General features: G+C 42.7%; 1 protein-coding gene and 1 non-coding gene across 2 annotated transcripts; one reads left to right on the top strand and one right to left on the bottom strand.

Annotated features, from left to right (window-relative positions):
- The first annotated feature begins 16,743 nt into the window (after positions 1-16,743).
- PARP1 (poly(ADP-ribose) polymerase 1) lies at positions 16,744-67,495 on the top strand. The gene is given in 34 exon segments (XM_043963244.1): positions 16,744-17,022; positions 25,559-25,727; positions 28,095-28,213; positions 31,044-31,258; positions 33,324-33,420; positions 36,897-36,956; positions 36,959-37,015; positions 40,785-40,965; positions 45,031-45,078; positions 45,081-45,122; positions 45,125-45,173; positions 46,678-46,742; positions 46,745-46,816; positions 48,372-48,437; positions 48,440-48,495; positions 48,497-48,614; positions 49,259-49,327; positions 50,230-50,246; positions 50,248-50,312; positions 50,314-50,361; positions 51,894-52,008; positions 52,010-52,084; positions 52,187-52,192; positions 53,237-53,365; positions 53,748-53,831; positions 56,920-56,937; positions 56,939-57,043; positions 58,428-58,558; positions 59,989-60,085; positions 60,863-61,015; positions 62,517-62,644; positions 63,460-63,521; positions 64,480-64,594; positions 66,888-67,495. Coding segments are annotated over 34 exon segments (3,033 nt in total). The 5' UTR covers positions 16,744-16,902; the 3' UTR covers positions 66,970-67,495.
- LOC122726888 lies at positions 34,075-34,182 on the bottom strand. Its single transcript, XR_006352881.1, has one exon. It is a non-coding gene; the product is annotated as a U6 spliceosomal RNA (small nuclear RNA).
- Positions 67,496-72,089: the final 4,594 nt, after the last annotated feature.

The raw sequence follows: 72,089 nt of genomic DNA, 5'->3' as shown, positions 1-72,089 counted from the left end.
AAACGAATTTGTTGCTAGTTAAAAAATAAAAAGATTGATCAGTGGAATAGAATAGGTACACAACATAGAATCTATATATGATATATTAAAGTAGTTGGATGCAGTTATCTCTTCCATGGGGAGACTTAGAAATTGAAGGGTCTTCAGTGGTTATCTAATCAAATCCACTCATTTTACAACTAAGGAACTAAGTCTCAAAAAGTTTACATGGGGGTGGCTAGGTGGCGCAGTGGATAAAGCACCAGCCCTGGATTCAGGAGTACCTGAGTTCAAATCCGGCCTCAGACACTTGACACTTAACTAGCTGTGTGACCCTGGGCAAGTCACTTAACCCCCATTGCCCTGCAAAAAAAAAAACAAAAACAGTTTACATGACTTGCTGAAGGTCACATAGATAATATGTAGCAGATTCACACTGTTTCTCTGACTCCAAATCCTCACACTCTGTTCTATTAACTCCCAAGGATCAGCCATAGCACCACCCCCTTGAATGTGTTGAAGAAAACACTAACAAATTCTTATTCTTACAGCTTCTTCTTTTTCTTTTTTTTTTTTTTTGGTGAGGCAATTGGGGTTAAGTGACTTGCCCAGGGTCACACAGCTAGTAAGTGTGTGTTAAGTGTCTGAGGCCAGATTTGAACTCAGGTACTCCTGACTCCAGGGCTGGTGCTCTATCCACTGCGCCACCTAGCTGCCCCACAGCTTCTTTTTCTAGAATCCATGTAAATATTTGGTTATGGTATTGCTCCAATAATATTTCAATAGATTAGGCTACAGTTTATCTCATATTAGTTGTATTTTAGCTTATTATCTCCCTAGGGAGTACCATAGTCTTTTGATGATTTGGGAAACACCTTAGTCTCCTTAAATTTGGAAAACACTATCTCAACAACCCATTCACTAAGCTCCTCTTGGACTGGATTAATTTTGTACTTGGCTCATCATTTTCTGTTGATTCTCATTTATTTCACTTTAGAGGATGGTATCAAAATTCTGACATGATACACTATATGGGGTTAACCTTTAATAAGGACTGGACCAGTGATGTCTAGTTTGAGCATCCACAGGTTAGCCAGTTTAAAGAAATCCAGTTCTGAGCCAAGAAGAAGAAGAGATGCTTCTTGGCAGTTAGTGACAGTCTGTTGAGGGCAGAGGACCTGACAATGACCAATCAGGAACTATGCTGTCTTTCTAGGCTGTGTATGTGGGAGGTGGTATTAAAGCCTGCTGAGATGTCTTAAACCTGCCAACTGGTAGTCACTTCTGATGACTCACATAGAAACAAATGATGATACCCCAAGAAGGAATTTGGAAAGGATTTTGTGACTATAAAGTCTGGGCAAGAAAATTGATGAACTTTGCTGCGTAAAATTGATGTAGGAGGACAATTCATGGGGCGGAGCCAAGATGGCGGAGGAGAGGCTGTGACTCCCACAAGCTCCAGATAAACCCGTCCATTCACGCCCAAATAATGCGGTAAAAATCAAAACCCAGAACAGCCTAAGGCACATAAGAACAGAGTGAGCTGTTTCTCCGCAAAAGAGGGCAATTCTGATCACCTTCTGATCAGGCTGAACAGCTCAGCGCGCGGTCTGGACCCAGCCAGGTACAGTGCTTCCAGCACATGTCAGAGTCTTCAGCACCAGCAGCTTCTGAGGCTCCGATCACAGACTGGTGAGGGGGTTCGGAGGTAGGCCGGGGTAAAGTGGAGGCAGTATCTACTGGAGTTGGGGCAAAGCGCCCTGGGTCTGAACCAGTGGGCTGAATCGAGTGGTGGTGGCCCAGTGGGGGAGGGGTAAAAGCATGCCAAGCTTCCGACCATAGAGAATCAGAGCTCAATCAGACTTCTGTTTCCGGGTCAAAGAGAAAGCGGCTATGATTACTCACAAGCCAGGCAGGCTGAGAAGAAGCCCAATCACCCCCTGGGCCACACTGTAGCACGAATGGTGTGTCCGGGAAGCAGCGCTACACTTTAAGGAGTAAAAAGCCAAGAAACAGTAAGCCAGCATGAGTAGGCAGAGAAAGCAGAAGACCATCGAAAACTTCTTTGGTGGAAAGGTAGACCACAATACATCCTCAGAAGAAGAAGATAATAATAGGGTCAAAGCTCCAACATCCAAAGCTTCCAAGAAAAATATGAACTGGTCTCAGGCCATGGAAGCTCTCAAAAGGGACTTTGAAGAGAAAGTAGGAGAGATAGAACGAAGATGTAGAGAAAGAGAGGAAGGAATGGAAATGAGAGCAATGCAGAAGAGTCATGAGAAAAAAGTCAACAGTTTGAAAAGCCAAATGGAAAAGGAGATTAAAAAACTGTCTGCTGAAAATAATTGCCTAAGAATTAGGATTGAACAAATGGAAGCTAGTGACCTTTTGAGAAACCAAGACACAGTAAAGCAAATCCAATTGAATGAAAAAATAGAGGGCAATGTGAAATATCTCCTTGGAAAAACAGTTGACCTAGAAAATCAATCTAGGAGAGATAATTTGAAAATCATTGGATTACCTGAAAACCATGACCAAAACAAGAGCTTAGACACCATCCTCCAAGAGATTGTGAGGGAAAATTGCCCTGATATTCTAGAAGCAGAAGCTAAAATAGAAATTGAAAGAATCCACCAATCACCTCCTGAAAGAGTTCCCAAAAGGAAAACCTCCAGGAATATTATAGCCAAATTCCAGAACTCCCAGGTCAAGGAGAAAATATTGCAAGCAGCTAGAAAAAAGGAATTTAAATACTGTGGAGCTCCAATAAGGATAAAGCAAGATCTAGCAGCTTCTACATTAAAGGACCGGAGGGCATGGAATATGATATTACAGAGGGCAAAGGAACTGGGACTACAGCCAAAAATCACGTACCCAGCAAAACTAAGCATCCTCTTTCAGAGGCAAACATGGAACTTCAAGGAGAAAGAAGACTTTCAGGTATTTGTTATGAAAAGACCTGAACTGAATAGAAAATTTTACTTTCAAATACAAGACCCTGGAGAAGCATAAAAAGATAAACAGGAAAAAGACTTCATGAGGGATATTAAAAGATCAAACTGTTAACATTCCTATATGGGTAGATAATACAGAGGACACAGGTTTGAACTGAATACGAAGGGATGTTATGTTTTGTTCTTTGTGGGGTGTCTTATGTATGGGGCCGGATTTGGCCTTGGGGCCTCCTGGGTCCAGGGCTGGTGCATTGTCCACTGTGCCACCTAACCAACCCATAATGACATCCTTAAAATAGGGTTGAGGGGTAGGAGAAATAGACTGGGGGAGGGGGAAGGGGAGAGATGGTCTGGGGAGAGGTTGTTCACATGAAGGAAACAAGAAAAAAGCTTATGGAGGGGAGGGGAAGAGGGGGAAGGAATTGGGGAGTGATTGAACCTAAATATCATCAGAATTGACTCAAAGAAGAACTAACATACATACTCAAGTGGGTATAGTAATATATTTTGCTCTGAGGGAGGGGAGGGAGATAAGGGGGGGAAGAGGGGAAGGAGGGAAGGGCAGATTCTGGGAGAGAGTAGTAAAAAGCAAAATACTTTCAAGGAAGGTGAAGATGTTCTGCATAACGGCACAAGTATGAAATATTGAATTGCTTGATTTCATAGGGCGGGTTGAGGAGAGAGGGAGGAAGAAAATTTGGAACATAGAATTAGCTCAAAGACCTTAAACTCATCAGAGTTGGCTCATGGAGGGAATAACATTCACACCCAGTTGGGAGGAGTAATCTATTTAACCTAAAGGAAAGTATGAGGGGAAGAGGATAAGGAAGGAAGGGTGAAAAAAAAGGGAGTGCAGAGTAGGGGAGGGGACAGTCAGAAGTAAAATACTTTTGAGGAGGAATAGTTTAAAAGAAGATAGAAAATAGAGTAAATATCATGGGAAGGGAATAGGATGGAGGGAAATAGTTATGATGACTTTGCTGGGCTAATACGAAGAAAATTCTTTGTCAAGTTTAAGGTACATTATTTAGGTTATGATGAACAGGATACTATTAGAAAAACCTGGAAAGACCTACATGAACTGAAGCAGAGTGAAATGCACTGTATACAAAATAACAGCAATAGTGTAAAATGATCTGCTGGGAAGCATGTGGTTATTTTCAGCAAGGCAATGGTCCAATATAACCCTGAAGGACTTATGAAAATGGCAACCCATCTACAGAGAAAGAAATGATAGTATCTGAAAATAGATGGAAACACATTTTTTTTTCTTTTCTTTTTTTTTTCTTTTTTGGTGAGGCAATTGGGGTTGGGTGGCTTGCCTGGGGTCATGTGGCTGGTGGGTGTTGGGTGTCTGGGGCCGGATTTGGGCTCGGGTGCTCCTGGTTCCAGGGCCGGTGCTCTGTCCGCTGAGCCACCTAGCTGCCCCTGGAAACACATTTTTTAAAAAAATGTTTTTTCCCTTTGACAATTCCTCAGTCTGAAGTTTTGGGAGTTTTTTAACTGTTTTTTTCTCACAAACTAGCTAATGTGGGAATATTTTCCATGACTACTCATGTATAATTTATTTTGAAATGCTTGAGTTCTAGTGGGTGGGGGTGGGAAGAGAAGTTGGAACAATTTTTTTTTTAAATTGATGTTAAAATTTGTTTTTACATATATTTTGGAAAATAAAATTCTATTCAAAAAAAAATTGTAGCAGGCAAAAGGGGGTTAACAGAAAAACCTAAGACACGAGCTTTTAATTCAGATATGAGCTCTAAGAGGGATTTAGATCCCAGTTAATGGATAATTTACAAGTCAGGATGCTAGGTTCTCATACCCACAGTAATCAGTACCCACAGTGGGAACAGAGGGAACTAGGCTGTGAAGGTCTAAGACTATAACAATGATACATTGACAGGCTATAGAAACTTAGACTAGAAATAAACGATAAATGAAGATGTTTTGAAACTAAGAATGGGAACCAGAAAGAGACATGTGCAGAAATGGCCAAATTTGTTCCCAGATTCACCTTATGACATGTAAACCCTAAAAGCACACCTCCACAGAAAAAGGTACCCACCTCGGGGGTTGGCGTAGGACCCCAGGAACTCCAAATTAGGATAAGCCTTCCCCTGTACCTCCCAAAGGAGGAGATTATTATAATAAGTAGGACAGGCTCTCTCCCCTGTACCTCCCTAAGGTGGAGATTTTTATAATGAGACTGATAACCGATTTATCCATACTATAAATACAACTGTCTTTCCTTTCCTTATTAGAGAGAGCAATTTCCACTATTCTGGTTCTCTCCCTGTGGTCACTCACAGTATTGCAATAAAACTTGGGAAACTGTGTCACTGAGTGTTGTAATTCTTTTGGGATGACTCACAATCAATTTGACCCTAAATTCTATCCCACATCAAAATAACATAAGCAGCTTCATAATTTCCAAAGGCATATATAAAAACAAAAGCTAGCGATAAAACATAAAAAAACACTGATAAGAAATGAGGGAGGGGATAGTCCCACTGGATTCTGCTATTATCTTATCACATCTAGAGTATCATTTTCATTTCTGGGTACCACATTTTTAAAAAGACACTGATAAGCTAGAGTGAAGCCTAGAAAAGGGCAACTGGGATGCCCAAAAAACAAGTCATAATAATAGTAACAACTCATATTTATCTAATACTTCATGTTTTACAAAGCATTTTTTTCATAGCCATCCTACAAAGTAGGTTAATTCAAGGATTATATGCCCACCCTACAAATGAAGAAATAGAGGCTCAGTGAGCTTATGACAAGATCTCAACCCACAGAACTAACAAGTGTCAAAATTAGGACTACAATGTGTGAGAAAAAAAAATTATTAATAATGGATTTCTCAGGGAAGCTAGGTGGCGCAGTGGATAGAACGCCAGCCCTGGAGTCAAGAGGACCTGAGTTCAAATCTGGCCTCAGACACTTACTAGCTGTGTGACCCTGGGCAAGTCACTTAACCCTCATTGCCCCACCAAAAAAAAAAAGGGGGGGGGATGTTGGGAGGGACCCGGGGACCGGTCTGGGTCAGCTTTTTCTTTACTCCCAACTTTAAAAAGTTCAGTTCAGGAACTTCAGTGGCTAATCTCTTTCAGAGGAAAGCCAATCCAAAGGCACAATAGAGATAAGACTCTTTGTTGTATAGGCCAGTGAAGTGAGGGAATTAAAACCACACCTATCTGAATGATCCTTGCCCTTCAGGGTCTCTCCCATTAGACCTTGATGTCATCATAGTAGAGATCTTTTTAATATGGACTACCACCCTCAAGTTACATCAACCAATGGAATTGAATGATGCTGGCCAATTAGCTTTAATCAGTGTGTAAGAGCCACTTCTATCAGAAGAGATGAACACCATTCTTGGCTCACACTCCAGACTGCGGAAGCTGTCTGGTTGGTGAGCGCTCTCCTCTTAGTACAGACTGGGTAATGTAGAGACAAAATGATGCTGGGGGGTTTTCAGCTTGTGTTAACTGTCACTCAGTCAATACTCTACTAACATTAAATATACTTTAATAATAAATGCTTACTAAGTGGGTGCAATAGCATTAATTTATAAGCAGCAATATTTTAGAAAAACTCAGCCTGGCCCCCAGTAATTTAGCCATAAAACAGTTCTGCAATAATTTATATAACAATTGGAAATCTTTTGGTTCTAAACCTGGTACCTTCTGTTATACCATACTATTTTTCATATAAGAATTGAACCAAAATCAGAACATTTGATTAAATGAAAACTATTTTCACCCCCAATTTATGAAGGAAACAGAATATTTTTAAATTGGTGGTGGGCCAGTCATCATATATGAGAGGGTTATAAAATGCTAATATCTACAGGCCTACTTTCATGCATGACCCATCGATAGCTTTCCCCTTAAGAAAATTTCCTCCATAAAAGATAAATCACTAAGAGAGCCTATCGGCCAACCACCACACAAAATATTTTGTTACAATACATTCACTATCACAGCTCATTCCAGAAAAGTAACCAGGTTACAATATAAGTGAGAGGCACAGAACATTCCAGGATAAATAAGGCTCTTGCCCCAAAAGATGAACAGGCAGCTGTGACCATTTTTCCATATTCTGTCAACCTACACCATAACTAATTTTCCTACTTTTGCCTCATCTGCAACTTTAATAAGCTTTCTATGATAGAGGAGTGATCAAAGTCCATCAACAATTTTTTTTGGGGGGGGTGAGGCAATTGAGTTTAAATGACTTGCCCAGGATCACACAGCTAGTAAGTGTTAAGTATCTGAGGCTGGATTTGAACTCAGGTCCTCCTGACTCCAGGGCCGGTGCTCTATCCACTGTGCCATCTAGCTGCCCCCCCATCAACAATTTTTAAAAGAGGAATTATTAGCCATTAAGAACCAAAAAAAAAAATTTCTCCAAATCACTAATAATGAATAGAAATATAAGTTAAAGCAAAAACAAGATTTCGCCTCAGACCCAGAAACCTAGCTAAGATGATAGTTAGAAACTATCAACACTGATGATAGTGTTGGAAGGGCTGTAGAAAGAAAGACACATTAACGTACTGTTGATGGGCTGTGAATTGGTACAACCATTGTTGAAAATTTATTTGAGGGGGGCAGCTAGCTACCCCATGACTTCAATAATGTAAACAATTACATTAAATACCATCTTTCTGACATGAAGCTGAATGATGAGTAATTATAACATAATGTTGACACCAAAGAAGAGATGAGGAAAGACACCCTCCTTTTGTTGGAGAGGTTGGGGTGAGGGGGAGTATGGATATAGAATTTTGCATGTGCTGTTCAATAGGACACAATATCAAACGGTATCACCCATCTATTTTTCTTCACTACCAGGGAGATCTCATTGGGGAGGGAGGGGATGTCTCTCTGGAAAGACCTATGTAAAAACAAAAGCCATCAATAAAACATTTTTTTTTTAATTGATAAGCAAGCTCTCTATGCCTTACTCTAAATCACTGATAAAATTAAGGGAATGTTTACCCCAAGTATGTGAAGACTTCCAAGGAAAATTTGTTCCAACGGCTATGAAGGTGGCTAAAGCAGACACTATGGTCAGATATCAAAGATGCCAAGGTCATCCATTGCATCTTGGGTCTTTGCCAATCGTCTTGACTTTTGTCTTGCTATTGGACTCTGACGACTCTGGAAGAGTGAGGTCAGTGATTTCATGCAACTCTATGCATTGTTTAAATCCAATTTATGTTTGAATCAAAAGACATCACCCTTACCATTTTACCATTTTGGAACCATGAGATGTGCAAATTTAGAGACATCTCCATTCCAAATGTTCATATGGACTATTTGTGCCTGACTTGTGGTCCAGCCTTCTGAGCTTGGATTGGTCTGAACAGCCACAGCCAGACACACTGTACCTTGACCCCAACATTTTGGTCCTCTTGAAGTATGAAGGAAAACAACCAATTAGAATATATTAGCTGCTCTGCTTTTTTTTTTTTAGTGAGGCAATTGGGGTTAAGTGACTTATCCAGGGTCACACAGCTAGTAAGTGTTAAATGTCTGAGGCCAGATTTTAACTCAGGTACTCCTGACTCCAGGGCCGGTGCTCTATCCACTGTGCCACCTAGCTGCCCCAGCTGCTCTGCTTTTACCAAACTGAGAGCACAGGTCCAGATAGTTGAAATCCCATATCAAGGGGTACATTCATTGATAAGTGTTTAAAAATCAGTTCTTTTTAAAAAAAAATACCCATGACATACTTTTAAGTTTAATTCCCATTACTAACATTTTCTCTATCACTTTCTTAAGTCTAGGCAATTAACAAAACAATAAATTAGGCCTTGATCCATAGTGTTTGCTAATTTCTAACATGTTAAATGTTCAAAATGAAAATTTAACAACTAGCACTTTCTAGATTTTTGGAGCTGGCTCTAGCCTACCTGAGAAATAAGGATAGGGGCTATACACCTACTATATAATACCTTTATGCAAAGTTTATGATCTGTGTTGTAGACTATTCTATTTCCTCTATCTGTCCAATATCTGTTCTATAGTATGTTTCTTCAGTAATTTCATATTTGTCTCTATTGATTCCTAAACTGTCTGGTCCTAAAATAAGTATCCTCATGAGTATATTTTCCCAAGACTAAGAACTAGAAACAACGTGGGTACCCATAGACTGGAGTTTAGAGAGGGGAGAGACAAGATGTTAGATGCAGTTAATGTGTGGGTTGTAGTTTTGATTGTTTAATACAAGAAAAGTTTCACAGGGTAGAGGAAGATGGGAGGAACATATTTAGAAACGACGATGAAAATACAAAGGGCATCAATAAAACTTAAAATATATGTATGTGTGCATATATGTATGCGTTCCATCCTCCATTTTATTCATTCTGTTCCTTTTGAATAAGATACCCTTCTAGAACCATGTTCTAGTAATGGTTCTTATCCTACCAATCTCAAAGATACCAATAAAATCAAAATTTTTCCTTTCATTAAAGTTTCTACTACACTTCATTTTGTTATGGTGGGAAAATGGAGTACAGGGTTGGGGTAGGAGTTGGGGTTCTTAGGAATTCCTCTTTAAAGAATTACACCCTCTTGCACACAAAACGTAGTTAGAATAAGGTGATAGTTTATTTAGGAGCAAGGGAAGGGAAGGGTGGGGGGGGGGGGAGGGAAACCATGAAAGAAATCCTTGGACTTTTCATGGGGAGATTTGGCATAAAGCACATGGCTCAGAGGTACCAAATCTCCTCGAACAGGAGACTGGAAGGTACTTTTATAGAGGACTGATGGGGGTGGACCATCTTCCTGTGGAAAGTTCCTTTAGTGAGGGAGGACCATCCCCCACTGGTGGTAGCTGGGGGAATTGGGTGAGGAGTGGAGGACCATCCCCCACTGGTAGTGACTAAAGGAATTGGGTGAGGGGTGGCTACGGATCCCTCTTCAGGACATAAAGGCCGAAGTCACACCCAAATTTATCTCCCCAAGGTAAGGGAGACCAGAATGAAGGGTAGGAATCCCAAGCTAGCTCAGTCCGATTTGGTTCAGTTTATCTCTCTAGGCGTTATCTGTCCTCTGGTTTAGTTTCTCAAGGAGAAGCTTCCTTGATGTGCCCCAGAGAACTTCTGGGGTGCTCTGCACCCCATGACAATTTGCCACTTATACTCAGTGTAGTACCACAGGATGAGCATTGGCTCAGGTCTCAGAAGACCAGGATTTGAACCCCAACTTTGTCACTTACTTCCTACATGACCTTGTGCTACTTTTTATCTATGTGGCTTTAAGCAAGTCACTTAATAAATATCTCTGGGTCTCAGTTTCTTCATCTATAAAATAAGGGAGTTGATAAATTAGATTGAAGCTACTTGAGGACAGGACAGTCTTTTGCCTCATTTTGTATCCCCAGCACTTAGCACAATGCCTGACACATCATAGTTAATAAATATTGATTGATTGGCATAAAAAAAAAGAGGGGGTTGAACTAAATGACCTCTAGAATTCCCTCAAGCTCTAACTCTATGATTCCTCATTAAGAGGCTTCAAGTAAGGGCAGCTAGGTGGCGCAGTGGATAAAGCACCGGCCTTGGATTCAGGAGGACCTGAGTTCAAATCCGGCCTCAGACACTTGACACTTACTAGCTGTGTGACCCTGGGTAAGTCACTTAACCCCCATTGCCCTGCGCAAAAAAAAAAAAAAAAAGAGTCTTCAAGTAAAGGCTGGATAACTACCTGTTGAAGATGTTATAGAGGCAATTCTCAGGCAGGTATGGGTTGGACTATATGACCTTTGAGGTCCTTTCTGATTCTGTGTTGCTACCTTTGTGTGGGCAGCTAGCTAGGTGGCACAGTAAATTAAATGCCCAGCCTGGCATCAGGAATACTCATTTTCCTGAGTTCAAATCTGGTCTCAGAAACTTACTAGCTGTGTGACCCTGGCCAAGTCAGTTAACCCCATTTTCCTCAGTTTCCTCATCTGTAAAAATGAGCTAGAGAGGGGGCAGCTAGGTGGCGAAGTGAATAAAGCACCGGCCCTGGATTCAGGAGGTCCTGAGTTCAAATCTGGCCTCAGACACTTGACACTTACTAGCTGTGTGACCTTGGGCAAGTCACTTAACTCTCATTGCCCCCACCCAAAAAAATGAGCTAAAAGAAGGAAATGGAAAACCACTCCAGTATCTTTGCCAAGAAAACCCCAAATGGGGTCATAGAGAGTCAGACATGACTGAAAAAAAAAGACTGATAAACAACATTTATGGTTGTTGTTGGTTTTTTTTTTTTAGTGAGGCAATTGGGGTTAAGTGACTTGCCCAGGATCACACAGCTAGTACGTGTTAAGTGTCTGAGGCCGGATTTACTCAGGTACTCCTGACTCCAGGGCTGGTGCTCTATCCACTGCGCCACCTAGCTGCCCCAACATTTATGTATTGACTTTAGAGGCCATGAGTTTTTGTTGATTCCTTTATTGAATTCCTCTCTTCTTAGTATGTTTCATTCCTTCTAATCCTTTTTCTGTTTAAAGCCATTTACACATGTTGGTATTGAGGGAATTAAAGGGATTGGAGAAGCAAGTGGTGGGAGGAATTGAATGAACCACACTGACTCCACCTTGTGACTCAATTCTTGAGCTAGCTCAGTTCCTTTTCTGTTCAATTATGGGTCTAGGCCAACTTCTGTCTTGAGAGAAAACTCTATTCAATTGTGGGAATTGTGAGAAAGCTTTATTGCTTTCTTTGAATCTAGTCCTTCATTGGCTGGGAAGCTGGACCACCCCTACCTGCTGCTTAGTGACCCTTAACTAAGGACCTAGGTTATGCTGATCAGAAACCCAGCAGATCCAAAGATTGATGCAGGGAGCTTTCTCACATCTGTACATCTCAAGCAACCCATTGTCCTATCTGAAAACTGACTCCAAACTAATCAATCAGTTATTGTTTCCATGTTTCTTTGATTGAATACAGACACTGATTTGAACTCAGATCCTCCTGACTCCAAGGCCATTGCCCATCCCCACTCTTCTCTCTACTTGAGGAAATCCTTCTCTTCCTTCAAGGTTAATCTCAGGTGCCACCTCTTCCATGAAGCTTTCCTGATTCTTCCCAGTAGACAAGATCTCTCTCTTCAAATTTCTCAAAGCAGTTTGGATCTCTCCTTTGTACCACCCTTATAAAAGTCCTACCTTCCCAGGGGCAGCTAGGTGTCACAGTGGATAAAGCACCGGCCCTGGACTTAACCCCAATTGCCTCACTTAAAAAAAAAAAAAGTCCTACCTTCCCAAATAGATTGTAAATTTCTTGATAGTAAGATGTTGCCACTTCATCTTTGATCTCAGAGACAAAAAACTATCAAAATAACTTAAAATGAGTATAATTTTTCTATTTTTTCTACATTCAATATTATTGCATCCTACACAAGAGTAATGGAAGAGAATTGGTTAAAAACTGTCAACAGAAAAGCTAACAAGGTAATAATACATTCTGATTCTAGAAAAAAAATCAATTAAGGTTCTTACAGCCTGGTTTAGCGAATCAAATAATTGATCTGGAATCAACAAAACCTGTATTCCAATCTCACCCCTAACACAAGATATGCAATCCTCAATTTCTTCATCTATAAAATTCAGATAATCTCACTATCAGTCAACAAGCATTTATTTTTAAATTTTCATTTATTTTTAATTTATGAAATAAACCAAGTATTTCCAAAACATAAAATAAAAAAGATGATTGCACACGAAACTCCAAATTTACTGTGTACAACTTGCTATTCTTTTTAAATATGTAATAAAGCTATGCAAATTTTTTTAAATTCCCTTACCTCAGAGAACTACAAAATTTACTAAGAACCCAGTCCCCCTTTCCCAGACAAATTAATTGCCTGGGGCTGACTAATCTTTGTCATTTCCAGACTCTTGATTGCTTATGGATCTCCCCCAAACAAACTATCCCCTCCCCAAGATTCCCAAGCTTACTTCCTGGACTTTAGGTTATTATGTAAAAAGATTCATTTACATTAAATCGTTTCTGTCTGTGAGAAACTTACTTTTCCCAAGGGCAGTTTCATAGCTCCCCCTGTTCTGTTGCCTCATAAAAAACCCTGTCCTCAGTTCCCATCTTTGGGTATTCCTAGCTTCCAAGCTTTGAGATACCACGAGCTATAGCTCCTCTGCCTGGATTAAAGACTTTATTTCTCCTATATTGATTGTTTCCTTAATTTCCAGGTTAACACCCCCTAAAATGGCCAAATTGCCCACTGTGTGCCAGGCATAGTGCTATCCACTGGGGATCTTTCTTTTTTTGTTTGTTTTGTTTTGTTGATGTTGGGGGGGAGGGGCAGTGGGGGTTAAGTGACTTGCCCAGGGTCACACAGCTAGTATCAAGTGTCGGAGGCCAGATCTAAACTCAGGTCCTCCTGAATCCAGGGCAGGTGCTTCATCCACTGCTCCACCTAGCCACCCCCAGGGGATCTTTCTTGTTTGTCCTTCATTCTCAGAGGACCATGACATCAGGAGGTGATGTCATGACTTGCAAATGAATTGGATTTAAGCGAGGGAGGGCTGTGCAGTCACCAGCCTCACTCACTCCTCCGGAGCCATCTGGGTGCAGTGGCAAGATATAGATCAGGATGACTGGAGTTGGCCCTGATGCAGTGTGAGATCTTGGCCTTTTTCTGACGGGGATATAAAACAAAGGCAAAAGACAGTCCCTGCCCTCAAGGAGCTCACATTCTGATAGGGGAGACAATACACAAGCTATAGACAAGATATTTACAGGATAAATTGGAGATAATCAACCGAGGGAAGGCACTAGCATTAAAAGGGATCTGGAAAGGCTTCTTGTAGAAAGCAGAGAAGCTCAAAGGATGTGTCTATGTAAGTAACCCCCACCTTTACACGGGTAAAGTACAGTTAGGGTCTTATCTAAACTTTGTAAATGCTCCTCCTCCTTCCCCCAACCCGGCCCCACCCAGATAAGGACAGGACCTTGTCTTTTCATTCCCATAAATTAAGTGCAGGGTGAGGAAATCTCAATCAAATCAGTTGTCATTACCCTGATGGGTCAAAATTTTATCTCCCAGAGAGCCCTGTTCCCACACTCACTACCTTTATTTTTATTATTTTTTTTGGGGGGGGGGGCTGGGCAATGAGGGTTAAGTGACTTGCCCAGGGTCAGACAGCTAGTAAGTGTCAAGTCTGAGGCTGGATTTGAACTCAGGTCCTCCTGAATCCAAGGCCAGTGCTTTATCCACTGAGCCACCTAGCTGCCCCCAACTCACTACCTTTATAAAGATGCTCCTCCTCATGAGGAGACTGGGAATGAAGTATTTTCAGTCTTTATGCTCACATATAAAAAAGGTGGGGTAGTGGAGTTTTAGAGAAAGGACAAAAAGCTGTCTTCCTAAATCTTCTTAGGGATAAATCAATGAACTTTGATGACTTGAAGAGAGAGTGAGACTGATGACTTACTCACCAGTGAAGACATCACCCCATAATGCCACTGGTCCTCTTTCAAAAGGAAAGTCACCAACAACAATATTCATATCATTCAGCAAGTAAACTAGTTATTACAGTTATATGTTGAGGCCTTATGCTTTCTGGATTTAAAGTTTCTAGAGGGTCCTATTTGTTCAAAAATATTTCTAGCAGCTCTTTTTGCGGTGGCTAAGAATTGGAAACCAAAGGGATGCCCATCAAGTCGGGAATGGCTAAGCAATCTGCGACACAGGATTGTAATGGAATTTTATTCTGCTACAAGAAATGACAAGCATGGGGCAGCTAGGTGGTGCAGTGGATAGAGCACCGGCCCTGGAGTCAGGAGGACCTGAGTTCAAATCTGACCTCAGATACTTAACACTTAACTAGCTGTGTGACCCTGGGCAAGTCACTTAACCCCAATTGCCTTACTTAAAAAAAAAATTACAAACAGGAGATTTTTTAAAAACCTGGGAAGACTTACATGAATAGATGCAAAGTGAAATGAACAGAACCAAAATATTGTATACAGTAGCACCAATATTGTATGATGAAGAACTGTGAATGACTTGGCTATTCTCAGCAATACAACAATCCAAGACAATCCCAAGGGACTAAAGATGAAACATACTATACACCTCCAAAGAAAGAATTTATATTGATTGAACACAGACTGCAGCATGCTATTTTTCACTTTCTTTTTTTTAATTTTCAAGTCTTCTTATACAGAACTACTAGTATGGAAATGTTTTACATAATTGTACAGGTATAACCTATATCTAGATGCTATGGGCAAAAGGGGCAAGGGATAGAATTTGGAACTTAAAACTTTAAATAAAAATGTTTATTAAAGAGAAAAAAAGAGAGAGCAAGGTCCAAGTATTTATCTACACTTTGTATTTTCTCCTCCCAGACCCAGAGGGACTAGTCTGATCTTGTCAGTCAGTAAGTCAACTAGCATTTATTAATGAAAGTGAGGTAGTGCACTGGATTGAATGATGGGGATGAAGTCTCCAACATATGAGTTCAAATTTGACCTCAGACACTTATTTAACTGTGTGACTCTGGGCAAGTCACTTTACCTCATTGGTAAAATGAGGTGGAGAAGGAAATGACAAACAGCTCCAGTATCTTTGCCAATAAAACCCCAAAACTGGCTCACAGAGTCGAATAGGACTGAAAACGACTAAACAATGCCAGGCACCATACTAAGCATTGTTGATACAAAGAAAGGCAAAAAACAAGCAAATAAAACCTGAGTACCTGCTTTCAAGGAGTTCAGAAAACATGCAAACAGTTATGTACGAACAAGATAAAAAAAATAAATTGAGCGTAATCTCAAAGGGTAGGCACAGACTCCCCCCCTCCCCCCATCATCAATCGTGGCTCCAAGATCACAAATAAAATCGTGTTTGGCATTCAAAAAATCCTACCTTTCCAGTCTTACACCTTACTTCCCCTCCCATCACTACCACCACCACCACCACCACCAGGTACAATGCCATTCGCTGACACTAGCCTCATTTCTCCTCTCCTCCCTGTACAAGACGCTCTATCTCCCGACCCCTGGACATTTGCACCAGCTGTCCCCACTCCTGGAATGCCGTCCCTCCTTACTAATCTCCTCCTCCTGACTCCCGGGCTTCCTTCAAGTCCCAGCTAAAAGTCCCACTTTCTACAGGACCCCCTTTCCCCATCCCCCTTAATTCGAGCGCTTTTCCTCTGCTGATTATTTCCAATTTATCCTGCATCAATCTCGTCCGTTTGCATGCGGTCTCCCTCATTAAAGTGGGAGCTCCTGGAGAGTCCCGCCTGTCCTTTGTCTTTCTTTGCATCCTCTTCGCTTAGCACACAGCAGGCACTTAATAAATGCTCTTGGACCCGACTCATTATTACAAGATCAGGAATCTTCCTCTTCCGATACAGGTCGGCACCTCCTCTGCAACTTGCAGCCTCAGCTCCCTAGAACTCTGAAAATGCCAGTGACTCGCGCAGGGTCAAGCAGCCTCTGGGTTTTCAGCCCAGCTCTCTCCCCTAAACTAGCTTCAATCAGTGTTTAACAAAGGTCAATTGAGTTGAATTGCCCCTCCCCCCCCCCCTCCCCCGGGTAGCGATGCCCAGTATCTCAGCCAGGAGGCGCCCGGCGATCTCAGGCGAGCTCCCCGCCACACCCACCCGAAGGGCGCCTACCTCCTCGGGAGGGGTTTCCCCAGCACCTCCTCCCCCCTCCCCGCCCCCCGCAGGCGCAGGCATTAGCAATCTATCTGGGGAGAGCGGCGCGGCGTGCGCGAGGGGCTCGGCGCTCGCTTCGGAGCTTGCTCCCTGGGCCTCCCGCGGTGGGCGGGAGAGAAAGCAAGGCGCGCGAGAGTCGGAGGCGAGGCGGCACGCGGCGTGGGAGGGGACAAGCGGCTGCGTCCACCCACCCCCAACACGCTACCCGGCTCGGTGGCGCGCCGCGGTTCCACGCGTCCCGAGAGCAGAGTAGAAAGCAGGAGGAGGTGGGAGGATGGCGGAGGCAGCGGACAAGCCCTACCGGGCCGAGTATGCAAAGAGCGGGCGCGCCTCCTGCAAGAAATGCGGCGAGAGCATCGCCAAGGACTCGCTCCGCTTGGCCATCATGGTGCAGGTAGGAGGACCGAGCCTGGAAGCCCCCGGGACGGCCTCTCTGGCGGGGCCTGGGAGAATCGAGCGGGAGTTCTCCGGCCCTCCCCTTCCCCTTGTCCTCCTCCTCCCTTCCCAGGAGGCTTCGGATCTGCGGCGGGGGATGGGGAGAGGGCGCCCTTGCCCTCTGCCCCCCCGCTGGGCGGGGTTAGGGGGGCGGCTTAGTCAGGTTTTGTATGCACTTGCCTGAGTCTGAAATGGGGCCGATCTCCCCCCACCCCCGGGGGGCTCCCAAACTTTTACGGTGACCTGTGTAAAAACAACAATAACAGTACCCTTGGGGAGCAGCGCCCGAGCCCCCGGGAGCGTGTGCTGCCCTGCGGGCACCGATGCCTCTCGGAAGGCTTTGCCGACCCTGCAAACACAAGGCCGGGCTTCGGGGAGGGGCGGGCCGGGGTCCGTTAGGCGCCCTTTATGTTGGGTCGGCACACCTCGTGCACGGCGGGCTCGGGGTTCCCTTTTCTGCCCGGGGACTTGAGTGCCGAGCCTATCAAGAATCCCCCCGTCCCCGCCGAAGGGCTCCCCCATCACACCTCCCCCAGCCTCCCACCTTCGAGCTGCTGATCGCCACCACCCCCACCCCCGGCCTTGGAGGAGGAGTGGGTTCGGCTTTGAGCGCTATCCGAGGCGTTCTGGAAGGAGGGGGCCAAGCAAGAAAAAAAAAAAAGCTGAGTGGCCTAATTTTCTGCCCTTTAAAATTGTCGCCTGGAGAGCACTAGTTTTTCTACTGCTATGTTAGGCAAAGATATGAGCAGCTGCCTGCCAGGGACTTTTTAAAAAAATAATACATTTAATAAAGGCGCATATTTTAATGCCAGGAAATTGTGTTCTTGGCTTGTCGATATTTCGTGATAAACACCATAGGCTTGGACTTAAGAAATGCAGAATTGTCCGACTTTTACCAGGACACACAGAGATGCTTTGCCCCAGCTCTACCCTGGAAGTAGTTTGTGGAGGGGTAAGAGAGCCCTGTTGGACCATCATTGTCATCTAGGGATCTATTCCAAAACAGAAAGGCTTCTGGGATTGCAAGGTGTGGATATTTGAGACTGGCAACATGACTTGCAGAAGTTTTTCTAAGAGAAGATGGAACAGAGGGGATTGAATGGGTACCAGAAGCTCCAGTGTACACCCAGTTATGTCTGACTCATCTGAGAGGGTGAAGGATGCTTAACTCATTAAGTTTCACTAGTAAGTTATTATTTCACCACTCTATTCCTGAGGCTGCCACCAGCATTGAGTGTTGGTCAAACACCTCTCCCATCTCTAACCTCTGTTTAAAGATTCAGATCAAGTCCCGTGAACATTGTACTTATAAACAAAGAGCTCCCCATCCTCTGCTAACTTTTCTTGATCAATAAGTGCTCAGCTAGGTGTTGAAGTGGATAGTGTGGGGCCTGGAGTCAGAGAAGACTCATCTCCCTGAGTTCAACTCTGGCCTCAAGACACTTACTACTTGTGTGACCCTGGGCAAGTCACTTAATCCTGTTTGCCTCAGTTTCCTCATCCATAAAATGAACTGGAGAAGCAAATGGCAAACCACTTTTCCAAGAAAACCCCAAAATGGGGTCATGAAGAGGAGGACACAATGCGGAATGACTGAACAACAACAGCATAGGTGTGCTAAGAGACTGGGAGGCTAATTAAACATCTCATACTATTATATGGATCTCCTAACACTGGCCCTCATTCTTTTTCCTACCCTGATCTCTTCCCCAGTCTATCTAAACCCTGTCCATCCTCTAACACCAACCCTCATTCATTTACCCTAGAAATGGCACATCATCACTTAAAACCTAAAATACACAACTCTGTATGTTAACTGGTTCATGTGTCTCAGCTTTGTCTCTTTAATTAGGCTGCTAACATTTGTAGAATCTGATTGTGGTACTGCTGGAAAAGCTCTGACTGACAGTCGGGACACTGGGTTTCAAACCCCAAGGCAAGCTGTAAATAAGAAACTGTCAGTCTCTGAGCTTCTCTCATAGTCTATTTCCGTAATCATTAAAATCATTAATAAAACCTGGAGGGGACCTCAGAAAAAAATATTAGTGCTGGAGCGCACTAGGTTTGGAACAGTAAAAAGATCCAACTTGTAGGATGTGTTTTGTCAGTACTTTAGTGGCCTTAGCCAAGTCTGGATCTCAGTTTTGTTCTCTGAAAAAGAAAGACATTGAACTTCATAGATGATGATTTCTAAGAGCTTTTCTGAAGCTAAGGGTCCATAATTTTAAGTAATCCCAGCACTACCAATCATAAAAAAGAAAACATGTCCAGGAAATTTTTCAGAAGAGTATTGGACAAAAATAATCAGATAATTAGGAAACTCAGCCAGAAAATTAATTGTCTGCTGATTAATTGGATGAAGGGGAGTTTTAAAGATCTAGAGGTAGGAAAATCATAGGATCATAAATTTAAAGCTGATAGAAGTTATGGAATCTAACTCCCTACTTTTACAAATGACAAAACTGAGGTCCACAGAAGTTGTGATTTGCCCAGGATGACACACTGCTAGTAAGGATTCAGGATTTTAGTCCGGTACTCCTGCCACTACAGGATGTTGTAAATGCTCCTTCATTTACATATTCCATCTTCAGAGGTCATCTTGTCCAACCCTCTCATTTTACATCTGAAAAAATTGAAATAAAACCTAAAAACTCCTTTAGATCTGATGATCCTTGCCTACTTCCCAGGGAAAAGAGCCTAGATGCCACAATTTATTTTTCAATCTGTCCTTGGAATATAGCCTGAGGTTTTGTTTTTTTTTTTGTGGGGGGTGGTTATTGTTTTTAAAAGAAGTTTTTGTTGTCTTCATAGTTATTCCTGTTATCTATTTCCCCTCCCCCTCCCAGAGTGCCCTCCCATATACTAACTAGTTTGTTTTGTTTTGTTTTGTTTTTTAAAGGAAGAGGCAATGATCAGCACAACTAAATTGGGAAAGTCTGAAAACTTGTGCAATGTGTAAAACATGTGGACCCCTCACCTCCACAAAGGAATTGGCTGGGGGTGTCCTCATATCTCTTTTTTTTTTTTTTTTTTTTTTTTTTAGGCAATGGGGGTTAAGTGACTTGCCCAGAGTCACACAGCTAGTAAGTGTCAAGTGTCTGAGGCCGGATTTGAACTCAGGTACTCCTGAATCCAGGGCCGGTGCTTTAACCACTGCGCCATCTAGCTGCCCCCTCCTCATATCTCTTGAAGTCATGCTTTTAATCTTTATTATTTTGCTATTTTCACTTTTTTTTTTTTTTTGGAATATCGTTATTCTTGTAGTAATTGTGTATTTTGTTTTCTTGGCTCTGCTTCAGTTCACATAAATCTTTCCATGCTTCTTTATTAATCACAGATATCACTTCTTACCACATAGTTATATCCTATTACATTCCTCTACCAGCAATTTAGCCATTCTTCCAGATGATGGACATTCACTTTTTCCAGTTCTTTGCTATTACAGAGTGCTGCTATAAATATTTTGGTGTATATGGAGACTTTTTTCTCATTGATGGCTTCTTATAATCCCAGTAATGGAGTCTCTGGTTTAAGGGATAAATACATTTTACTCTGTTTGCATACTTCTAGATTGCTTTCCAAAACATCTATACTATTTTACAGCTCTACCAACAATGTATTAGTGTGCCCGCTTGTCAATGCACAACCCCTCCAACATTGACTATTGCCATTTTTTGTAATTTTTTCCAATTTGCAGGGTATGAGATGGTTTTTTTGCCTTGCCTTTCTCAGTGATATAGAGCATTATTTCACGTGGCTCTGAGTACTTTGCAATTCTTCTTTTGAGCACTGTTTGTTCATTTGACCACTTATCTATTGGGGAATGGCTATTAGTCTTAAATATATTTGTTAATAGTTTATATCTTGCATAACAAACTCTTATCAGAGAAATTTGAAACAAAGATTTCTTCCCATTCAACTGCTTCCCTTACACTTGATGCATTAGTGTTGTCTGTGCAGAGTCTTTTCAGTTTCAAGTAATGAAAAATTATTTATTTTTGTGTGTGAGTGTGAGGCAATTGGGGTTAAGTGACTTGCCCAGGGTCACATAGTTAAGTGTCTCAGGCAAGATTTGAACTCAGGAAAATGAGTCTTCCTGACTCCAGGCCCTATACTGTGTTTTTTGTTGTTGTTGTTTGTTTGTTTTTTGCGGGGCAATGAAGGTTAAGTGAGTTGCCCATGGCCACACAGCTAGTAAGTGTCAAGTGTCTTAGGCTGGATTTGAACCCAGGACCTTCTGAATCCAGGGCCAGTGCTTTATCCACTGCACCACCTAGCTGCCCCTATACTGTATTGACACTGTACACCAACCTGCCCCCTCTTCCAACCCCCCTCAAAAAAAAATTTGAAAGCTACAGATGCCTAAAAAATACTGGCAAAACAAATCATTCTAAAAATGAGCACAGAAAGCCTTTGGGTAAGTATACTCGTTTAAAACTTCTGCTCTAAGAAGGGAGGACACTTTCCTGAGGGGAATACTTTTATCTATGCCTTTGTGGAGACAGATTTAATTTATTGGGTGTGTCTTTGGGTCTTTCTGTTAGTTTACAGAGGTCTAAAGAAAAGGGCATTCACATTCAGCTCTTGGCTTCTGATGGCTTGTTTTAACATTTGTATGGAGTGTTGTTCAGGAACTGTCCATCTGCTACCTGATACTGGAGGTGCAATCTTACCCAGAGGCTGTAGGGAAGGTCTCTTTTAGCCCAGTCTCGAGTGGGAAAGGCTAAAACGGATCCATTTATCACCTTCTTTGGATTTCATTCATTAGTTCATGTTTCCCCTCAAATTCTACCCCAAAGACCTGCCCTCCCAGTTCCATCCTTGCTTTATGTGGGGCAATTTTCATTTCACAAAGAGGAAGTTGCTACCACAGGTCTGTACTCCATTTAGAAAACAAAAGCTGAGTGGTTCTGGCTTCCCCAGATGGCTGCCTTCGATTGAATCTTCCTGTGTGTGACAGGGCAGGCTTTCCACTAAGTGAGCTGTCCCACTTAGCCAGGCAATAAATATTTTGTGAGCATCTGCTCTGGGACCAGCATTGTGTGCTCTGCCCTTGTGCAGGAGGTAACTGAGGCAGCCACAGTTTAAGTGACTTGCATGACCGTGCCCCAAGACCAAAATTAGAACTCCATATCCCCAAGTTTCCATTCAGTTGCTTTGCCACTTAGTCATATACTGCCTGCTTTGCATGGGATTAGCGTTCAGAATGGAGTTTGGCCATCTGGCAAGAGATGTGCTCCTTTAGGTCCTTTCTTTTGAAAGAAGTAGGGTTATTTGTTTGCAATAGAGCAGAAAAATAAGTTCATGCTTGAGTTCTGCTCAGATTTAGATTGACCTGGGGAGCAGGCGTGGTTGACTGTCTCTTCTCATAAAATCAGGTGGCAAATTTGAATGTACAAACAGGAATCCATTTTTAGAAATATGTTGTTGGTGGGTGTGTGTGAGAGAGAGAGAGATGTGAACACATACCTGTTTGTACTAGGTGTCTCAAAAGTCTAGCTTAGAACTACACTAAGACTTTTGGAATACCCTATACTCCTCTCCCCTATTCTCATGTAAATATATCAACTTGAAATATCTTCTCAAGTTGAGATGAGGGTGGAACCCCTGTTTTTAAACAGGTGAATTAGGATTCATTGCCATGATGCTTTTTTCTTCAAGGTCCCTTTTTCTCCTTTAAATTTCTAGTAGTAAGGGGCAGCTAGGTAGCACAGTGGATAAAGCGCTGGCCTTGGATTCAGGAGGACCCGGGTTCAAATGTGACCTCAGATGACTTGACACTAGCTGTGTGACCCTGGGCAAGTCACCTAACCCTAATTGCCTTTCCAAAAAAAATAAACCAAGAGAAATAAACTTTTAATAATAAATGCATCAGAACAGAAGTCCACTCATAGTATTTGTCTCTCCAAAAAGAATGCCTCCTAAAAATAGTTATTTTTTTAATTAAAGGGAATTAAAATTAAAAATAAATTTTGTTTGAATATTTTTGCTTGAGAAAACTAGCAACATTGAGTCCTGGAAGATGACAAGATTTCCTAGCTCTGCCACTATGACTTTAGGCAAATCACTCACTTTCTGAGACAAGTTTCTTTTCTTTTTTTTTTTTTTTTTTTTGGCAATGCCTTGAGGGTTAAGTGACTTGCCCAGGGTCACTCAGCTGGTAAGTGTCAAGTGTTTGAGGCCAGATTTGAACTCATGTCTTCCTGAATCCAGGGCTGGTGCTTTAGCCACTGCAACCACCTAGCTGCCCTCGAGACCACAAGTTTCTAATCTCAAATGCCACTTCTCCTTCTAGCCCCACATGACCTCAAAGGTCCCTTCCAGCTCTAAATATATGATTCAGTCTACCTACTCATTTTAGAGGTGAAGAAACTTAGGTTAGGAAGAGACAAAATGATCTGCTCTGAATTACACATCTATTTAGCCACAGATCCCAGATTTCCTGATATGGCCTTGTATCAGACTGACCAATGAGACAGTTTTCTGTATTTTAAAATATCATCTAAATTCTCCTGCTCTGTCTGGTTACTTATACAAATACTAAATGCTGCTTAGGTCATGTTTATACTTGGCGTTAGCTTTATTTTTTTAGTATTATATAAACCCATTGCTGGGGCCCATAATCTAAGTATGAGAGTAAAAGGAAAACTTTGGAAAGAGGGAGAGGCCAAGCCAACTCTTTGGGGACTTTTCATTCCTGCTCATAATTTTCTAATATTTTTTGTTCTTTCTGAACTATTATTTTCTAGTGTCAGCTTTCCTGGACTTTGAGAGAAATTTGCTAAATACTGAGAAAATTAACTTGACTATATCTGACCAGCATGTTTTCTTGCCTTGCTTACCATATATCACGAATTCTTTTTGGTTTTTGGTGAGGCAATTGGGGTTAAGTGACTTGCCCAGGGTCACACAGCTAGTAAGTGTCACGTGTCTGAGGCCAGATTTGAACTCTGGTCCTCCTGAATCCCAGCCCATGCTTTATCCACTGGGCCACCTATCTGCCCCTATCATGAATTCTTAACTACAAAAAGGATTTGTAGACACCTTCCCCAACCCCCTTTGCCTTCAGGACTATGAGATAGAATCTCTGACCCCTGGCCTAAGCAATGCTATTTTTTCTAATCCCTGGGTAAACCAATTGCTTATGCTTATTTCCCAATCTACTACAAGTGGATTCTGTTAAATATGACATGAAATACACTGGATCAGATCAGTATGGTGTAATGGAAAGGATGCTGGCATCAGGCAATCTGGGTTCAAATCCTGGTTCTGCCACTTTACTTCTTGGGTGACCTTGGTTCCTTACCTCTAAAATGATGGAACTGTAGACAACCTCTCAGCTCCCTTCCGACCTTACATCTGTGATCCATAGGTCTCCACACATAACCATGTGACCATAAAGCCTGAGTTAGTATAGCCAGTGTCTGAAATTGGTACCTTTTCCTTTCTCTGGTGTAAACATTATAAAGGGATAGTTTCATGTTCAGATAGAATAATGTCAGCTCCCAGATCAGCCTCAGGAAGTGAAATTCTTTGAGGTTCAGGGAACTTTTTGTTCACTTCCCAACTTCCATGAGGAAAAGTAGACTATAAAAGTAGTTCCCATTTTTTTAATGATGCAAGTATCCAATATATAATATGTTCTTTAGTCTCTTGGGGTGTTCAGAAGCTCCCTAATCAGTGCAGGGTTCTTAATGTGGGGTCCATAGACCTGAAGTGAGTTTGTGGATAGATTTCAGAGTGTTAATGAACTTGGATTGGGGGGGGGGTTACATTTATCTCAATAGATTTTATTTCCTTTATAATCTCATGTGTACTTCTGCTATAATGTGATGGATACATTCTTTTAAATTACACAATGAAAACCATAGGATTTATGGGAAAATTGGGATTAGGAACGAAATATTCAAAAACATCAGTGATACCTAAAAAAGAAAGGAACTTAATAAGCAGTATTACAGTCTTATATATGTTAAATAGTTAAATACATAAATACTATAATAGTGGTGATGTCTCCAGCCTTGGGTTGTGACATGCCCCTGTTTCTCTAGAGCACACACAGCCAAAATGAGGGCTACTGAAATTCCCAGGAGGGGTTGGCATGCAGGAGGCTGAGGAAAAACCAGAATTTTGTGGAAGTAGATTTCAAATGACTTGCATCTTGTGGATTATTGTGAAGTAGTGCAGTTTTCTGTGTTTTTACCCATGAAATCTTACATAGGCAAATGCAAAATCTGTTTTATGCCCAAATTGCTCCTTAATATATTATCTGGATTTATTTGGAACAAATGTGCACTTTCAAAACAAGTATTATAGCAGAACTGACTGTAGTTTCCTATGTGTGTAAAAAACATGACTCTAAGAGGTCCATAGGCTTTGCAGAAGGGGTCCAGGACACAAACGGCGGTTAAGAAACCTAGATTTCACCATCATGAGAAATCCATACCTGTGTTAACCGTTCATCTGTCTTCCTGTGATTTCTGCTTTCTTCTCAGTCACCCATGTTTGACGGGAAGGTCCCAAACTGGCATCACTATGCTTGCTTCTGGAAGCGTGGGCTCGTCATCTCTCAGGCTGAGCTTGAAGTGGATGGGTTCTTGGAGCTGCGATGGGATGACCAACAGAAAATCAAGAAGACCATTGAGGCTGGAGGGCTGACTGGAGGTCTGTGGAAATGATAGCTGTGTATTGACATTCTAGGACAGTGTTTCTTGGGTGCTCCACCATTGGCCTTAGATTCTTTGTGTTGAGGAGAAAGTGAAGCCATTAGAGCCAGGAAGACATGGGCATCTAAAGCAAATGGAATTCGGAAGATAAGGTCTATGGGAGAGAGAAAGCACTAACACCTGGGGTGGGGAAAGTATCAGGGAAGCTGAGGGCTGAGCCTTAACAGTAAGGAAGGTAATGTGTGGGGACAGCCTGTGGAAAACCACGATGACAAGAGGTAACAGCCCACAGGCCAGTTTGGCAGCAATGTAGAATATAAGAAAGGGAGGCATATGAAATGTCTGGGAAGGCAGGGAGAGGATAGATTTTTGGAGTGCATAAAATTCCAGAAGGGTCCTAGAAGCAGTAGGGAGCTACCAAAGGTCTTTCAGCAAGGGGATGACATGGTCATGAAGACCAGCGGGGGTGTCCCTGCCAAAGACTTGAGATTTTTTTACTAGGGACTCAAGAGATTGCTAATTCATTGATCCATGTGAGAAAAGTGGGGAGATGTGCTAAAACCAATAAAAGATGTTAGAAGCAGATGGGATGCAGAAGAATATTCACTGAGTGTGTCTGCAGTGGGACGTCACTTGAGATGTGTATAAGGATCTTAGACACTGTCCTTTTGTATTCTCAAAGCCAACAAAAAAGCTTCAAAGACAGTGCCACATGGGGTCTTCTTTATTTATTTTTAAAATGTTTCTCAAGGAAGTTTTTCTTTTCTCTCTCTCTCTTTTTTTTTTGCTGGGCAATGAGGGTTAAGTGACTTGCCCAGGGTCACACAGCTAGTGTTAAGTGTCTGAGGCCAGATTTGAACTCAGGTACTCCTGAATCCAGGGCCGGTGCTTTATCCACAGCGCCACCTAGCTGCCCCCTCAAGGAAGTCTTTCTAAAATGGTTTATCCTTTTTCTTGCTTTATTAAACTGAATGTCATTTGGTCTTTTCTTGAAGATTTAAGGTCCTCACTGTAATTGTTGTTAATAGTATGTGCATATAGGGGCAGCTAGGTGGCGCTGTGGATAAAGCACCGGCCCTGGATTCAGGAGTACCTGAGTTCAAATCTGGCCTCAGACACTTAACACTTACTAGCTGTATGACCCTAGGCAAGTCACTTAACCCCAATTGCCACACCATAATAATAGTAGTAGTAGTAGTATGTGCATACTCTGATCAGGGCAGCAGCATCCTGAGGGTCTAGTGATGTGCACTGTACACTTAGCATTTCAACTAATTAGTTTCACATTACTTTTTGCCTTCTTGGGTCTGACTTGTACAGATTTTCTTCTTTTTCTTCCTTTGCTGTCAGGTAGGACTTCTTTTTTATTTTTTAACTTTGAATTAAATCTTCAATTATTAAGCTTTTTATCCCCTCTCTCTCCTCTCCCCCAACAACAATGTGACAGATATGCATTGGCAGTGTCCAAAAGACTATCTCCTTCTGTGTATTATTAGTCCACCAGCCCTCTGTCGGGATTCTTCATCATTGGTTGATCAGAGTTAAGTCTTTCAAAAGTGTTTTTATTTGCAGTGTTATTATAGTGTAAATTGTTCTGTTTCTGTTCATATATGTCTTTGTGGGTTTCTCGCTATCAGGTCTTTTATCATTTGCAGCATAACATTGCACTCCTGGAATAATAGCCAATGACAGTAATAACTAGCATTTATATAGCACTTGAAGGTTTGAAAAGCATTTTATAAATATTACAAGTGAGAAAATTGAAGTACAGAATGGTTAAGGGACTTGCCCAGGGTTACACAGCTAGTAAGTATCTGAGACATGATTCAAACTCAGGTCTTTCTGACTCCTAAGGCAAGTGCTACATAATTTGTTTAGCCATTCCCAAATTTATGGACACTTTACCCTCTGCCCCAATTACTAGTTATTTTTTTCCTCCAGTTTGTAGTTCGACACAATAAAAAGAATTTGTATAAATATTATAAATGCAGTGGATAAAGCACCAGCCCTGGATTCAGGAGGACCTGAGTTCAAATCTGGCCTCAGACACTTGACTCTTATTAGCTGTGTGACCTTGGACAAGTCACTTAACCCTCATTGCCCTGCCAAAAAAAAAAAAAAGGGAGAATGCAGGGCCCAGCAGCTTCTTGGTCAGGAAGGACTTCTTATAGTTGTCCATGTGTCTAATTCACAACCCTACCAACTTTTCTAATTCAGTTTACTGGGAGCTTCTTATACCTTAAACACAACTACTAAGTGTCTATAGAAGGATTGGAACTTGGGTCTTCTATGTTGACATCCAGCATTCTCTCCACCTAGAGAAGCCATGATGCTTAAATGGACATTGTTCTGTGTTTTTGCCTAGGCAAAGGCGGGAGTCAAGATGGAGGTGGCAAGGGAGAGAAAACCCTGATCAACTTTGCAGCCGAGTATGCCAAATCCAATAGAAGCGCTTGCAAGGGGTGCCAGCAGAAAATAGAAAAGGTAAGAGTGTCTCTCCTGCTTACCACTAGTGTGCTTTGGGGCATGTCACTTAATGTCTCTGCCCCTCCACTTCCTCAGCTATTACACCCATGAAAAATAAGAAACGATTGTGGTTTCAGCTCTCCTCAAAACACAAAGAGCTCACGGAGGGTAAAATGTAATGTCCGATATGACTGGGAGTGAAGGAGTGCGGAGTGCAAGGGCAGCCAGGTGGCTCAGTGAGTAGAGTTCCTGACCTGGAGTCAGAAAAACCTGAATTCAAATTATACCTCAGGCCCTTAGCAGCTCAGTGACTGGGCAAGTCACTCACTTCACCTTTGTCAACTTCAGGGTGGTTGTGAGGATCAGATGAGATAATATTTGTAAAATGTTGGCAAACCTTACATAATGCTGTGTAACGACTGATGGTGATGTTTTCTTTCCCTGAGATTTTGTCTAAGTGAACCTGAAAGAGAGCTGAACTTAGAAATAAAATGTCTGTTCTCCTACTCCCTAGCCACATGACTGGGAAAAGTTGGCTAACTAGAGGATCAAATTCATTTTGTAGAAAAAGTGCTTTGCCAACATTCAGAGGGGCGGATAACTGTGAGCTATTGCTATGAACTTGGCTGAGCCTCCATTAACTCATCTCTAAAAGAGGTGTCATGTTATTACTTAGACCTACTAAGTAGAAAAGTGCATTGTAAGTGTAGGAGGCCACAGAAATGTGAACCTCAGCTACCTTCTAGGGGCTCTCCTCTCCTCAGAGCAAAGACACTTCATGTATTAAAGCATGTGCTCACAAATAGATTCACATAGGAAACACTTGTTCCCACTTCTACCCCATCCCATTTAAGAAGGAAAGAAAACTTGAAATTATCATTCACATGCAGGCTTGCATGTCTCATGCAGCATCTTGAGTCCATCACCTCTGGCAGCAGGAGGTAGAATCAGGGTTCCTCTAAGTTGTTGGAAGACCCATATGAGAGAACATATGTGAAGCACTTTGATAAACCCTAAAATGCATGTAAATGTTGCGTTTGTCATGCCCTCTGAGAATGCTCAGAGGTCCCAGGACCAGCATACAGTAAGCCCTGAGGTGTCTATCCCAAGACCTATGGAACAGTCAGCCTCTCAGACCTTCAGCCTCCTCATCTTTAAGATGGTAGTGTACTTGTGAGACTCAGATCGAATAAAACACTATTTCAGCTTTGAGGTGCTAGATAAATGTTAGTTATTGGCATTAAATAAACTCATAGGTGGCCCTGGTGAGAGAAGCAGATGGCCTCTGCTTGGGAACACCTGGGGTCAAGTGCTGCCCCTGAGAGACACTAACTGGCTCTGTGACCCTGAGCCACCTTACTTAGCCTCTCAGTGACCTGTGAGCTCACAACATTGAGACATTTCAGAACAGGTACCAATCTGCTTCGCTGGAGGGAGTTTCCTCCCCGAGAGTCCCTTAACATGGATAAAATTATGGAACCAGTCCAGAAAAACTTCGAAAGCACCCCAGGGAGACTATCTTCACCGGTCTCCCTGTGTCTGCACATACGTGTCATGATCACCTTTTTTACCCTGGTTAAGTTTTAGTGTATCCATCATATCCAGAGCACCCATGGGTCACCTCTTAGAACAGAAACCTCCAAGCAGCCACTGGGTATGTGCTGCTTAGGTGGCCCGAAGGTGTTTTCTGGACTTAGAGAAGTAAAAACCACATTGAACTTGACACTTAAGTGTTGGGGACTTTTTTCATTAGTGTTGATTCTTTTTTAATTAACTATGTCATCTATTCAGGGTAGAAACCATTGCATAGAGGGGCAGCTAGGTGGTGCAGTGGATAGAGCACTGGCCCTGGGATCAGGAGGACCTGAGTTCAAATCTGACCTCAGACACTTGACACTTCCTAGCTGTGTGACCTTGGGCAAGTCACTTAACCCCAATTGCTTCACCAAAAACAAAACAAAAACTCAGTAGTGAAACCATTGCATAAATTTCCATCATGTCTAATCATAAATACTCCAAGACTATTCATATTATAATGAATATTTATTATATACATATACTGTGAGGGATACAGCTTGGTGAAGTATGAACTCAGACTCTGGAGGTGCAGGACTGGCTCTTCCTTTTACTTGCCTGTGTGGCCGTGAGTAACAAAGCCTCATTTTCTTAATCGAGTGGATTTAGATCAGTGGTGTCAAACTCAAATAGAAACAAATCCCTGCCAACAGCATATTGACTTAGAAAACCACAAAATAGCATTGTTTATGTTGTGTTCTACTTGTTTTTATGTTTAAAGATAGCACAATTAATATTTTATGTATTTCTCTTACAAATAAAAGAAAGCATGTACTGCTGGATAGGTAATAAGGCTTTCCCTAGGATTTCCATTCCACGGTGTTAACAAGTCACGGATTTCTTTAAAAGATGACAGATTTCTTCTAAGGCAAGGAGTCACAGTACTAGTACAAGTCAAGTACAATGCTAAAGTTTTTTCAGGGTGTGTGCAATCTGCGAGGTTTTTACTTATTTTCTTAAACATTTCTTGATTATATTTTAACATAGTTTAATTTAGGCAGCCTGAAGAATTTTGCAGCTGCAATCGAGATTGATCTCTCTGGTTTAGAATGACATTCAAGGCTCTTTTCTAGTTCTGAACCTGAATCTTAGGTCGATTTACCCTGAGTTTTTAGGGAAGGAATGACATTGATTTGATTGAATTTTAAAGTTGTTTTTCCTTGCTGTCTGTTGGCAGTCTTGGACTTCATTTGGGTCTCCTGTAAGGTTGTTCTTCCAAGTTAGCTCTGATTATAGTAACTGTCTGTCTCCCACTTCTGGTCTACCTTCACAGGGTCAGGTACGGTTGTCCAAGAAAATGATTGATCCAGAGAAGCCACAGCTGGAATGATTGACCCGCTGGTACCACCCAGACTGCTTTGTCAAATGCCGAGATGAACTGGGATTCCTGCCTCAGTACAGTGCTAGTCAGCTCAAAGGATTCAGTATCCTGCAGCCGGAGGACAAGGAGACCCTCAAGAAACAGCTGCCGGCAGTCAAGACTGAAGGGTGGGTGAGGGAAGGCATTAGAGAGCTGTGGTCATTACAACGGCCCTGTGCTATGGAGTTTAGGAGGGGGACTGGTCATGGTTGGGGGTTGTTGCAGTAGTCCAGGGCAAGAGATGATGGTGGTGTAATTTGGGATAGTGGTCACGTAAGCAGGGAGAAGAATCCTCCAGAGAGATGTGGAGATATGGCATTAATTGAATGTGTAGGATGAGGAAGAGTGAGTACTTGAAGGTGCCTGGAAGGATAATACAGGTACCTTTACAGAAATGAGAAGAGTAGGCTTTTGCAAACCTATAGCACACCCAGAGCCAGTTCATTCACTAAACATTTATTTTTTTGAGCACCTCTTAGGGGCAAAGGGTTGTGCCAGCCAGCCACTTCTGATACAGGTAGAGCTATCCCACAGACGCTGCTTTCAAGAACACTGATCCCTAACAGGGACAGAAGACATAGGTGCAAATGACTGAAACGAGGAAAGCTGGGGAACATACTTACTGATCCCCCTTCACTGAGCCGCAGTCTCTTCCTTGCCAGGACAAAGACTATTCCTGGCTGTGCTAGCATTGTGCCAGGACTGCATTATTACAATAGAATACCTTTGTCCATGCTTCCCCCTCCCTGATTCAGCAGAGGCTGGGAGAAGGTGCACCTCTGACTGGGACACCAAGCCTGGGCTCTGGCCTCTGCTCCGCCATTGACTAACCTTCATTCTCCCTCCCATTTCCATGAATGTCTTGAGAAAAGGGAGCTGCTATCTACGGCTGCGGGTGATGTGTACTGGACTCCCAAGCGTATGCAGAGCATGGCCACATCATGAAATGTGTGTAACATGAAATCAGATAGTGAGCATAGCTTCAGGCATCACCACTTCTTAGAAAAGAACCCTGGTGTGTAGAAGTGTTTGACTGTTGTAAAGTGGCATAAATACAGAATTAATGTTCCTCTGGACCCTGCCCCTGGCAGAGATTATGCTGCTGATGTCACTTAGGATAGATGGAGACCTGGAAAGAACCTGAGAGATCCCTGAAGCCAAGAGATGAGGAGTGATTGGCTTCAGGTCCCACAGTGGTAGGTGACAGCTAGAGTGTGAACACTTACAGGACTGTAGCAGGTGTCCTTTATTTCATCTGGGGACAACTGTTGCCACCGTCCAGCCACCTGGACAGCACCGTCTTTTAGGGTGAGAGGGCTCTGACTTTGTCCTTCCTTTCCATGTTTGCTCTAGGGACCAACCCTGGCTCCCCTCCCTACCTGAAGCTTCTTGTGCCAAGAGCCAAGTGTGTTTCACCAAACTTAACCAGGTTCTTTTCCTCCCTTTCTCTTCTCAATCCTTGGATCATGGTCCACGAATGGGGCAAGTGACATCATGATAATGACCAACACATCCCTTTACAATCTGTGAGTGCCTAGCACTCAATCTTCTTTCTTGGTCAACAACTTTTTGTAGTTTAATTTTGCTTGTCATGTATGACATCACTGATGCAGGGCGTGAGTTCTTCTGTCTGGATGTTTGGGGACTTGAGCCTCCTTTTTTTTCTATTGCTTTATGCGAATTCTTGTTTCTCCTCTGGACTTTGGAAATCCTAAAAGAAAATGCAGCTATATTTTAATTTAGAAGTTTGTCTTAGCAAGGAAGGATGGTATTAAACAGCAAACATTTATATAGGACTTCATTACATGTGACATGAATCCTCACAACATCCTTTTAGAGAAGTGCTACAAGTGTTATTGTTTCCCCGTTTTATGTAAGGAAACTGAGGCTGAGAGGTTGTGAGCTGCCCACATCCATTGTCTGAGGTGAGACTTGAACCCAGGTCTTGCCAATACATTCTTCAAAAACTAAAAACTGACCATCACCACTACCCCCCAACCCTCACCAGAAGAACCCAAAGATGGTTCAGCTGTTAAGGTGGAACAAGTTTGTGAGCCACCTGCAGTCAGTGAGTTGACATTTAATGTCCTGGTCTGTTTTTCATCCCCAAGGGCCTGTTATCCTTTTCAGAAAGAAGAGGGGATGCTGTGGTGTGGGGGTGGTTCTCCTCTCATGTGCCCTGGTCTCTTTCAGGAAGAGGAAAGGAGACGAGGTAGATGGAGACGACGTAGCCAAGAAGAAGGCCAAGAAGGAAAAGGGACAAAGAGACAAGCAGGAGAAGCTCTTCAAGGTGAGGGTGGGGCTGAGCACACTTGTGCTATCAGAGAAGAGGCACTTCTCAGGCAAGCATGGAATGACTAGCTGTGGCTTTGTGGCTGTCACTGTCTGGCTTGTGTTTATTCTACCGACTTACCTATCTACCTACTTACCACCTATCTACCTACAAATGAGCTTGCCCCATGTTAAGGGGCCTCTCACAGGGAGACATTGAAAGGAAGGGAGATTGGTAGCTGCAAAGAGTGAGCTAGTCATTGTTTTGACTGGAGTCCAGCCTCCGGCGTTCCCTGTTTGTCTGTCTGCTGCCGGACACAGCTCATTAAGGGAAGTCACCAGGGAGTTTAATGTGACACTTGGGTGTAAGTGGAGTGGTGACAAGTCCCCAGTGTGTGTCATTTTGGCTGCTGTGCCTTCTGTACGGCAGTGAATGCTTAGTTACGCTCCTGGTTTTGGTGTTCGAGGCCAAACAGAAGTAATGTTGATCTGGCTTGCAGCAGTTCCAGGAAAAGGAAAACTTCATGTTACATCTTCCAGATTTGGAGGGGGGGGATTTTGTATAAGTTGTAACCTTGTGTTGGGCTGCAGGCAGGCTGGCTCTTAATGCTGAGAATTTGGGGTTGCTTTGCTTTTTCTTTTTTTACATATAAGGATGTATTTTATTTTTTCAAAAAATATGGAACGCTTCACGAATTTGCATGTCATCCTTGCGCAGTGGGCCATGCTAATCTTCTCTGTATCGTTCCAATTTTAGTATATGTGCTGCCAAAGCGAGCACAGCTTTGCTTTTTCTTAATGACTGGAGATTTTCCTTGGGGATGTTTACCCCATATGCTGGTGCCTTCCCCCTCTGAGATCACCTTTCCTTGGACTCTAGATATTTGCGTCACCTAGTTATTTACAAGTTGTATCCCCCATTAGAATGTGAGCTGTTGGAGAGTAGACACTTAGTTATGTGCTTAATCAAAGCTACCGACTGACTATGGTCAATTCCTAGAGTATGTCTGTCTCCCCAGGGTGTGAAATTAAGTGAGCCCTTCAACATGACAGTTGACTGTGGCTTTCCAATGTGGTTGTTTCACACATATATAACCTGCAGTATCATTTCTATAACAATATGATGCCTGATTAGGGATTCCTGGTCAGGTCTGTCAGCCTAGGACTCTGACCTGAGATTTTTATCGGGGCTGGACATGTAAAATAGCATGCCAGAGAAGCCTACACCTATCCTTTTGATAAAGGATAGGTGGGCCTAGTAGGCAGACCCAAGGTTAAATCCAACTATAGCTACTTAGATACTGGCTCTGGTTTTCCAACTAAAAATTTGGAATAATAATAGCATCTACCTCTCCGCCTTTTTGTGTAGATCAAATGAGATCGTATTAGCAAAGTACTTATTACATAGACTAGTACATATAAGTCCTTGTTTCTTTGCTTCCTTTTTATACTCTTCATTGCATCATCTCCCCACCCTTTTGACAGTCTTCAGATTTCCAGGAAATAAAAAGCAGGAAAAGTTTGTAGACCCTATAGGAAAAGGGGGGAGTAATTTTTTGGATAATGGGGATTGCATCTGTGTCCCCAAGGTGGTTTATAGGAATCACAATTCCGAGGCTCTTGAGAATATATTTACATTTCCTTATAGAAAATCCTTAGCCTTGGGCAGGTTGTGAGGTTTGAGTAGATTTGGGGTTACATTGCTGGGGTGGAGAGGGGCAGTAGAAAAATGCTTTGTTTTAAGAAATAGGCTTAAAGCCAGGGAACTAAAAGTAGGAAAGCCACCTTATTATAATCTCAATTTATATTTTTATGATGCATCAGACTTCTCAAAGCTCTACTGTAGAATGGAATGAAGAAATAGTTAATAAGGGCTTACTATTTTCTAAGCACTGAAAATGCACACATTCTAATTGGGGGGATATAACACATAGGAGAGTTTGGCTATAGGCTAAGAGAAAAGACCCAGGGAGATCCTTAGGGTACATACTAATTATTATCCCCATTTTGAGTAACATGCTCAAAATAGGGCAAGACAAGCTAGAACCCAAGGTTCCCTGACTCCCAGGTCTGTCTAACATTTCATAAGACCAGATGTTCAAATATTCCAATATACCACTATTGGTGTATTAAAATTGGGTACCCTGTCCCTGTGGTTTAATATTGGGAACAATCCTTAACATTTTTTGTCAACAGTCCAAAAGAGCATGTACGTGAAAATTCATAAATTTGTAATTGTCTAGTAAAATGTTAACTGAATGGGGATAGAATAAGAAGAGTTTTTACAAATTTTGTGGGTGGACCAAAAAAAAAACCACAGATGTACTTTTATTATTAACAGGTAATTTAGCCTTGGTTTGTGTCAGCCATCTTGAAACTGTAACCCTCTAGCTACATATAATTTTTTTTCCATGTGGATAGAATACTGGACTGGAGAAAGGAAGACCTGAGTTCAAATCCAGCTTCAGGGGCAGCTAGGTGGCACAGTGGATAGAGCACCGACCCTGGATTCAGGAGGACCTGAGTTCAAATATGAGCTCAGACACTTGACACTTACTAGCTGTGTGACCCTGGGAAAGTCACTTAACCCCAATTGCCTCACAAAAAAAAAAAACAACAAAGAAACAAATCCAGCTTCAGACACTTTCTAGCTATGTGACCCTGGGCAGGTCACTTAACTTTTCTGTCTGTTTCCTCATCCTTAAATAACTGTTCTGAAATATGCTTCCTGTAGTTCTGGTGGCCCTGCTTCACAAAAGATATAATGGAGCTTTACAGGACAGGTCATCAAAATAATATTTGATAAAGAGGGATGGGATCTTCTTAATGAGAACCAGCAGAGGGTGATTGAATGAGGGTTTTTTGAGGAGTGGGGAGGGAAATGCCTGGAAAGAGGCAAACTGAGATGGGCTGAATTGTGTCATGAAAATTATATGAAAGATGTACCAGAACTCTTCTCTGTAGTCTTAACGATACTTCTTTTTTTTTTTTTTTTTTTTTTTTTTTGCTGGGCAATGGGGGTTAAGTGACTTGCCCAGGGTCACACAGCCAGTAAGTGTCAAGTGTCTAAGGCCAGATTTGAACTCAGGAACTCCTGAATCCAGGGCTGGTGCTTTATCCACTGCGCCACCTAGCCGCCCCCTTAATGATACTTCTTAAGACTTTAGTGCAAACAAAAAACGTGTTTCCCTCTTACAAGACTGTAGCTTTCAGAAAAAGTACTAATCTGTGTGGGTAAAGAGAATGTCTCATCAGGAATTCCCTATACCAACAAAATCACAGGTTCTGTGCCTACCTTCTCTTTTCCTCCCCCCTCCTGTCCATCCCCTATTATCAGTTGAAGCCTCAGCAAATGGGACTCCAAGACGAATTTGGCTGGGTGATTTGCCTACCTTCTAAAAGGGAGATCATTGAACAGGATCCAGGTCTAGTCCTTCAGGGATAGCAAGAATCAGGTGTTCCCAGTAGGTCTTTGAGCTGCCTTCTCTTCTGCAGACACAGACAGAGCTCATCTGGAACATCAAAGATGAACTGAAGAAAGTCTGTTCTACCAAATGACCTACAAAGAGCTGCTGATAGCCAACAAGCAGGACAGTGCCTTTGGGGACTCTGCGGTAAGCTAGACAGCATCAGGGTGGGTGGGTTTTACATTCTTTTTATTTTTGAAACCTGCGTCTTTATATCTCACCCAAGCTCAAAGTGCAGCCATACTACACCAGCCCAAGCAAATACCTGATTGACCTGGAAGTTTTAGCTCTCCCCCTCCTTATATAGCCTGGTGGGTGCATCCCTACTCCTGGGAGCTCTTGGTGCCGATACCCAGTAAGCCTCAGTTCTACTTCATCTCAGAATTCCCAAGCTCAAGTGATCTATCAGCCTCAGCCTCTCCAGTAGCAGGTAGCCCCATGGCCCTCTGCTGATATTTATTCATCTCAGCTCCAGCATTTATTGAGTCAGACCACTCCACTAAGGAAACAAAATGTCAACTCCTGCCCTCAGGAGCTCATATTCTCCTTTGTTGATATTCTTGTGTTACACATCTAGCTTTTGAATAGGATTGGGTTCTATTGTATGGGCTTTTTTTTTTTCAATGCATGGTGGCTGCTATTTATCTATATCAATGGTGTCAGACTCAAAAAGAAAGGATTCCCCCCTGCATGTTGACTTAGAAAACTACAGTTTATTTATCTTTGTTGTATTGTATCTTTATTTTGTTGAACATTGCCCAATTACATTTTAATCTGTTGGGCGTGCATCATGGGGGGTTTTGCTGGCTGGCCAAGTTTGACACCCCTGGTCTACACCATAGAATATCTGCTATTCTTACTCAGGGGATGGGAAGGGATCTATTTCTTATCATAGCAGAAGCCACTTTGGCCTTCCGAAATGTCACTGAGGGTGCTTCATCTACTTGTTTGTTCTTTTTAAAGTAATAAACATTTTATTTATAATTTGGAGTTCCAATTTTTATCCCTCTTTCTCTCCCTCCCTGAGGCAGTAAGCAATCAGATATGGATTATACATGTACGATTATGTAAAACATTATCATATTAGTCATTTTATGCTAAGAAAACTTGAAAAGAAAAAAAATAGCAATGCTTCCGTTGTGTTCCCTCAACATCATTTCTTTCTTTGGAGGTGGGTAGTATGCTCCATCATTCGTCTTTCGTGCTTGTATTGTTGAGAATAGTTAATTCATTCACCAGTTCTTCATCAAACAATATTGCTGTCTCTGTGCACAATGTTCTCTTGGTTTGCTTCACTTCACTATGCATCAGTTCATACAGCTCTTTCCAAGCCTTTCTGAAATCATCCTGCTTGTCAGTTCTTATAGCACAATAATTTCTATCACCATTATATACCACAGCTTGTTTAGCCATTTCCAGTTGATGGGCACACAAAAAGAGCTGCTCTACATATTTTTGTAACAAAAAATAGGTCTTTTTCTCTTTTGGGGGATGCTTCATCTACTTGTGCAAAGAGTGAAGGTTAGAATTGCATAGATACACTTGCCTTCTTCCTAACAATAGAAAATTGACCTTATGCATTCATTTGCCCTGGGAATAAGGCAATGCCAGTGTTGTATTGAGTGATTTGATACTTTGGCAAGATCCTTAAGTACCCCAAAATATATCTTAACACAAAGAGGTCCTTCAGAAAATGTTAATGCTAGATGAATATATGGCTATATGTAAATGTTTATTTATGTGTGTTATATGTGTATATACACCATAGGAATATGTAATAGATGTGAATATATGGAAAAGAAGGCATCTCTCAGTGGGTCTTTGTTCCTTCTGCACACCATCGTTTTTAGCCAAGGAAGCCTTGGTGTTATCCTTGACTCCACACTCTCCCTCACTTCATATGCCATCACTTCTCAGATGCTGCTATTTTACTTCCAATATCTCACACTCTTCCTTTGTACTTGACTCACAGTTACCATCACGTGTTTAAGTCCTTAATCACTTCTCATGTTTGAGCCTCCTAATTAGCCTTCCTACCTCAAGTGCCTCTCCTCCAATCATCCTTCACATAACTGTCAGTGGGATAGCTTTCCTGGCAATGTAGGTGATTTCCCTGCTCAATAAATTATAGTGACTCCTCTAGAATCAAATATAGATTGAACTGAAGTTCAGTCTGTAGAGCCTTTCAGAGTGTGCCCCCAATCAACCTTTCCAACTTTATTTTACATTATTCTCCTTGCTACACTGTAGTCCATGCAAACTTCAGCTTGCCATCCTCACAAAAAGCATCCATCTCCTAGATCCTGCCTTTTCTTTTCAATTTTGCCTTCTGCTTCTGGAATATCAGGGCAATTTTCCCTGATACTCTTGGAAGATGCTGTCTAAACTCTTACGTTGGTCATGCGTTTTCAGGTAGTGCAATGATTGCAAATTATCTCTCCTGGATCTATTTTCAGGTCAGTTGTTTTTCCAGGAGATATTTCATATTGCCCTCTTTTTAATTCATTTGGATTTGCTTTATTGTGTCTTGGTTTCTCATAAATTCACTAGCTTCCATTTGTTCAATCCTAGTTCTTAGGCAAGAATTTTCATCAGTCAGTTTTTTTATCTCTTTCCATTTGGCTTTTCATGCTGTTGACCTTTTTTCTCATAGCTCTCCTACATTGCACTCATTTCTCTTTAAATTCTTTCCTCCACCTTTCTACATCTTCTATCTCTCCTACTTTCTCTTTAAAGTCCCTTTTGAGTGCCTTCCATGGCCTGAGACCAACTCATATTTTCCTTGGAAGCTTTGGGTGTAGGGGCCCTGAAGATGTTATCCTCTTCTGAGGGTACCCCTCAATCTTCCCTTGTTGCTAAAGAAACTTTCTATTCTCAGCTTTCTTTGCTTGCTATCTTGCTGTTTTTTACTTGACCTTTTAGCTCCCTCTTACGGTGGAGCCCTACTTGCAAGCTATACTGCTGTCAAGCTTTAGAGGGGTCCCCAGGTGTTTGGGTTTGAGGGAGGACAGGTTTTCTCTCACCTGGCCTGGTCTGAAGGTAAACTTCAAGCCACTTGCTATTTAACCAGCCAGCAGAATGCGTGATGGTTTTTAGCTTCCCCAGCCTGTGCCTTCCCCCACCTGGGCCTCCTGCCGCCCCAGATTTCTTCCTGGTTCCCTGCTGGGTGGGAGATCCAAACTCCTCCTCAGGTCCCGCAGACACCCCTATGTTTTCCACCCCTACCCCCACTGCCAACTATTCCGCCCTCTCACCACTGAGGTAAGCTTAGTTCCAGAGGACGCTGGTGCTGCAGTTGATTCAGACCCCTTCCCAGCTTGTTTGGGGTCTTTGTCAGCATAGATCAGGGTGGATTCTGCTTGAAGCCCAGTATGGCCCCCCTCTGATCTGGAAAATATCTCAGTGTTTTTCTGTGGGTTTCGCAGCTCCGGGGCTTGTTTTATTGCTGTTGGGGGGGGGGTAATTGTGTCAGGAGCTCTGTGTGTTTAATGTCTTTCCTCTGCCATCTTGGCTCAGTCCATGCCTTTTCACCGGCCCTATCCTCATGCTTAAAATGCACTTCCGCTTTAGCTGCCCCACTTAAGGGGATCTCATGTTTTCTTAAAACCTCAGTTCAAGTTTCACTTTCTAAGTGAAGTCTTTCCTGGCCCCCCCCCCCCCAACTGTTAGTGCCCTTACTTGTAAAATTTTCATTGTACTTATTTTGTATGTTTGTGTCTGTGTTGTCTCCCCGATGGACTATGAGCTCTTTGAGGCCAGAGCCTTCCATTTTTGTCTTTTATCCCTAACACTTAGCACAGCATCTCTAACAGGGGCTTAATAAATGCTGATTAGTTGTCCACGTCTTTCCAACTCATAACAGTCAGATGTAGTTTTCTCTGACAAGTTGGGGTTTTTGTTCCTTCTCTTGCTGAAGATACTGGACAGAGTGGCCGACGGGATGGCTTTTGGAGCTCTTCTTCCCTGTGAGGAGTGCAAGGGACAGTTTGTCTTCAAGAGTGATGCATACTACTGCACTGGAGACATTACTGCCTGGACTAAGTGTGTTGCCAAGACACAGACTCCCAACCGGAAGGAGTGGATCGTCCCCAAAGTAAGTGGGCAAACTCAGTGTTGGAGGCTGGATTTGCCTGTTGGAGAATACTCATGAGTTTGTTCCTTATCCCACTGCCACAGCCCAGCAGATCCAGTGTCTTCTGTGTGAGTGAGACCATGGTTATCCAAGCCTTAGTCTTTCCCAAAAAAAGATTAATCATCTTTTTTAGTTATAGAACTATTTTCCAAAGTGTTTCCAACTTATATGAATCTCAATATATCCCTAAAACTCTTCTAGATTCTATAAGAAACATTTTGTGTTTTCCTCCCAAACCTTCATTTGAGAATATTTAATTACTTTTTGTTGTCATTCATTCATGTTCAACTCTTCATGATGTGGACCAACTGTCCGTGGGTTTTTCTTGGCAAAGATACTAGAGCGGTTTGCCATTTCTTTCTCCAGTTTTTATGTAGGTTTGGGGTGACTGTCTTGCCCGGGGTCACAGTAAGTATCTGAGATCAGATTTGAACTCTGGTTTTTCTAACTCCAGACTCAGTGCTCTTATCCACTGTGTCACCTAGCTGCCCCCATTTAATTGCCCAATTTTATTTATTTGTTTGTTATATTATTTTTATTAATGTGAATCAAACTACATTGATTAAAGAGGGTTTTGAAGTATTACTTAACTCCTAGAATGAAGGGAATAAGTTTGAGAAATGCCCTTTTTTTCCTTTTTTTTTTTTTTTCCCAGTTAACAAGCATTTACTTTCTTTCCTCACATTTGGGGGGGGGAATGACAAAACTCTACTAATAAATAGGCATAGTCAAGCAAAACAGATTGCCACATTGGCCATATGCCTGTTTCATTCTGAGTCTTGAGTCCATCATCACTGTTTGGAGGGTGAGTAGTATTCATCATCAGTCCTCTGTAGCAAAGAAAAAAATATGAGTACTCTACTTTGTGTTTATGGTCTCAAGTCTACCAGAAGAAACTCATTTTAAATTAATATCCAAGTGTTTCTAGCCTGAAGAGTGAGATACCCAAATTGGCATAGTTCCCCCACCCTCCCCCATGCCCTTCACTGTGACTCTGCCTGAACACAATTTTAGGTAACATTTACAGGAATCTCGAACCAGGAAAATGTCAAAATAGGTAAAAATGCAGTTTGATTAGTTAACATTACAGAAGTGTTGCAGTTACCCTCCCATTCCCTCTGGACTATTTCCCAAAAGGATCTGTGTGAGAGCTGTAGAGAGTCTTTTCTGAGTTGGTGGCAGGGGTGCCTCCATTTCCCTGGAGTAGTGGACATTTGATTGGGTCCCCTCTGACTAGAGCTACTCTTTGCTCAGAAGTTGGATACCACCTTTAACCATTTCCCTAAGGAAAAAAACTTTCTGACCTTGCCTACCAATCACCTGCCTTTCCTGGGACTTTTCCCTGGAGACTGGAAAGGGCTTTAGAAAAAATGATTCCTTAATACTTCAGGTTTTACTGAAAAGGAGGTTTTAAACATTCTTCTATATCTGGAATCATGGTTGGTTGTTGTATTGATCTAGAGTTCTTGTTTGTATTTACAATGTTGTTATTGTATCAATTCTTCCGGTTTTGTTCACTCTGCATCAGTTCACACACATGGTCATTTCTTAGGGCAGAAAAGTATTCTGCTATATTCCTGCGCCATAATGTATTCAGCTCAGTTGGTGGGCACTCCCTTTGTTTCTATTGCTTTCCCTTCACAAAAAAGAACTGCTATAAATATTTATGTGTATATGGATCCTTTTCCTCTTTCGGGTGTGCTCGGTTTAGTGACTTGGGGTGGGGGGGGCATAGTTCCAAATTGTTTTGCAGGATGGTTGGATCAATTCTCAGCTCCACCAACACTGCATTAATGTGCCTGTTTTCCTGCAAACCCCCCAACACTTGACATGGAAACTAACAATTTGGAATATGGCAGTAACTTGGATGAAGACATGGGATACTCTCATTCAGTAGACACACAGAGGAAAGGAAAAGCTAGTGCTTTAGCACAGTGCCTGGCACATAGTAAGTCCTTAATAGATGTTCATTGAATTAATGCCAAGAATTACTAAATCAAAATGCAGTAAGGAAATTATGAAACTAGGGGGTCAATGTAAAGTCTTGCATTTGAGTTTAAGGATAAGTGTGCATGTGCAGGAATGGAGAGACAAACCTTAACAATTCATACCAAAAAGACTCGGGAGTTAATGAAGTGAATGGACTCCAGAGCCCAATATGAATCAGCAGTGCCATGATTAGAAAGCAAACTTTAATCTGCATTAAGAATAATAACTGGGGGGGCAACTAGGTGGCACAGTGGATAAAGCACTGGTCCTGGATTCAGGAGTACCTGAGTTCAAATCTGGCCTCAGACACTTAACACTTACTAGCTGTGTGACCCTGGGCAAGTCACTTAACCCCAATTGCCTCACTTTAAAAAAAAAAAAAAGGAAGAAGAAGAAGAATAACTGGGGACAGCTAGGTGGCACAGTGAATAGAGCACCGGCCCTGGAGTCAGGAGGACCTGAGTTCAGATCCGGCCTCAGACACTTGATACTTACTAGCTATGTGACCCTATGCAAGGCTACATAACCCCAATTGCCTCACCCCCCCCCCCACCAAAAATAATACTGACACACATGCTTTTTTTTTTTTTTTTTGGTGGGGCATGAGGGTTAAGTGACTTGCCCAGGGTCACACAGCTAGTCAGTGTCAAGTGTCGGAGGCTGGATTTAAACTCAGGTCCTCCTGAATCCAGGGCCAGTGCTTTATCACTGCACCACCTAGCTGCCCCCGACACACATGCTTTTAATATTTGTAAAATGCTTCACACACAATGATGTTTTGTTTGAGAGATACTACAGGCATTATCCTCATTTTAGTTTAGTTGAAAGTGACTATCCTGTGGCTGCGTCTTGAGGTCTATAAATTATTGGATTGTTGTCATTCTACTTTGATAGTTTCATCTCTAGGACTTCACTACACAGGCCTGACGCAACAACCAAAAAAAAAAACCCCATAGTTTCTAAACTCTTCACTAAAGTAATTCCAAGTGATTCATTGGCATGACGGTGACCCTGGGCTCCCAAAATAGAGCATGGGCCCCTGGCAGGTCCTACCACTGAAAAGGCTTCAGTGATAAGACACATCTCACTGAGAACTAGCCCACATAAGTCAGCAAGATGCCTTATCAGAAGGTTGATAAATGTGTGGCCACTACAGTTTACAAGAAGTTAACTTGAGGTACAGGGAGGTTGTGACCAGCTTTGGAGAAGACACTTATAGTGGTGAAATGGTGGAACTTTGTGGAGCTTTATAATATATGTCTAATAAGTGCTTGGGGCCAATGGGTGGCACAGTGGATAGAGTGCCAGGACCTGAAGTCAGGAAGATCTGAGTTCAAAATCCAACCTCAGTTACTAGCTGTGTGCTCTGAGCAAGTCATTTAATCCTATTTGCTTCAGTTTCCTCATTCATAAAAATGAGCTGGAAAAGGAAATGGGAAATCACTCTAATATCTTTGCCCCCCCAAAAAAAAACCCAAATGGGGTCATGAAGAGTCAGACACAACTGAACAACAAAAAAAAAGTGCTTAGAACAAAGGAGGTAATAGTCCCCTACTGCTCAATCTCTCTCCAGTGCATGTGCACCTATGAGTTTGTTTAGACAATATTGTATTGAGTTCTGGGCACCAGGTTCTAAGACAACTGATAACTGATATGGAAAAAGTCCACCTGGATGGTTGAGCTCCAAAAAGGTCATGTGACCAGAGCCAGGACTAGGTGGGCAGCAGCCCAGGCTACCAAAGGTCACCAGAAGTGTTGGGCCAAGATCTGAACTCAGGTTCTTTGACTGTGTAGCCCTTTGTGTGATGGCTCCTATCACTGTTCTGTGTAATTGACTGGGGTTTTTCTAAGACTACTTTAAAATTTTTTAAAGACTAGAGTAATAAATTTAGTGAAATATGTCTGCTCCATCGATCTTTTGCTATACATTGTTACCCTCCAAGACAAAAACCTACATAGAAAAGATTTTCAGACAGCAGCTACAAGTTTTAGAGTTGTCAAAGTAGGTTTCTGACTTCCTTAAACTTCTATTCTGTAGGAGTTCGGGAAATTGCTTACCTCAAAAAATTTAAGTGCAAAAAGCAGGACCGATATTCCCCCCAGAAGCTACTGCCCCAGCTTCAAAGCCACTGCCTCATCAGTGGCAGCCCCTCCCACTGTGAACTCCTCAGCCCCAGCAGGTAAGTAAGTAGCTCGGGATAGAGGGGGGCCCTCTGGAACTCCTCTGGAAGCCCCGCAGACTAGCCTGGTGTGGCCACTTTTGCAGCAGCTGGACAGGGGGGTGAGGAAGAGGATGTGTACAGAAGGTTTACCATTGGCCCAAAGTAGGGGCCTATGACCTTTCACTTAGTTAATGAGGAGCCTTGTTCTTCTGGGACCTCTCTGCTATAGAGTCCCTTCCCCTTTGGTGATTTTCTTCTCTTCTACCCCTGTCCCCTTTTCCAAGAGGACATCAAAAGGCCCGGTGAAGCTTTATTGTCATTCAGAGAAACTGTAAGCTTTGGGAGGGCAGTAAACTTTTATTTTTCTTTATAGTCCCACCAACTTCTGCACAGGAACTGGACACACACTAGGTGTTTAATAAATGCTTGTTGGTTGGTTGTTAGATTCTAGCGACAGACCCTGTGGTGCCTATTGAGGCCCTTTAGGCTTATGTCGGTTTTTTGAGTTCAGAGTGTCCTACTGACCTTTCACAGCACACGATGCTGTTGTAAATCTCTTCCGTACTTACCCTTGGTCTTTCCCTCAGGGACAGTCTTTGGGCCCAGAGGTTCTTTTGGACGAAGTAAAAATTGCAAGGCCAGGGACGTTATTATTGGTGTTACTGCGAGGACTCCTGAAACATGGCAGTGATTATAACAACGATCTATCCCTTTTTTCCCCCCCAGGGGTAGGTGGGGTCAAGTGGCGCTAATTCTTAGATTCACAGCCTGCTTTGTCTACCCAGTGGCTCTGGGAGTTTGTCTTTGGTTGATGTGAGCACTGTGTGTGTTAGTGCTGCTGATCTGCTGGGCTCTGTCTCCCTAATGTGGCCTGGGCTGCTTAGACACTCATAGATACACAAATGGAAGGAATCTCCTAGACCATGCAGGGCTTTCATTTTACAGAATTGTCACAAAGCCACAGGGAAGGGGACAGTCCTTTATTAAGTGCCTGCTTTGTGCCAGGTACTCTGCTTAGCACTTTATTATTTCATTTGATCCTCACACAAGAGCTCTGGGATTTGGATACTATTACCTCCCCCATTTGCAGTTGAGGAAAACTGAGCGGGACAGGTTAAATGATTTGCCTAGGGTCCCACAGCCGTGCAGTGTCTGAAGCCTAATTTGAAACTTCTTTCTTTCTGACTCCAGGTCCAGCACTTTATACACAGTGTATGGTATATATACACTTCATACCAGGTTAGGTTGTGTCTAGAGCAGGATTTGAACCCCAAGTTCCCTGACCCCCGGATCTAATGCTCTTTACACTGTACCACAATAACCAGACAAGCATGAGGATGGGTCAACACAGATCCACCTCCAGGCAGCTTCCTAAGTGGTCCTACAGAAGGGGACGTTGTTAGCAATTTGGCATTCCCCATTTTCTGCAGTGTCTGGTTTCTCTCCCATGCCCCACCCCCCTCATCTGACTCCTAGGAGCACTGTGGTGTCATCTCTGCTTGATGGTTGTGTTTCTTCTATCATAGACAAGCCTTGTCTAGCATGAAAATTCTGACCCTGGGGAAGCTCTCCAGAAACAAGGCTGAAATGAAGCCACAGTGGAAGAGCTTGGGGGGAAGCTGACGGGGACAGCTAACAAAGCTTCCCTCTGCATCAGTACAACAAGTGAGTTTGTCTCTGTGCCTGCCATTGTCCTTTCTCAAGCCTGTGGAACCCTGGGCTTGGGGGGGCCCAGGGGGAGCTTTTACTAAAGCATTGTGAAGTCTTGAGCACCTATCTGAGCCATGCAGCAGTGGGGTCTGCAGGAACAGTGAGCCATGGTCCTGCTTTTGGAGGGACTGATTAGTCTGGTTGGAAAACAGTTTTAAGAGACGTGAAAACCATCATGGAACACGTAGGCACACCTTGCCTTTCTTCATCTTCAGTGCCTAATAACCAAACCCCTGCTCCAGAGTTGGGGCTTTCCTGAGCTGGAAGAATCCCTCTCCCCTCCCTCACGTTGTCCCCTTGAGATTATTTCTTTTATATTTATCTAAAGAGTAGAGAGGTAAGGAGGGGGCCCAGGTGAATGATGACCACAGGCCTAAGTGGCAGCAGGGAAACCATGTGTCTGGTGGTCATGTTTCATTCCTTGATGTGTGCTGCTGTTAACAGCTGGGATGCTTATAGAAGCCATGGGGCTGAATTTGCTGGTTTCCTGGACTTAAATATTTAATATGGAGCTGTTTGCTTCTTTTCCCCCAGATGTAGGCCACATGGGAAATGGTTGTGTATGCTTTTACTTATTGCCTCATCCAGGAATTGCATTGGTCTAAAGAATTGCTTAAGTGCATGAAATAAAATCCATAGAAATTATTACAAAGGAAACCAACTATTATAAAAATGATATTTTGAAAAACAAGTTCATGGACCCTAGTTTTAAAAGCACCAGCTGAAATTTTGGGTTAATGTGTATTCTAGAATCATAAATGTGAAGCTGGAAGCAAACTCAGAGGCCATCTAGTCAACTCTTCATTTTACAGATAAGGGACCGAGGCCTAGGGAGGTCCCATGATTAGCCCACAGTCCTTACATTATTTTTCATTTTTTAGTGTATCTGTCACATCTCCTCTTGGGAGGGACCTCCTTTTTTTCCCTCCATTGTCCACAATGCCTCACACAGTATCTTGCCCAGAGTCATGTACTCAGTAAATATTTGATGATGCAGAGTGAACTTGTTCAATTAGCATTACTGTAGTTGTAATAGTATTTTATTTTTTTTCCAGTTACATGTAAGATAGTTTTCAACATTCACCTTTATAAGATTTCGAGCTCTAAAATTTTCCCTCCCCTCTTCACAAGACAGCAGGTACTTCTGATATAGGTTAAATTTTCACATTAGTCATGTTGTGAACGAAGAATCAGAACAAAAGGGAAAGAAAAAAAGTAGAAATAGTATGGTGTATAGTTGTAATAGTATTGAAGAAAAGGAAAGGAGCCAGGAGAAAGGGATTGGATTTTTAAAAAGAAAAAATAGGATCCAAGAATCACCCCCTCATTTTACATTTCTCTAACTGAACCTAGGGAGATTATTGTGACTTGGTAGCAAGTGGCAGTGGCAAGATTTGAACCCTCATCCTTAGATTCCAGCATCTTGCCCTTTCTTTTCCTTGGGATAATATGCTTTATCAAATGTAGTTTTGAATTTTGATCTTGACTAGCTTCTCATCTATTTGAACAGAGGAGGTTGAGAAGATGAGTAAGAAGATGGAAGAGGTCAAAGGAGCCAATGTGCGTGTAGTGTCAGAGGATTCCTCCAAGATATCTCCGGTTCTGGCAAGAACCTCCAGGAGTTGCTCTCTCTGCAACACTTTGTCGTCCTGGGGTGCTGAAGTGAAGCAAGAACTTGTTGAGGTGAAGCAAGGAGGGAAGTCAGGTGTCCCTTCTTCTAAGAGAGTAAGGGTCAAGTCAAGGAGGGAAGAAGGTGAGTTCAGAGGAGGCTTCCTCCAGGTCCTGTCCAAAGACTGGCTTGGCTTGGCTTGGCTTGGCTCTCAGTGTACCAGGGCCATGGTGGCTGTCTCACTCCACTGGCTTCTCAGTTTATGCACTGAATTGCAGGGTTTTCTTAGACTTGACCTAATGTTGCCCAGCTGAGTCAAGCTGTGTTATCTATCTAGTGCCAATCAGGTTCCTCAGCAGCCATAGAGTCCAGCCCAACCTAGAAGTTACCTCCCCCACCACAACATGCCCACGAGTTGACCAGCCTCTGCAAGGAGTAAGGATTCACCCCCACTTGAGGCTGCCCTGTCTACTTTGGGTTGGCTCTCATTGTTTGAACAGTGGCATCAGGTCTGAATTTGCCACTATGCTGTGTGCTCCTGTCTTTTGGAGCCAAATAGCAAGTCCGAAGCCTGCTGTCCTCCCCCTGAGCCTTCTTTCCTCCAGCCTACTCACGTCCAGTACCTTCTGCCAGTCCTCACGACACCATTCCAGTGCCCTTCACAGTCTTGGTTGCCCTCCTGGATACATGCACTTTCTCAGCGATTTGCTTTCATGTTAATGAGACTGCAGCCCTTCCTTTTCCTAAAGCAGCCCCTCACTCACTACCTTTCTGTCTCTCCTTTGCAGGGACGAGCAAATCTGAAAAGAAAATGAAATTAACACTGAAAGGTGGAGCAGCTGTGGATCCTGACTCTGGTGAGTGGCATGTACAGGGTTGAAAAGGAATCTTAAAAGATTTTTGTGTAGTGTTTGAGAAGATCTAAAAAGGTTTGCCTTAGAAATTACTCTTTCTTCTACCCCACCCCCAATCCTTTATTATTTTAATTATGAACATATTATTTTGTAGTTACATGTAGAGATAGTTTTCAACATTTGTTTTTATAAGATTTCTAGTTTCAAATTTTTCTCCCTCCCCTCTCCCCAAGACAGCAAGCAATCTGATATAGGTTATATATGTACAATCACATTAAACATATTTCTGTATTAGTCATGCTGTGAAAGAAGAATTAGAGCAAAAGGGAAAAACCTCAAAAAATAAACAAACACACAAAAATAGAATGGTTCAATCTGCATCTAGATTCCATAGTTCTTTTTTCTGGATGTGGAGAGCATTTTCCATCGTGAGTCCTTTGGAACTGTCTTGGACCGTTATTGCTGAGAAGAGTCGGGTCTGTCACAATTGATCAATACACAATGTTGTTGATACTGTGAAGTTACTTATTCTTCTGAATATGTTATCTAACATTGTCTTTGTTTTCCTCCTCCCACCCTCAGCCTGTAGGATAGGTATTGAATTGTAAGTTGGTGTGATTGAATTCAGTCGGCATCTTACCCCCTTTAGAGTTTCCTGCCTAGAATCCCCCTCTTCCTGGGATATAATCCTCACTCCTCTATGGTAAAAGGAAAAGTTTAGTGTGCTGGGAAAGAATTCTGGAGTCCACAGGAATTGGATTCCAATTCTAGCTCACCGCGTTTACTATACCGGGAGAATGGGAGTGGACTGGATGGCAGGTGGCCTTTGAGGTCTAAGTCCAACTGTATATGGTGATTATTTCAAAATGGCTTCTAGAACTGAGTCCTTTGCCCTCTTTGATCAGGGCTCGAGGACTCTGCCTCATGTACTTGAAAAAAATGGGAAAATCTTCAGTGCCACTCTTGGCCTTGTGGACCTTGTTAAAGGACAACTCCCTATTATAAGCTGCAGTCCTGGAGGATGATCGAGAACTCAGGTGAGTTCTTGGGCCAGGGTTGTACGTGAGTTAGAGCAGGTTTTGGAGTGATGGGTTCAGTGAGTTTCACAACACAATCTGAGAGTTGGAAGTGCCACCAACAGGCCCTCACTTAAAGGCCTCCAGTGAAAGGGAACCTACTCAGTTGGGGGTGTCTCTTAATAGTGAAGAAGGGCTTCCTTCAATAGGGCCCTAAATCTGCCCTGTGAACTCATCTGTTCTTTCTTCCTAGTCCTGCCCTCTCTGGGCCCAAGCAGAACAAAATAGGGGAAATTCCTTTTCCAATGAAGGAGCTCCAATATTTGAAGACATCCATGATTCTCTCCCCAGTTTTTTCTGGCTAAACACCTACCCTTCCTTGAACTGATCATTTTATCACCGTACCTTCTCATCCTGCTAGGACTTGTCCATAAGGCCTTCCTCTGCATATTTTAATGTTAATTACATAGTCCATTGACTAATAAGAGCCAACATTTATATATTGCATTTAAGGCTTGTGAAGCCTTTGCCTTTATTAGTATTAACTGTATTTCATCCTCCCGACAATCCTGAAAGCTAGATGTTGTTATCGTCCCCATTTTACAAATGAGGAAAGTGAGCAGCATGGAGGTTAAGTGACTTGCCTAAGCAAGTCTCTCTCCCAGCTAGTGAGAGTGAGGCCAGATTCAAATTCAGATCTTCCTACCAGCAGACCAGCCACTACCCACTTCCTTTTCCTAGCTTGCGTTTTTTTCCCAGTGGTCATTATTAGTTACCCATGGCACAGGCTGTTGTGCCTGCTTTGTCTCCTTTACTTTCTGGGCCGCTGACGGTTAAAATTCTTTGAAGATGGTAGTGGTGTTTGTTTCATACATGACTAGAGTGATCTCAATGTGAAACTGATGGGGCTTCAGCCCCATTGATAGGTCACACACCCAGGATTTGAGTGCATGTCTTCTGACCTCCAAATCCTAACTGTTTCACAGCATCTCATGAATGGTTACTTTAACCCAAGCACCCCCTTCTTAGAGAGTAGGAGGTAGTTGTGTTTTGTTTTCCCCCCTCTCCTCCAACCTTGGGGTTCATAAGGAAGTTCTGTGGTCCAGAAAGGACAAGACTTAAGAGTTCCAAGTTACCGCTGTTGAGGGTCAGAGCAAAGGGTTTCCTGGCAGGGCTGTAGTGTCTGTCTGTTGTCTGTCTGTCTCAGGAGGGGTAGCAGGGATTCCATAGGACTTTTTTGGGGTGATGTTGATGGGGAGATTCTTTAGCAGTCAGGAATGATGCTTTTAGAATCTTTAGGCCAGCCTGAAACCAATGCTAAAACACAGGTTACTGCTGACCTTGATGTAACATTTATGGGGAAGTAAAGAACTTGTGTTTTTCCTAAACTTTATAATTGTCTTTGGGTTGGTTTTGTGTTGTTGCAGTTTAATAAAGTTTTTTGGAAAAAGTCTTTTCCCCATTAGAGGTACAAGCACTAAAATTCAGGCCTTTTGACTCTGTTTTTTGTCTCCCCTCTTCCTCCCCCTACACCTTCATGCCTCTCCCTCCAGGTACTGGATATTTAGATCTTGGGGCCGAGTGGGCACTGTGATTGGCAGCAAATAACTAGAAAAGATGTCATCCAGGGAAGATGCCATCGATCACTTTTTGAAGTTATATGAGGAGGAAAACAGGCAACTCCTGGCATTCCAGCAACTTCACTAAATATCCCAAGAAGTTCTACCCCTGGCGATTGACTATGGCAGGTAACCATCTATACCCTTCCATCAGAAACAGCATGCTCTTTCCTAGAGCTGGTGAAGGGAGGTTTCTGCTTTTAATTTAACAGGAAGAGATAAAGGAGGGAAAGGTGGAAGAAGAATATAAAGCCTTTTGTTGGAGAGACCAACATCTTTAAAAGAGTGGGCAGTGAAGCAAAGGCCCAGACCCCCAGCCCAGCTTCACAAATTAGAAGGAGCCGGCTTCCCTAGTTCATAGTCCAAGAGAGAGCTAAGGAGCTTGGCTGCCAGATTTAAATCGAATGCTGTCCCTGGTTTCACAAGGCCTTGAAAGTGCTTTGTTCTCTTGCTCTCCCAAAAAGAGAAGAAAGGACATCTTAAGTTGTTGTTTGTGGGATCTCCCCCTTAATAGTGCCCAGGTGCTTGCAGATTAGGTATTTTCTCTACCTGTCTATTTCTACTAGGGAGCTCTTAGCTTTTCTTTTCTTTTTTCTTGTTTTTTTTTTTGGTGGGGCACATGGGGGTTAAGTGACTTGCCCAGGGTCACACAGCTGGTAAGTGTCTGAGGCCGGATTTGAACTCGGTCCTCCTGAATCAGGGCCCATGCTTTATCTACTGTGCCACCTGCTGCCCCCACTCTTAGCTTTTCTTAAGGATTTTTTGTTTTTGTTTTTATTTTAAACATGCTTCTCTTTTTTAATGATTCATTTTTTAACCCCCCCCCCCCCCCAAAAAAAAAAAAAAAAAACAGTTTATTGCCCATCTGACCCTGGAACAAGCCTCTCATTACCTCCAGACAATGCCTCTAAGATTTCTAAAACTGCTAGTGTAATTGTTCCCTTACTGTGACCCTTGTTGGGGACCTTCAATAAAACTGAAGGTCTGGTGAATGGGATGGGGAAAGCCCATTGAGAAATGCAGGTCTGTACCATTAAGACCTTCTTAGACTTCTCTCTCCATCCCTTAATCAATTGCTCAAAACCTATAGTGACCGTTACAGTGCAGATATTAGACTATACTCTCCCTGAAGGCAGCTGTAGTGATCATTACAATGTAAATATTAGACTAGAACGATGTCCTGGAAGGCCTGGATTAATTTTGCCCTTTTTGCCACCTGAAGCATCCTTCCCTGCTTTCAGTGATTTTATTTTCTGTTTCCTCCGCCTCTCCTTCAGGATGAAGAGGCCGTAAAGAAGCTGACTGTCAGTGCTGGCACCAAGTCGAAACTCCCCAAACCAGTTCAGAACCTCATCAAGATGATCTTTGATGTGGAGAGCATGAAAAAGGCCATGGTGGAATTTGAGGTTATTGTACATTGTTACCTTTGACAGTGTTGGGTGGCATGAGGGGCTGAAGGGGTTAGTGGATAGGGCACAGGTCTCTGGGCCTCACTAACCTCTGCTGACCCAGAGCCATCACTTCCCTCCTAGCATATGAGGCCAGCTCTGACACATGAAGGGAGCTTCCTCATCTGAAAGTTAACCCTAGAGTGAAATTACAGGTCAGGCTCAGTCCTGTATTAGTGAGCGCTAGTTATTCCTTCCTTTAGGGTAATTGGTATGAATCCTTTGTATTTCCCCAGAGGGCATGGGTCTTATCTGTTCACTCCAACTCGGAATTAAACTTGGAGGTATCATCCCATAGCATTTTAGGAAACCACTTTTAATGGAATAAATCTCTCATCAGATTGACCTTCAGAAGATGCCATTGGGAAAGCTGAGCAAGAGACAGATCCAGAATGCATATTCAATCCTCAGTGAGGTCCATCAGGTAAGCATGAAGCATGCTACTTTCACATACCACCACACCCTCTCTCCCTTCCATTCACCTTCATTTCTCCAAGACTACGACGCATTTCATTAGTCACTCAAGGCTTCTGTTGAGCCAACTCCTTATAGAGGTCAGGCTGTGATTTGGAGCAGGAAGGAAGTAGTGAGAGTATAAGCTTTTAAAAGAATCTCAGTTAATTTAAGAAAATAGAAGTGCTTTAAGCAGAGCTAAATGGGTAGCTGGTTTTTATCTCCAGAGTTTCTGTTAGGATGAAATTCAAGAAAAGGGAAAAAATAATTGTAAGAAACATAGTAAACCTAATTTTTTTTTAAGTTAAAAAACTTTCTGGAGATTTTGATTTTCGCATAGAAACTACCCTTCTATATAGTGTTACTGAGGACATTTGGGTGGTGGTGGTAGTTGTTGAAATCAGTACGCAAACAAGAAGTTAAACAGTAATGTTCATGAATATGGAGTTTTCAAGTGGGGTATCCTTTTTTTAAGCCACCATAGAAGACCTGCCATCATAGTCTTGACCTTAGAGTTAGCCAGTTCAACTGTGCCTTGTCTCCACCCTTGGATTCCTTTCTCCCTCGTCCTGCCACTCATAACACCCTGCCCCCTTCAGCCATTCTTTTTTTTTTTTTTTTTAAGTAATGGGTATGTTGCTGAGTCAAGCTTTTTATTTATTTATTTTTGCAGGCAGTGAGGGTTAAGCGACTTGCCCAGGGTCACACAGCTAGTAAGTGTCACGTGTCTGAGGCCAGATTTGAACTCAGGTCCTCCTGAATCCAGGGCCAGTGCTTTATCCACTGCGCCATCTAGCTGCCCCCCCCCCAGCCATTCTTACTCCTATGCTCCCAAATAACATTGGAGGGCATCCATAATCACACCAAGTTTATTACAAATTTATGTTAGCTAATCTCAACCAGGCTCTCACAGGCTACTCAACAAACCCTTTATTCTTCTCGATTGACTTTCTGTCACCATTCCAAATCATTCCAGAGCTTTTCTCTCCTCAGCCCACTCCACCCTCCCTCAGCTTATGGTCTTGCCTTCTATTTTATTGAGAAAATGGTGACCATCCATCGTGTATTCTTCCTATTCTGCATCTTGAACTCTGCTGTATATTCACCATATGCTCACTTGCTTTCTTCTCCTTTGTGGCAGCCTCTGAGAAAAAAATGTCCCTCTACTAGAGGTAGAAGCTGCCTTCTAGTTTGTAACTGCAGTGATCATTGACTCATCTACCTTGGTGACATCGAGAGAGACAGGCAGAGACAACACTCATGTACACACACACACTCTCTCTCTCTCTCTCTCTCTCTCTCTCTCTCTCTCTCTGTCTCTCTCTCCCTCTCTCCCCCCGGGCTCCTGTAATCATGCCAATCTCTCCCCTCTGGCCCATCTTTGATACAGCCTAGATAATAAATCCCTAAAACACAGGTCTGACCATATCACTCCACCTGCTCCAAAAACATGGAATCGTTCCCTTGGCTGCCAAAATAAACTTCTCAGCTTAGCGTTTTAAGACCCATCACAGTCTGACTCCCACTTGCCTTTCCAGACTTAACTAAATATTGCTCCTCCTTCATGCTCTCTGCATTCAGGCAGACTGAAGTCCTTAACCAGCTTCTTCATGAATGTGAAGTTCCCTTTTCCACCTCTGCATTCACACAAGCTGTCTACATTCTCTCCCACCACCCACCCCTCACTCCTCAATTCCTGGAACAAGTGAGCAAATGCACTCCTTATTTCTTAGAATCTCTGCTTTCCTTCTGAGGATCAATGTCAGTTCTCCAGAGCAGTTACCGCTCTCTCCTCCTTTAAAGTATTTGTTTTTAGATATCAGTGTGTATTTTATTTGTCCCAGGAGAGTGGAGTTCATTGAGGGAGGAAACTATTCCTTTTTTCCTTTGTCTGTGTTGAGCACCTAGCTCAGTGCCTGCCTTGCATGTGGTAAGTGCTTGGGAGGTGGCTGTTAAATGAGCTGACACTTGAAGGTGAAAATACAGCTTGCAGTTAAATCGCAGACCTGCCAGCGAAGAGGCCACAGCATCTTTTACTTGGAAGGGGAAGATACTCACGCTGGATCCAGACCCAGCAAAGGGCAGAGAGTCTTTAGGGAGATAATATTCCTCGTAACCAATGGAGAGGATTCCCAGAAAGTGAGCTGCTACCTGACAATGGTGTCTGTCCTTGATGCTGAGGATAGCGCTCCTTCCCATTAGGTGTTAGGGCAGGGAACTTGGGAGGGGACGAGAGAAGGAAGTCCTACGTCCAAGAGGCTATGCCTTGTCCAGAGTCACTGTCCACCATGTGCAGGTTCATTAAACCTTTGTCTTCCTTTGGCTGCCAGGGGGTCTCTCTACCAGTTTTCACCCTGGTGAGCCAACTTTTATTGAACCCCTTTGTACACATTCACTAAAATAGATCTCCATCAAACCGAGGGCTGACTTGCAAGTGCAATACAAGATAACTTGCTATACACAATTCCCTGATGAGAACATAGAAAGATTGAATAGAAGCCATTTAAATGTAAAGAATGGATTTGGCTGTTTTGTTTTTTTTCCCCAGAAACAACTTTTACCAAATGCCCAGTCTCCACATTCATTAATACTATTGGGTTTTTTCCTTCTTTTTTTTTTTTTTTTTTTTTTTTTTTTTGCAGAAGCAATGAGGGTTAAGTGACTTGCCCAGGGTCACACAGCTAGTAAGCATCAAGTGTCTGAGGCCATATTTGAACTCAGGTCTTCCTGAATCCAGGGCTGGTGCTTTATCCATCTGCCACTTAGCTGCCCCCATTACATATTATTAATCCTTTATTGAGTCCTGGTTTTAAGAACAACCAAATGTCCTCAGTAACACTATATGGAAGGGTAGTTTCGGGGAGGCAGGGGTGATCCTAGGTACTTCCCATGGTCATCATACCCTCCACTTAGACCTGTCTGGAGTAATATAGTTTTTGTGGTATCCTAAGCAGGGAGAGAAACTGGGGTGGGGGGTGCTAATTTGCACAATAATCAGCTCCCTTCCCTTTCTCATTCTTAACTGTGTTTACCTCCCTTTCTGGTGTCTTCTCCTGCAGGTGGTGTCCCAGGGTGGCCAATGACTCTCAGATTCTCGACCTCTCCAATCGCTTCTATACCCTGATCCCCCATGACTTTGGAATGACGAAGCCTCCACTCCTGAACAACATTGATTGTGTGCAGGTAAGAACATCTGGGCAGGCAGGCTGGAGAAGGCTGCTGACTCCTGGTCCTTTAAACACACACACCTATCACCTCTTCTCAAGTATCATTGCAGATACATCTCAGCACTTAGATATTATTATTTTTATTTATACACACACACACATATATATATATATATATATGGGGGGGGCAGGGCAGTGAGGGTTAAGTGACTTGCACAGGGTTACACAGCTGGTAAGTGTCAAGTGTCTGAGGCCAGATTTGAACTCAGGTACTCCTGAATCCACGGCCGGTGCTTTATCCACTGCGCCACCTAGCTGCCCCTGAATTGCATTTTATATTGATCTTCCTCTAAGTGCTGATCATCAGCACTTAGATGAATGCTTTCTGAAGTAAGATGTTGATGGAGGCATTTATTGGCACAGCAGACTCCATCTGCTCATAAAGAATTGGCTGAAGGGAGAGTTAAACTTGTCTCGCTCTCTTGCCTTCCAAGCAGCAGTATATCTTAGGTATATAGCATGTGGATGAGTCAGACGCAGTGGAGACCAGAAATCCCAAGTAGGGGGAAAGATATTTCTTTCTCCATTTCCTTAGGCCGTTCGTAATGTGGAAAGCCTCCCCTCCCATTAGAAGAACAGCTAATCAACAAGCATTTATCTACTGTGGGTCAGGAATTTCAAGGTCTTGTTGCAATCGCCTTATGGTTATACTCCCTTCCTCAGTTTTCTCCTCTTCAATCATTCCCTGCTCAGATGCCTATGTTTGACCATGTCACACATACCTGTACTAGAAGGCCTGTTTGGCATTTCAAGCCCTTCACAGTCTGGCTCCTTCCTGCCTTCTCAGTCATCTTAGTCTGTATTCCCTCAGTACAGTCTACAATTCGGCTACACTGGCTGCTTGACCATGCTTGCGAATGAGATCTCTCATCTCTGTCTCCATGCCTTTGCATTTGGCTGTGCCCCATGCCATAAATGCTTTTGCTTCTCATTTCTGCCTCTTAGCGGCCCTTGTTTCATCAGATGTCGCCCCAGCTGCCAATGCCTTCCTTGTCCACTCTGTACAAATCTTGTCTATACCATCTGGAGGGCAAGAGCTGGTTCTGCTTTTCTTTGTATCCCCAATGCTTGGCACAGTGCCTGGCACAGAGGAAGCCACATAGCTATACTTAGTGACTGGTTTGATTGACCAGAATTAGTCCCATGTAAGGGTGACTCTTTTATTTCTTATCCTTCCCCCCATCATCTATACCAACAACTCAAGACCGTCACATTTTCCCTTGGGGAACTTGTAGCATACTGTTTTCCATACAGGACAGGGTCAGGCCCTATAAGTTAGCTGTCATACCTATCACAGTTTGGATGGAAACTCAGCATCTGACCCATTTTTGATTCTCCAGGCCAAAGTAGAAATGCTGGACAACCTACTGGACATGAGGTGGCGTATAGTCTCCTCCGTGGTAGGGTCTGAAGATTGCAGCAAGGATCCCATTGATGTCAATTATGAGAAGCTTAAAACCGATATTAAGGTAACAGTGATCCCTTTGGTTTGCTAAGGGACTGGACATTTGACTACATCATAACCTAGCCTGTCTCAGCAGTTGAAAAATAGCTTTTCTTTATAAAACTGAGCTCCCTAAGCCATGGGCCTTAACCTTTAAAGTAAGAGTTCTTAACCTGGAGTCCAGGTGCATGAACAGAATTTCATGGGGTTTATGAACTTGAATAGGAAGAAAAAATTACATTATTTTGAGAAAGGGTCCATAAGCTTCACCAGACTATCAAAGGGGCCCCTGACATCCCAAATTACCTGATTTAGAAGGATCTATAAAGTACTTTCTGTTTGGTTCACAAATAACAGATGTAGTCTTGTCTTTTCCTTTTTTTTTTTAACTGCCTCCATTTCCAACTGGGTTGACTCTCCCTCTTCAGGTAGCTTCTACTCATGGGGACCCATTTGTTTTGTTTTGTTCTGTTTTTTTAAAAATTTATTTATTTTTGCGGGGCAATGGGGGTTAGTGACTTTGCCCAGGGTCACACAGGCTAGTAGTGTCAAGTGTCTAGAGGCTGAATTTGGGTCCTCTTGAATCCAGGGCCAGTGCTTTAACTACTGTGCACTAGCTGCCCCCTGGATTAACTTTTGTTTTGTTTTAGTGAGGCAATTGGGATTAAGTGACCTTGCCCAGGGTCACACAGCTAGTAAGTGTTAAGTGTCTGAGGCGGATTTGAACTACACGGTACTTCTGACCTCCAGGGCTGGTGCTTCTATCCACTGCGCCATCTAGCTGCCCCACCGGATTAACTTTAAGACACATACCTGTCTCTGGTTTTTAGGGGCTCTGAGAAAATGGCAACTAAGCAAACCTCTACCAGTTGATAGGATTCTTTCTTTAATAAATAAAAATGGCAGAGACAGACCAATCTTAAAAGTGAAGTGTGATTCAGCCCTAGGTGGGCAGCTACAGAGTCAGAAAGACCATTAGCTATAGAGTCAAGACCCTGTGTTCTAATCCCACATCTTTCATACTTCGTATCTTTGTAAGATTGGACAGGTCATGAAGCTCCCTGAGCTTCAATATCTGCATCAGAAAATAAGGAATTAGGCTACATTGCCTCCGAGGTTCCTTCCAGCAGGGATCCTCTGAGGTTATTTCTTACCTTTCACGTAGTCCCAACTAGTAACATCACCTATGCATTATCTTTCTTGTCTATACATTGAAATATAGTACTGCCCATTTTCACAGGAGTCTTTTAAGAAGAATGATATGTTGGTGGCGTTATAACCTTAAGTGTCCGGACTGGGCCTAGAACCTAGCAATCTGAACCCCCAACCAATGCCTTTTCACCCTTGCACGGCACCTCCCAATAAACTGTATCTTCAATCAGGTCTCCGATCAGGTCCTAAGCCTGAATAGCTGGTTTCTTCATTCAGTCATTCTGTGAGTCTCTTTCTTTCCAGTGGTTTGACCAGAATTCAGAAGAAGCTGACATCATCAGGCAATATGTTAAGAACACTCATGCTACTACTCACAATGCCTATGACTTGGAAATTATTGATGTAAGAAACCTACCTACTTCCTTTTGCCCTTGACCAGCCCCAGGATGGGGCTTGGGGGTCTGTGTGGCAGAACCAGCGTACTATACTCAAAAGCATTTTAAAGAAATGGCCCAGTTTTCAGTTGAACAGAAATGGCGTGTTGTTGTTTTTTAAAGTACCCCATCTTTCATTTTCCTTTTTCTCAAATTAAAAATTTGAACACTTCATTCAAAACCAAGAGAGTTAATCAAAAGCTAAAACAATGTTCCTTTATTTAAAAACTGCTTTTTCTTTCTCTCTATTTTTTATCCTTCGTTACAGGGGTTGGATAGGGAAGATTATATTTGGATGTAAAATAAGTTTAACAAAGAGATTGCATGCAGTTTTAATTTTAATGGGTAATGTCACAGGTAAACCTCTAGCCCTGGCAATTCAGGGAATAAGTAATGGATTAACAAGTTTCTGAAGAAAAAGCAAAAGTTTAGAACATAACAGTAACAAATAGTAGAATACTGTAAACTTTAGACCATCTCTTACCTCTAGGAAGGATTTTTATTTCAACCATTTTAGGCCGTTTCGAACCTCTTGCTTTTTAAGAAGACTTCCAGAGGAGAAAACACCACCAGCTTCTTACCCAACAAACAGAAAGGTTTCCCTTGGTGGTAAGAAAGGAGAATGCAAAGAAAATTATCTTTGCTTTGAAGTAGCCTGACCCCCTAAAAGTACAGCTCATTCCTTGAGCAGCGAGTGACCAGGCAGGATTTCATGCTTTTGTCTCTTGTTAAATGTTGCTTTCAGATTTTCAAGATTGAGCGTGAAGGGGAAAGCCAACGCTACAAGCCCTTCAAGCAGCTTCATACCAGGCGGCTGCTGTGGCACGGGGTCCAGGGCCACCACTATGCTGGGATCCTCTCTCAGGGTCTTCGAATCGCCCCACCTGAAGCCCCTGTGGTACGTCAATGATTCGGGGTTGGGGAGATGGTACCAGCTGCACCTTTCTCCATAGGGGCCTTCAAGCAACCAGCCCAGGTGCTGCTCTCTAATGAGAGAGGGAGGGGACCTTGTTTGAAAGAAAACTCAGAAGTAGTTGACTCAAAGTGGAAGGGAATAAATATGACTGCAGTGACCACAGAATCCTTTCTCCTAGCCCTCTGCACTCCACCCCTCCAGCCGAGGGCAGCAGTCCGTCCTATAATCTGGCCTTGCTTGAGCTTACCTCCTTTCCAGCTTTTGACAAATCGTACCAATTTTTCCTATTGATATTGAACCAGTGGGTCCTAGTGCTGTTTCTGGAATGATACTAATAAATCAAATCCCTTTTTTATGTGACAGTCCTTTACATTTATTTATTTTTATTAATGTTTTACAAATTTACAAAGCACTTTCCTCACTAGCCTGTGAGATGGATAGTACAGTCTCACATATGGTCCTTAAGCCAGGACCATAGATTTAGCCTTGAAGAGGACCCTAGAGGCCGGCTAGAACCCACCCCCTCATTTTGCAGATGAAGAAACTGGCCCAGCAAGTTTAAATCACTTGCCCAAGGTGACATTGTTGGGATGGTGGGAGGAGGACCAGGAATTGAAAAGAACCTCTGCTTCTAGAGTCTACATTCTGGTCTGTTGATAGCACGCCCAACTATACCACTGTCTAGATCAGCGGTTAGCAAACTTTTTTTGTTTATGTCAGGATAGCTTTATGCTCTTAAAAGAACTTTTTTAAATGGGGGTTAGATAGAGTAGTTATCTTTCTAATAGTTATCTATTGATAAATGCCATATTAGAAATTTAAACACCTTACTATTTTTATGAAAATAGTGTCTACCTCCCAGACCCCAGACCATACTTTGAGAATCACTTGTCTATGCCAGGGCTTCTTTTTTCACTCCACCCCTTTTCTTGCAAGAAATTGTTATGTGACCCCGGGGTATATAGGTATATAAAAATAGGTATACATATCCTTTTACTGTTGCCAAACTTTTCATGACCCCATATGGGGTCACAAACTACAGTTTATGAAGTAAATTCATGACTCCTCCCCTTCCTGTGCCTCTCTCGTACCACTCCCTAAAACTTCTTTTTCCCACGCTGAATATCCATATTCCCCTTAGTCCTTCCCAGTTTCCTGATATTGTATCATCCTGGTTGCCTTATGGATATACCAGTTAGGCAGTGACCTCAGACCAGGAATAATTCTTGACTCCACCCCTATCCCCATTCAGCTGAGTACAGAATGGTTAACGATAACCTGCAGATCATTGTAGGATCAGCAGTACAACTAACTTCAGGGCTATGCCCCGCACCTTTAAATAAAGGTTACTGTATCATTGGCCTGGAAATCCGTTTCTCCCTTGAGAAGTTTTGCTTTTGTTCTGTCGTTTGTGTTTCATGCGGTGCCTTGTTATATATACATAGTAGGCATTCAGGTCTTTGTTCTGTTCCCAACCCTATAGACCGGCTACATGTTTGGTAAAGGAATCTACTTTGCTGACATGGTTTCCAAGAGTGCCAACTACTGCCACACGTCTCAGGGAGACCCAATTGGATTAATCCTCCTGGGAGAAGTCGCCCTTGGAAACATGTAAGTGACTTTGGTTTGGGGGTCATTGAGACATTTCCCATCTGCCTTTTCTGTTACTTTTATATTCTATGATTCAATTACCCTTTCTAACAGAGACATAGATCATTTAAGCCCTTGCTATAGGGGTACAAGCTAAAGATCGTCCCTGCCCTCAGGGAGTTTACATTCTAATGGTATAAAGACAGCTCATAAAGGAGAGCTGGGAAGCTAGGGGTGTGGGGCCACTGGTGTGAAGAAAGGGTAGGCTCCTGGTGGACTCTTCTCTTTTGTCTCTTTGTATCCTCTGCCACCTTTCACTGTATCTGGCTTACTCAATCAGAATGAAGGGGCCGCTAGGTGTTTGCAATGGATAAAGCACTAGCCTGTAGTCAGGAGTACCAGAGTTCACATCCACCTCAGACACTCCACTAGCTTGTAACCTCAGTTGCTTTAAACATCTGGAGCCATCTCCAGTCATCCTGCTATCTATCTACACACTGGACCCAGATGTGTCTGCATGGGCTCTCCCTCACTTAAATCCAATTCACTTGCCAGTCATGACTCACCTTGATGTCACAGTCCTCTTTGAGTATGAAGTACAAACAACTATGAATTAAATCGAGAGAAAAAATAAGCAGCCTGCTTTGAAACAAATTGACCACATTCTCTTCCCTATTGTTTAGTGCTGAGTCAGGGTATGTCAAGGATCTTAGGGAACATTTACGGTCTTTAGTGGCTAAAAGCTGTCCTAAGACTTTTGGGACAGCCTGTGTGCTCAGAGTTGGTGCACCATTGTTGATGAAAAGATGCTCTTTTCTGTGTGTTCTCTTGAATAGGTATGAACTGAAGCACGCATCCCATATCAGCAAGTTACCCAAGGGCAAGCACAGTGTCAAAGGTAACATGTTTGGGCTGTTGCCTCAGACTGAGCCCTAGTCACAGTAGGCTTCTATTTTGCTAGTGAGCCGAATCCTATTGTGAGATGTTACATAGCTCAGGCTTATCACGGTCTCTGTGCCTAGGCTAAAAGCAGCCAATCTCCTTTGCATGGTCTAGAGGAAGAATCCTGGACTTGGGATAAGGAGACCTGTGTTCAGATCCTGCTTCTGACCCTTGCTTTCTGGGTGACCCCTGGGCATGTCCACGTCTCTCAAAACTGGGTTCAAAATATTCCTCTGTTATGCCAACCCTGGACAAAAGGCTTAATTATTAAATGGCCAAGCAAAGCTTTAGGAATATATCTCACATTAGTGAAGGGAGTTTGCATGTGAGGTGTTCCCTGCTACAATGAAATCACAGACCCAGGATAATAACAGTAATTGTTCTGCATCTTTCATGGGGTGATGGGAAGAGTAACCTTTAAATGCAATAGAAGTTTTAGTTATGATTACCTCTAATCCTAGAGAAATGTGAGCTGTTTATTAAGTCTGACTTACTAAGAGTGTGTCCTGAGCTGTAGTCAGTGACCAGGAGCTTGGGGTTCATGCCTTTTCTCACTTTGAGGGGGGATAGATCTAAAAATGAAGAGTTGTCTTTAAGAATTTGGGGGAAAGTAGGACAGTGTAGAGTGTTTAATATTAGAAGCATAACTAGTGCTAGTTTCTAAAGCAGTTATGAAAGTTAATGACCTCCGACTTGGCTGTGCTAGCTGCATTTCCAATCTAGAGAAAGGGGGCAAATATATGCAGTAGAATTAACAGGTGAGAAAATAATGTTTATTTGGGAAACTTCTATATAACTCATACTTGTGAAAGGCTATCCCTACCATATGCCTTATGTTTGAGAAAAATGGAAATGTTCTCGCTGGGGCCTACATATTTAACCCTCAGTTTAAACCACTGTTTCTCCTTTTTCAGGCTTGGGCAAAACTGCGCCTGATCCGACAGCCAGTGTCACTCTTGATGGTGTGGAAATTCCCTTGGGGACTGGGATTCCATCTGGTGTTAGTGACACCTGTCTACTATATAACGAGTATCCTTTGTTGGCCATTGTGTTCAACCCCACCTTTTCAAAATGGCTGGGGCTTGTATCCATCCGCCCAAAACGTGTATTATGTGGTTTTCTGTCATTTTGGGAATTGTTCTAGGAGCTTAGCGTGTCTACAGACCATGTAAATGAGAAATCAGAGTTGGCTGAAGGATCATTGTGGGGGACAGGGATAATGTCATCCCAGCCCTCTCCCTACCCAGATTTTTTTCTTTAACATGTGGATTGTTTTTACATAATCTCTGTTTTCAGTTGTGACACTCCCCCTATACAGAGTCAACAATCCATCCCTTGTAACAACACCTTTAAAAGGAAAGAAAAAAGCCATTTGGCAAAACCAGCCAAGTTTGACAGAATACATGTGCCATTCCACACCTGTGGTGTTCCCCTTCTGCAGAGAAGGGAGAGAGGTGCATCTTCACCTTAGAAAAACATGCCCCTTTGTGGTACTTATTCATGAACATTACTCCACTGGTACATCCTCAAAAATAAAATAGATTTTCTGGCTCAGAAAATCTATTCACCTTCACATTCATAGTGTCAAGCCTGGTTATTATGGTCTCCCAATGTTCAGATGGAGGGGAGCATTATTCTGCCCTCTTGTTATGGAGATGGGTTTTCCTGGTTCTGTTAAACTTTATTCCAAATTCATTCATATACAAGTCTTCACAACACGTGTACTCACTCTTTTTTTTTTTTTTTTAAGTGAGGCAATTGGGGTTAAGTGACTTGCCCAGGGTCACACAGCTAGTAAGTGTTAAGTGTCTGAGGCTGGATCTGAACTCAGGTACTCCTGACTCCAGGGCCAGTGCTCTATCCACTTCGCCACCTGGCTGCCCCAACACACTCATTCTTTTCCTTTCTTATTTTGTTTGTTTTTGAGAGGCAATTAGGGGTTAAGTGACTTGCCCAGGGTCACACAGCCAGTAAGTGTTAAGTGTCTGAGGCCAGCTTTGAACTCAGGTACTCCTGAATCCAGGGCTGGTGCTTTATCCACTACGCCACCTAGCTGCCCAACACACTCATTCTTAATTGTAACTTCAAAGATTGAGGAGTGTACCCACTTCAAGTCCAACTATTTCTCAGTGTGTTGCATGTAAAATAGAAGACTCATCGGACACCATCAGACTTGTATTGACATAGGTGGTTTAGAGTTCTGCTTTCCAAGTGTACATCACAACAAGCAAATAGAGGGCAGTGTATTGAATGAAAGAGGAAGATCATTCATTATGCATGTTAGGCTAAGGGCTGAGGATACACAAGCAGGTAAGTGGTGCAGTGGATACAGTACCAGTCCTAGAGTCAGAAGGACCTGAGTTTGAATTCAGCCTCAGACACTTACTTAGTTGTGTGACCTCTGTTTGCCTCAATTTTCTCAACTGAAAAATGGGGATAATAGCACCTACTCCCAAATTGGTGTATCAAATGAGATACTTGTAAATGTGTAAAATGTATGTCAAATGTTTAGAACAGTTGTTATTGACAAAACTAAAAAGGAAAAATAGCCCCTGTTTGCAAGAATCTCACATTCAAGTGGAGATAACACATATAGAAGGCTTCAGCTGCAAGTCAAATGAAAGGTCCCCTGGTCCTTAGGTAACAGTGATAAAGCAGATGAATGCATCTTCTTTAATGCTACTTCTGCTGGAAACTATATAAATTGTTGGTGTTGAGCCGTCAAACAGTGCCAATGGTTTGAATGGCAAGAATTTTCTTTCTAGGTCTTCAGTAACTGTGACTGCTGAGGGGGCAGTGGCCAGGGTGGTTGATTTCCCAGGATTGTGGCTACAGGGCCTGAGCCAGAAGCAAAGCTGGAGGCCTAGAGGTTGCTGCTGGTCCCAGGGGTCCTACCCAGGCTATCTCCATCAAGATCAGAATTGGGGTGGTGCTCAAGATGGCAATGGACTGATTGGCCTGTTACATGTTGCCTCTTTTGAGACTCTTGACTACTTCTGATAGACTGGCTTGCTTTCCTTTGGGTAGCAAGGAGAGCTGACTGACCTCATCTCGATTGTGGCTCCACATACCAGCTGGGGGCACTGGGGTGGGGGGGTTAGTGATGTATAACTAACTCTTCCTGGCATTCTTGGGCCTCCTGGCCACTTGAACCCTTTCTTGGTTCATCTTGAGCCTTGAAAAGGTCAGTAGCTTTGGGAACTGCATGTGCACTATTTAGAGAGAATGAGACAGTCTTCTTCCTGGGAATAGACAAGGTGATGGTGGTATTGTGTGCATTCAACCATTGAAAGCCTTCATTTCCTTAACTCTCGCACTCCAGATACATTGTCTATGATATTGCTCAGGTAAATCTGAAATATCTCCTGAAATTGAAGTTCAACTTTAAGACCTCTCTGTGGTGAACAGGTAGCACTTGCCTAGTGCTTAGAAGTGACTGGACCCCTCTAGTTCTGCTGTAGCATTGAGCTGCCTGATAGATTTAACTATCAACGACCCTTTCAGAGATATCAAAAGAGCTGAGTTGCAGACAACTGTTAACTTTACTAGATCTTCTCCATAAGGATTTTCTATAAACAAATGGCCATATGTTGAAAAGATTTTTTTTCCCAAGCCTGAATCTGGGTTTTGTTTGTCTCTGGGGATTTGAATCCCCACCCACCCAAGTTCCATGCACCCCTGGGGCATAGCAGATATCCTATAACTGACGAGTGAGGAAAAGTTGGAAGAAAAATGGTTTTACACAAAATAGCATGGGGGGGAGGGATTTTTAGAGAGAGGGAAATTACAATGTGATGTTTACATTTATTAGATTTCAAAGGAAAATAAAGTGCTTCCGACTCTTTCTAAATGTTCCTCAGTTTTGATTTTGGATAAAAAGTGTTAAGTACATTTATTTTAAGGTAAAAATAAAAGCTAATTTCATACTAATTAGTTTTTTTCTTTTGTATTCTTTAATTGGCCCTTTTTGATCTTTTTTTTTTTAATATAATTTTGTTTTAGCTTCATTTACTTAGAGGTGGGAGTTTTTCAAACTACAACACAATCAACATTTAGTTCTGGGAGTGTTCCCTGTTGTGAATGAAAAGCAGTGTTCACAATTCTTACCTCGACTGTGTAGAACTTTAAAATATGCACCTGAGGGCTAATGGGCCATTGTCCATTAAAGTGGGAATGCTCTCTTATGTCATATGTGCCTGTTCAGTTCTAGCTTGGAAAATCTATTTTATTTTTGAGGATGTACCAGTGGAGTAATGTTCATGAATAAGTACCACAAAGGGGCATGTTTTTCTATGGTTTGTTTGTTTTTTGTTTTTTGCGGGGCAATGGGGGTTAAGTGACTTGCCCAGGATCACACAGCCAGTAAGTGTTAAGTGTCTGAGGCCGGATTTGAACTCAGGAACTCCTGAATCCAGGGCCGGTGCTCTATCCACTGCGCCACCTAGCTGCCCCCTACAAAGGGGCATGTTAATGACAATACGTGTAAGTTATGAGCAACAAGCAGAATACTGCCCAGTGGGGAGCCACTCCAGTTTTATTTTCATCCAGGAGGCACCATGACTTCATAGAAGTAGTGTGGCATAATGAATAGGGCACCAGACTTGGAATTGAAAATCTAGGTTGAAATCCTACCTGACACTTGACGACAACCTGTTTGTGCCTCAGTTTCATCATCTCTAAAGTGACAGTTAAATTTGATGGCCAGTAAGGTCTCAAAGTTCATGCTGTAAATAGAACTAAAAATAACCACTTTTTTTTTAAAAGGTGGCCTAGGTTGAAGAGAAGAATAAAGGTGTGTTTCTTGGCATCAGCTATTACCGACCAAAAAATATTCCTTGGTAGGAAGTAATCTTGGTTAGTATGGACCTGGGATTTCATTAATTTGGCTGTTCTCTTCATTGATTCTGTTTTCAACCCTTTCTCACACACCTTACCCTGTGTAATTCTTGCCCTAGATTTTTTGAAAATCTTCCACAGAGGATTGACCTGACATTCTGACAAACTCTTGTTCTTTTCATATCAAAACGAGCACTCAGGCTGTTATTTGTCTCTTGTTTTATGATCTGCCCACTCCTTTCCTAAGTTTACAAATAATTCATTCATTTTTGACACTATTTGTATAGGTGTTATCTTCGGTAGCCAACTGTGCCCTCTCCCCCAGTAGTCTTTCCATTGCCTTTTCATTTTCATTCTTCCAAAATTGTACTACTACATGATTTGTAGTGTTCACATGTACCAGCCTCACTGGTGAAATATATGTTTAAAAGATGGGCTTTTGCATCAACAAGTAGTTTGGAGTCCTTGAAAGCTCCAAAGTTTCCAAAATATTGTCTTGCCTGAAATTGTCCCACTGGCCCCGTCTCTTTGTCCGTCTGCAGCACCCGTCCACATATATAATTGAACGAACTCAATGGGCTCTTTACCCAGTCTCATGTCATGGTTTTAGCAATCTGTTCTTTTTTCATCCAATTTGATTTTTCAAGTGTGCATGATGAAGCCCATCATTTACACATTGTTAAAGTTTTCACAGAAGAATTGGAAAAAAACAGCATTGGTAGGAGTTTCTTTTTTTGGATATCTTCATGAGACCTGTTTCTTCCTAGCTTGTATGTGATTGGTAACTGAACAAAAGCATCTTGAATTACATCTGTTGTAGTTGCATAACTTTTTTTTTAACATAGGAGTATATTTTGGAGCCGGCTTTCAAGGCCACATTGTATTGTACCAAGTCAAAACAATATTTTAATCAATAAGTATCAGGCTCTACATTTCACTCAATAATCTTAAGCACTTAACATATACTAGCCACTCTGCTAACCACTAAGGATACAAAGAAAGACAAAGAGAATCCCCTCAACAAGCACACTTTCTAATGGGAAGGATAGTGTGTAAGAAATTCTACCTATAAGGTACATGCAACATAAATGGAAGGTACTGGTGTTTGTCCTTTATTTTGGAAGAGTACTAATTATATCCTACAGTGATGCCTTAAGTATCTTGTGCCACATGATTTTTTTATTTTTTTATTTTTTTTTGCAGGGCAATGGGGGTTAAGTGACTTGTCCAGGGTCACACACACAGGTGGTAAGTGTCAAGTGTCTGGGGCTGGATTTGAACTCAGATCCTTCTGAATCCAGGGCCAGTGCTTTATCCACTGCGCCACCTAGCTGCCCCCACCTTAAGTATCTTGTGAATTGGGTTTAAGTGAGGCAGAGTTACACAGAGTTGTCAGCCTCACTTGTGTCTTCCACTCATCCAAGTCCAGTGGCAAGCAAGACTGGACAGTTGGTGGTGGCCTGGCTTGCGTTGGATGACCTTGGCATCTTTGATGTCTGACCAAGCTCCACAGCACCTGCTTCTGCAGCCTTCGTGGCCAGTAGAGCAAATTGTTCTCGTCTACCCCATTCCTCCAGGAGATGTTTGAGGCCTGTTGGTTACCCTTAACTTGGTTTAACCTGTCTGCTGGAGGTGAACCACAGGTAAGAGCTGAGCAACAGGTGTCTACCAAAGATGGGTGAACAGTCCTGAAAAGGATACAGCAAACCCTTATACCAGAGGTTACACCATGAACACCTGTACACCCCAGATGGAAGCTCATCACAGAGGGAAGACATGAGCAATAGATGACACCATTAGCAATGAGCAGACCCTTAGAGGGAGAAATGAAGGAAAGCCTTCTGGTCATGGGAGTTAGCCTTTGAAAAGGAATGGAGCATGTGAGGAACAGCAAGAAGGCTGATACTGGGGATAAGTTCTGACCAGGAGTATGCCGCACAGAGCATTTAAGTGTCCAATAGCTGAGAGCCAAGACTGGGTATCGAGCAGAAAGAGGCTCCCAGGGGATCTCTGAACTAGTACAGTGTGCCATCTGGCAGCTGTTGTTGGGTCACAGATTCAGGGCAGAGGGGAGTAATCCCAAAGGAGCAGTTGCTAGCAGGGGCCATGAGCAAGAAACAAGTTCAGAGGCAAACAGTAATTGGCTCCAATTCCAGGAGCAGAACAGAAACTGGTTTTTTATCCTACAACTGAGAGTAGAAGACTGGTGGAATCACCAGGAGAGAAGTCTCTGACCAAGGGTACCTTGTAGTTCAGAATAACTGAACTACAATAACTTCAAGCGTACAAGAAGTAGGCTTGAAGGGGGCAGCTAGGTGGCACAGTGGATAAAGCACTGGCCCTGGATTCAGGAGGACTTGAGTTCAAATCTGGCCTCAAACACTTGACACTTACTAGCTGTGTGACCCTGGGCAAGTCACTTAACCCCCATTGTCCCACAAAAAAAGTAGGCTTGAAAAATGAGCTAACCCAAAGAATCCTACTGTGTGTGATTATCAGAAGAGAATGATTAAAAACATCTACAAACAAAGCCTCAAAAGAAAAACAGCTTGAACACAAGTCCAATTCCTGGAAGAGTCAAAACAAGACGAAATTGAAGAGCTGAGTTATTTTATAGAAAACCAAATCAAACTAGAAAAAAGCTATGAAAAAAGAACCATTTGTAACACATTTTTTTAAACCTCAACATTTTTAACTCCCTGAAAATTAGAACCAGCCAAATAGAAGCTAATGACTCCATGAGACATCAAAAATATACATATACATATATATATATATATATTTTAGTGAGGCAATTGGGGTTAAGTGACTTGCCCAGGGTCACACAGCTAGTAAGTGTTAAGTGTCTGAGGCCGGATTTGAACTCAGGTACTCCTGACTCCAGGGCCGGTGCTCTATCCCATCTAGCTGTCCCCCAAAAAATATTTTTTTAAAAAAGTCAAAAGGGGCAGCTAGGTGGCGCAGTGGATAGAGCACCGGCCCTGGAGTCAGGAGTACCTGAGTTCAAATCCGGCCTCAGACACTTAACACTTACTAGCTGTGTGACCCTGGGCAAGTCACTTAACCCCAATTGCCTCAATCAAAACAAAACCAAAAAAAAGTCAAAAGACTGATAAAAATGTGAGGTTTCTCACAACAAAAACAGACAGAAAATGGATCAGGAGAGATCATTTGAGTCACTGGGTTACCTGAAAGCCATGATCAAAACAAATTTTGGGCACGTTGAGTTTAGGATGTCTAAGAGGGAGTTAGGAGAAGACAAGGGCTGGAAATAAGATATATAGATATGATAAACTCACATGAGCTAATGAAATCACCAAACCAGATAGTATAGTGTCCCCCTCAGGGACACTTGTGGTTAGTTGGTATGAAGAACCAACAAAAGCGATGAAGAAGCTGCAGTCAAAGGTAGGAGAAAAACCAAGAGTACAGAGTCATCTATCTATACCCAAGGAGAAAGGATGGAGGATGAGGGCTATAGAGGAAACTGGAAGGTTACAGAGAGATGAAGTGTGAGGATTGAGAAAATGCTACTCGATTTGGCAAGTGAGGCATCCTTGGTAACTGGAGAGAACAATTTCAACTGAAGGAAGAGGAGTTTGAAAGCCAGGCTGCGAGAAAGGAAAGTGGAGAAGTGGAGGTTAGAGGACCTTCCCAAGAAGTTTATCTTCATCTCAAAGCATGCATT

This window comes from Dromiciops gliroides, chromosome 4 (assembly GCF_019393635.1).
Source record: "Dromiciops gliroides isolate mDroGli1 chromosome 4, mDroGli1.pri, whole genome shotgun sequence".
Classification (NCBI taxonomy): domain Eukaryota; kingdom Metazoa; phylum Chordata; class Mammalia; order Microbiotheria; family Microbiotheriidae; genus Dromiciops; species Dromiciops gliroides.
The sequence above is the reverse complement of the archived record's forward strand: the minus strand, read 5'-3'. Positions and strand labels throughout refer to the sequence as shown.